This window comes from Tasmannia lanceolata, unplaced genomic scaffold, assembly GCF_043159265.1.
Source record: "Tasmannia lanceolata isolate RefF3 unplaced genomic scaffold, GAP_Taslan_0.1 ptg000024l, whole genome shotgun sequence".
NCBI classification, from domain to species: Eukaryota; Viridiplantae; Streptophyta; class Magnoliopsida; order Canellales; family Winteraceae; genus Tasmannia; species Tasmannia lanceolata.
Genome location: NW_027518701.1, coordinates 2,013,097 through 2,085,185, shown reverse-complemented (window position 1 = coordinate 2,085,185; position 72,089 = coordinate 2,013,097). Strand labels below are relative to the sequence as shown.

At 41.7% G+C, this 72,089-nt stretch overlaps 2 protein-coding genes and 1 pseudogene across 5 annotated transcripts; 2 read left to right on the top strand and 1 right to left on the bottom strand.

The window, feature by feature from the left end:
* The first annotated feature begins 12,338 nt into the window (after positions 1–12,338).
* On the top strand, positions 12,339–15,347 carry LOC143857193 (epoxide hydrolase 3-like). Its single transcript, XM_077367590.1, has 5 exons — positions 12,339–12,509; positions 12,604–12,818; positions 13,531–13,701; positions 14,471–14,706; positions 14,929–15,347. The coding sequence occupies exons 1-5, from the start codon at positions 12,440–12,442 to the stop codon at positions 15,173–15,175; spliced, it is 939 nt and encodes a 312-aa protein (XP_077223705.1). The 5' UTR covers positions 12,339–12,439; the 3' UTR covers positions 15,176–15,347.
* Positions 15,348–45,528: 30,181 nt separating this feature from the next.
* LOC143857425 (uncharacterized) lies at positions 45,529–46,545 on the bottom strand. Its single transcript, XM_077367850.1, has 2 exons — positions 46,259–46,545; positions 45,529–46,090 (listed from the first exon to the last, which is right to left on the bottom strand). The coding sequence occupies exons 1-2, from the start codon at positions 46,543–46,545 to the stop codon at positions 45,529–45,531; spliced, it is 849 nt and encodes a 282-aa protein (XP_077223965.1).
* A 9,170-nt stretch (positions 46,546–55,715) lies between these two features.
* LOC143857145 (protein STABILIZED1 pseudogene) lies at positions 55,716–62,468 on the top strand (annotated as a pseudogene). Of its 3 annotated transcripts, none has more exons than XR_013238478.1 (2): positions 55,716–58,946; positions 62,051–62,468. The product of XR_013238478.1 is annotated as a protein STABILIZED1 pseudogene, transcript variant X3 (transcript). The 3 variants fall into 3 exon arrangements; XR_013238477.1 differs by lacking the exon at positions 62,051–62,468 and adding an exon at positions 59,336–59,886; XR_013238476.1 differs by lacking the exon at positions 62,051–62,468 and adding an exon at positions 59,345–59,886 and having other exon boundaries at positions 55,717–58,946.
* The last annotated feature ends 9,621 nt before the right edge of the window (positions 62,469–72,089 follow it).

Here is a 72,089-nt window from a genome sequence, read left to right as displayed (position 1 = left end):
TGGGTCCTCCCTTTTGTGGGCCACGTGTCATCAATCAATTGGGGGTTATTTTTCATACCCCATCATTTGCCCCCTGGTTCCTCAAGTCGTGTTGATGGCTTGGGGAAGCATGAAAGAGTACTTGGGAGGTGGATCGTGCAGAACTGTAGATCATATTTGGTTTGGACGGAAGGACAGGGCCTCGAAGTGAAAGTCTCTGGTCCGCGGAAGTGGTCTGAACGGTTTTCGACGATCAACATTTCCAAGTGGAATTCCTGTCTGGCCGCACGTTCTGAACGGCGTTGGACGAGTAGACGCATCGAGTGAAATTTCTGTCCGGTCGCCCGTTCTGAACGGCTTTGGACGAGCAGAAGTATCAAATGGAATTTATGTCCGACCATACATTCTGGACGGCTATGGACTAGCAGAAGATCATAGTGGAATATCCTGTATGGCCATACATTCTGAACGGCTTTGGATGAGCAGAATATTGTTGTGGAATATCCTGTCCGGCCATACATTCTGAACGACTTTGGACGAGCAGATTATCGCTAGTGGAATATCCAGTCCGGCCTTACATTCTAAATGGCTTAGGACAGGCATAATATTGTAGTGGGATATCCTGTCCGGCCATACATTCTGAACGGCTTTGGACGAGCAGAATATCGTTGTGGAATATCCTGTCCCGCCGTACATCTTGAACGGCTTTGGACGAGTAGAAGATCATAGTGGAATATCCTGTCCAGCCATACATTCTGAACGGCTTTGGACAAGCAGAATATTGGAGTGGAATATCCTGTCTGGCCATACATTCTGAACAGCTTTGGATGAGCAGAATTTGGAGTGGAATATCCTGTCTGGCCATACATTCTGAACGGCTTTGGTCGAGCAGAATATTGGAGTGGAATATCCTGTCCGGCCATTGTAAGCCCAAGGGCTCATCCTCTTATCTTGTTTTGATGATCGACAAATCTAAATTGATTAGTTCTTTATGGGCTAATCGTTTGCCTTGAGTGTTATGCTATGGATAGAAAATTCACAGGATAATCCATTATAGCACCAACACATAAAGATGGCCTATGCTGGAAATAAACCTAACAAAGGACAAAGGAGCTAGAGCACACTTAGACAAACCATACCTTGGAGGATCAACCAAGGAGAAGCTCAACACAATCACCTCAAGGCATTGAACACACAAAGGAAGATCATGAAGGCCAAAGCTTGTGGATCACCAACCTGAAAAGAAGCTTGAACCAACACTTGAAGATATCAAGCATTGAAGCTCAACCATAGAAGATCCCAGCTCAAGAGAAGAGTTCAATGGAGTGGTAGAAAGGGTAGAATGTATTCCTATCTCTCTTGCATTTTCTCTTGTCAAGGCACATTATTTCAACCCCTAAAACTAGTGAAAAATAATATTTTGTAAAGAGACTACAACACACCCTTCATTGGACTTAATTGGAATAATGAATGACCATGTGCTGTTCTCACATATTTGGACCCTCATGACATTCCATTTAACATGATAAAATTGAGTTCCAAAAGCCCAAATAAAAACAGTACTAAAAACAAGAATAACATGCTGTTCATAGGCTTCTCAGAACTCCTAGATTTCTCTCGAAGCTCCGAGTTCGGAACTCCGAGAAATGGTCCAGGGAGTATTAAATGGAATCTGGTTGAATTCTTGGAAGTCCGAGAACTTTTCTCGGAACTCCGAGAATTCCTTGGAACTCTGAGAATTTTCTCGGAACTCCGAGACCAGTCTATTTACAAAAAAAATATAGCCGTTGGAGGCCCTGCGGCTAGTTGACTGTCTGACCAAAAAATAACCATTTTGCCCCTAAAACGGTCATATTGAGTTGGGACACTATATATACCCATCAAATGGGTCTAAACTACATGATGAACATTGTCCAACTCTAATAAACCCTAGAAATTCATTTGTGAATCATTTTCGGATTAATCTCTCACCAATCCTTTATTGTGTCTTGACTTTGGAAAAATCCACTTGAGTTTGGTTAGGCTTAAACATGTTTATCTTTGAGAGCATCCTTGGAGCTTCAACTTGCATTGTAGCCTCTATAGAGGCAAAGCTTTTATCTTCTTCTTTGAAAAACGCTTAGATCTCAGCGGTGTAGGAGAGATAAGAAAGGTGGAATGGCATCCTCATTTAATTCCCTTGGGTTGTAAAAGCCTCGGAGCCAGGCGTTGTAGAGGCCTCAATAGTAGAAATCCTCAAGTGCGACCTTGAGTAGAGTGGAGTAGGCCGTTGGCCGAACCACTATAAATCTTTGTCTCACTTGTGTGATTGGTATTTCTCTCTCCCTCTCCCTCTCTTATTTGTGCTTGCATTTTTACTTAGAATTTAGTGAGTTAGCATTGGCATTAAAACTTGAATATATTTACATTGCTAAATTGGCCACCTTAATCTCTTAATTAAGTTTGTTAATCAACAAAGGTTTTGAACTTATAATAACTTGTAATATTTGTTTTATGTTCAACTAATTAAACTTAATTAAGAAGAACATAAAACTAGGGTGATTTTGGTAAAAGTTTTTAAAAGGTAAAGGTTTTATAAACATCCTATTCACCCCCCTCTAGGTTGCCAAACCAAGTCACTCAGATTTCAATTGGTATCAAAGCTTAGGCTCTTGATTAAGACCCTAGCCGGTTAAGAGTTAAACGATCTAATTTTTTGCAACTTTAAAAGATGGGATCTAAACAACCTATTTTAGATGGTTCGGATTATGGATCATGGTTGATCCATATGAAGGCATATTTAAATGGTCTAGATAAAGATACGATGAAGGTAATAGAAAATGGTTTTGTATTAAATGTTAAATCTAAAAATTGAGTGATTATGACAACAACTTATCTTCATTAAACATTAAAGCCCTAATTACAATTTGTTGTGCCTTACCTCCCTCCATGTATGATAAAGTATCCTCTTGTACAATTGCAAAAGAGATTTTGAACAAAATTGAAAAGGTTAGTCAAAGTGAAATTCTATGCTTGATTGGAATACTTGATGAATCACATAAAAATACTTTAGAAAATGTTGATTTCACTTTTGAAAAACTACAAAGTGCATTTCAAGAATTGGACAAGAAACTTGAGGATCAACTAGCCAAAAATTCAAACTTGAAAACCTAACTTGCTAGTATGAACAAGGAGTTTAGTTCATTAGAAAAAGATCATACATATCAAAGTGAGAAAATTGAAAAGCTAGAACATGAAAACAAACTCCTTAAAGATGAAGAAGATAAAATCAAGATTTTCTCATCTCTTAAAACAAATAATTTAAAAATAGAAATTAATGACTTGAAAATCAAGAATGAGAATATTTTGTTGGAATGTTATTGCTTGTCATCATAATTTACAAGAGAATGCTATTGCTTGTCATCATACTCACTCTTGTAAGTCATCATGTTCATCTTGTCAATCTACCTATTCATATGCTTCTTGTGACTATTGTGGTAGATATGGACATTACAAATCTAGATGTACACTTAGATTTGTAAAAAGTAGTAAGTTTGTTTGGGTTAGAAAAAGCTTATCCTATAGGACAAACTTGAGTGTAACCAACTTGGTTTGGATTCCTAAACCCCCAATTTGATATAATCTTGCTTATCTTAGATTTAGGGGATGTGCTTAATTGAAAATTATTTGAAAACTTGTTTGCATAAATACCTTGTGTTTATTCTTATTTGATTCTATTGTATCTATGCATATTGGTTCTTAAATGATAAATCCTTTTGTAAATTCAAAGTCTATACACTTAAACTTGATCACCATAAGACTTTGCTATATTTAACTAAATTGAATACCATTTTAGAATTGTTAGTCTAAGTGCCCACATTCACAATTACTTCAAATCAATTGTGCACTTAGTATTCATCCACATGTAAAACCACAATAGAGCATTCAATATGAAACCATAATTGTGCTTATAGGAAAATCAACCATACCTTTCTGCCTAAGGGTGTCAATTTTGGCTCAGGCTCGGAAGCTCGCTCGAGCTCGGCTCGAATCCTTAACGAGCCGAGCCGAGCCGGCTGACCAGGCTCGTTAAGCTTAACGAGCCGAGCCTGAGTTAGGCCAGGCTCGGCTCGGCTCGGCTCGTTAAGGCTCGTTAAGAATTTAATATATTTAAATATATATATTATATATTAATATATACACTAAAAGGGTTGTCCAGGGAGTGAAAGGGGGAGGCAAAATATGTCACTTCTTTTTTGGAACCCCATTTGTTACTTGGACCACCCCCTAGTGTAAAAAGAGTAGTAAAAAAACACTAGATAGGGCTGTCCAGGGAAGATGAGGGGTGTGAAATTAATATAATTCGAGCTCGATAAGGCTCGTGAGCCGCTCGCGAGCCTGACCGAGCCGAGCCTGGTTCGAGCCCGAGCCGAGCTTTTGAGCTTAACGAGCCGAGTCGAGCCTGGCCAAGCTCGGCTCGGCTCGGCTCGTTTACACCTCTATTTTTGCCCATGTGTTATGGTAGTTGCAAATAGTTAAATTATATGATTTTATCACATCACTCTTGCAAAACCAAAAAGAGAAGAGATCCATAGGTTTAAAGACTTGAACTTAAATGAAATTTTTTGGCAATCAAATAGTACTTGAGCAAAAATTGAGAAAATGCCAAAGTATTATTCTTTGAACTCTATTTTGGACAAACATGGCACTTGCTAGACAATTGAGTACTTAAATTGTTTTAATATCTTGTCTAGCAAAATTGAGGAACTAAATGCTATGTCTAAGAAATCACTTCAAATTCTTTCTTAGACATCTTTGTGTGCCATAGGTAAACAAACATGTTTATTACTTTGCATCTGGTTGTCCTATCAAACCCATTATATTACATGCTTAATGATTGTCACTGTATGTGACAAGAATCATAGATGGGTTGAAAGTAATGTACTTTCAAAGAGCTTTAATTGGATAATCTCATGACTAAGATGAACCTTAATATGTACCGCTATTTTATATGTATTTTGTTCAAGTAGTCATGATAGTTCATATTGAAATATATGTGTCCAAGATAGTGTCACTAGATGATTATATCCTTAGTGTCATTGGATCCTTCCCTAGATTCTTAAAGAATATATTGTGTAGGAAAAATTAAAAATGGTATAGATTCAATGTATTTAAGTAAAATTGAAAACATCTTGTGAATCTAGTATCTTATTTGGGCATATTTCACCTTGGTGGTGATACCCTATACCTTGTGATGGGAACATGTGTCTCCCACACATTTTTGTTTTCCTATGGGCTTATGCACTTTGTGCCTAATGCCTTGTCATTTCACTTGTGGTTGTGGATATAGGTAAGTGTTTGGACCTTGCACATTATTTGTCATGATTATCTTGTCCAAACATTATAGACTATCCATGGAGGCTTTGATATGGATCATATCTTTTTCATGTGATATACTCTCACCCTCATGAATCATGGATGTCTCTCTAAGATATGGTATTTTATTGACCATTCTTACTATGTATTAGTCCTATAGAATTGAACTCAAATTGGTATATATATAGTCTATAGTTATCACCCCTTGTTTGATAATATCTACACGTATGAGATGTTAAACCTTTATCTTAAAAGTCACTCAATTGGTACCCTTAGCCTTCTTAGTTTCTAAGAGGGAGACGGTGCATTCACCCTAATTAAAATACTTAACCATATGACATTATGCCTACATCTCAAACATGAATAGATATACATTTATATGTGATCTCCCTAGCTAGTTATGTATGTTACATACTTAGGGAAGTAAAGCTTGAATTTAAAAATATGATATCACATTTAGAGGGAGCATGAGCCAAAAAATTGTAAATCTTTTGTGCTATGCTTGTTTATCATGATGAGCTAGACCATGGCTATCATTTTATCATGATAAACCGACACTTGGAGAATAAGTGTTATTGTAGCCCAAGGGTTGAGTCTAACATGTCATCTTTTGAAAAATATATCCAGAAATCCTTAGAGTCTATGTGAGGACAACCCTTTGGATTCATGCATTGCATGATTCTTTTTCAAAGGGACAGGTTTGAAGACAAATTTTATCCTTAGTGGCTTATCGTATGTCTCTTAATGTGTTTATCACTTCACATATGATAAGTACACTCATTTAGAGCATTATTGCTCCATGTGTGTTGTTTGGGCTCGTCTTATGTTCCTATATTGGCATCATCCAGTATGTGTTTTGTATAAGACAAGAAGCCCATAGCCTAGGTCTTAGTGGCATATTCTTCTAGGTTTTTTGACTTATCTTGGATGGTGTAATATGATATCATCTATTCCAAGAATAAGTTTTAGTGGCCAAGTATTCCATTGTCATATCTTTGGCCTATTGTGTCATGTCATGCCTTAAATCTTAGGTTTATCTAAGGCCAATGACAAATACTAAGGGGGAGAGCTAATTGTTGCTATCTATGTTTATATGGATCATTGTAAGATGCTTACATTATCCATTCAAACATTTTCCCACTAATTGTGCAAAAAATTTGAATATCTTAAAAAAAATTAGAGCTTACATGATTTATCATTTTAAACCAAAGCTAAAAATTGCATATCTTTCTAGATATACATTCATAGGAGTGAACTAAAATTGATAATCTTAGTTTCTATGGAGTTGATTGCTTATCATATGTACCATCACTTGGATTTCAATTGGATATTTGTATTTTCATTATAAGTTTCGCTGTCATGCCATAAAAGTAATTAAAAAGTTATCACTATGAATGACAAATTAAAGAAAAGGTTCTTAACTTGAAAACATCTATTCTTGCTTAGGGCCGGTCGACCGGGGTAAGCCGGGCGACCGTAGATATGTTTTCTGAAAATCCAAAAAACATCTAAGTTGGGCTTGGAGGTCAACCCCCATAGGTACGGTCGACCGCGATAGTGTTTTGAGCCGAAAATTTATTTCAAACAGGTAGCCCTCGCCTGGCGACCGCCCTAGGGCCGGTCGACCGCGCCGGTATGTGTGGACCCCTATCCCGAGGAAGGTGGCAAGGACACAAGATCCACGCCAATCCTCTGAGATCTTCACACGCGAAAGAGAGTTCTACTAAGGAACTCTCGAAATAGTGCCTCTCACAACATGAGTGTCGATGTAGGTGAGATACCTCTTGATTCGGGGACGAGACCAGAACCGAGACGTACCTAAAATAACTCAGAGTCGCCATCCAAGGAAGTAGGCCCCCTATCCCAAACTATAATATGTCACAACGGATAACCAGAGATACAAAAGTCCGTGCCTGATGATGAATGGGGAAGGTGTTTAGGCGCCCCCAATTCGCCCGAGTGTAAACACCCGGTCTCTTATGCCATTTATTTATTAACTTTGAAGAATTTTGGACGAAAATCATGTGAAATGAGAACGGATATCCCCGAGAAGACGTCTACCTAAACATGCATGACCCGGGGATGAAAATAATAAGCACACAGAAAAGATAAATGAAAGAAGTGTCACCTAAACATAGCTAGGTTATGAGTGTCATACCTAATTGGTGTCTAAGTTCTGATGGACAAACACATGCATGCTACAGCTAGAGGTATAAGGTCTGGACATGAAAGTAAGAAAACACAACAAAACACACAACACAACTCAACTCCACACACGACTCGACACGACAAATCCTAGACTCTAACGTGATACTTGACTCGGACCAGGATGGTCATCCCGGCTGATCTACGTATCCCGGCCTCGGAAAGAATCAGAGTCAAAGTAGTTCGGTGGCCTATTCTAAGCTAGGATACCTAAATGTGCCGAGACCACACTAGACTCGACATGACAAGACACGACTCATGTTTAAGTTGTTTAAGTATTTTAGGCACACCTATATGGTCCTAAACTAATGCAAGTAAACCTAGTTTAATGCAGGTGGGTCCTACATCCTATGTGTAACTAGGCTGTATGTCCTAAGAAAAATAATGGGCTAACTAAGTGCATCCTAATCTAGCCATCGGCTCGACTAAGTATCTAACCGACCACGACTCGAGGCCTCCTAATTCTAGAGACACTCACACGACAAGAGACACAAAGTATCAATATAACCAGGACATGCTCCTAACTCTAAGACACCCCAAATATCTAGGACAGACTCCTAACTCTAGGGGAGGATCTTTTCAAAAACCGGTGTAAAAGATTTGTTTAAAGAATTTTTGTGTTTTTGAATGATTTGAACATGCTTATTTTGAAGGTTTGACTGGACTTGGGATGAGAGTCCCAAGCTGCCTACATACCTCGTGGAAGAGGATTAAGCCAATGTATTTCGGAAACAGACTTTCCTAACTACTCTCCTATGACTGACATTTCAAATATTTTTGATGTCTGTTGTTTTTGAATTTTCATGTTTTTAAGTGTTTTTATTGTTTAAAGTGTTTCAATGTTTTTGTTCTTTAAAGTTTCCAATGTTTTTATAAATTTTAAAGTGTTTTCACCATTTTAGCCAAAGGGAACCCATATGTCTGCACCCCGTGATCCGCAACATGGAAGAGTGTCAGCGTTAAGGGCTAAATCCCTAGAGCTAAAAGGGAACTCCTATCTAATGACAGACTCACAAAAGGAATATACAGACTCCTAAACATCTATAAGAGCAGGACAGACTCAGAAGATTTGCAAAGGTTTGACAGAATCCTATACCTCACAAGGGTTGGACAGAATCCCATGACTTGATGAAAGGTTGGACAAAATCATAGCTCCCTATGATGATAGGACAGACTCCTGAAAGACCAACTCTTATGCTAAAAATTTACTCTCTGGCTAAGCACAGACTCATATACTAAAAGACTGACTCCTAGTGCATAACCCTAAGAGAGAAGTACTAATGAGACTGGGCTAGTCTCCTAGATGATAAGGGAACAACTAGAACAAATGAGACAAAAAAAGGGCACAAGGGCTCTCCCATTGGTCAATTTCCATTTATGATGGCACAGAAAGTTACAATCGTAACTGTGATAAATGGAAATTGACCGATGGGAGAGTCCTTGTACCCGATTTTGGCAAGGGCTCCTGTCAGTTTAGCATTCCTCAAGATTATTATTATTATTTTTACCTCGAAGGAACTTTTTTTTAAAATAAATTAAGGTACCTATGTTTGCCCCTCTTTATGGCTTGTTGCATAGTAAAGTAGCAAAGGAATAAACTCATGCATGAACTAGAGGTCTCAATCTCCTATAGAATAGGGTTAGAAGAAAAGACATCTATAAGATGCCCGGCTTGGGTGCTCCATGTTTAAACGTAGAGTAGCCAAGGAATTGGGCACAAAAATAAATAAATGTGAGGAGGGTGCCCAAGGGAAGTAAAATAAGGAACTATGAAAACAATATACATTGACCCCTCATAAATTGCAACATGCATGCGGTTTTGATAAGTATTGTAGGTCAGAACAACAAAAGTATTATCTCGATCTACTATAGTATTATGATGCTAATAAAAATAAATAATAAAGGAAAATGAGAATTTATATGATGCCCCAACCGTCAAAATATGAAGGGCCAGGTGGCAACCCACTTGGCCCTTGATTTCTGATCTAGTCAAAACACATTTTTTGAGTGTTTCAAGGGTTGTAATTTACCCGGTCGGCCATCATCAAAACCTATTTATTGTAAGGGTTTTGCTAACACTCTTGTAAGGTCATTTAATGAACCTTAGGATCATGAATTTACACATACATTGATGGAAAAAAAATCTCAAGATGAGTGTAAAAGTATAAGGGTTTTGTTAACGAGTGCCCCTGCATTGAAAACTTAAATTTGCCATAAATTTACACAAAATTTAAGAGTTTTACATAGTTTTTGAGTCTTTTTTCTCAAAGAATGTGTAGATTTAGGTTTTCAATGCATTCGTTAACAAAACCCAAAGTATAAGGGGCCGTTTGGATACGCGGATTTTAGAATCCGGAATTTCTTCGAAATTGTAGCTAAGAGACAAGTAAAGAAGCGGACCAGCCGTCGTTTTTGACTTCTCGCCCTTCTTTCCATTAGCAAGAGAGCAGCAAATCCTCCTATATTTCCAGGTTTTAGAAATCTCAGGATGTGGGAGAGATTTTAAAAAACCGAATTTCTCACTTAAAATCCAATAAACGTTATCAGGACAGCAGACATCGACTTGATCATGAACCCTCTTTTACACTGTATTCAAACTAAAAAACTTGGATTCTAAAATCCGTGTATCCAAACGACCCAAAGTATGTGTAAAATCATGTTCACGAGGGCCATTAAATGATGCTTAACAAGTGCCCTACACAAAATCATTATTATAATAGCACGAACGTAAAATAAAGAAATAATAAGTAGTGCAGAAATCAGCCCTCCATAAATAGGGTCGATTTCTTTATTTTTCACATACCATGTTTGGATTGAAAGAATAACATTTCGAATGAAAATTTTATCTTGGAATTTTTTACTTCCTATGCTGTAGAGGGGAATGAAATGACATGGTTAAGGTAGAAAAAATGCCTCATGGTCCCTAGGCTAGCAAATCCTTATAAACAAAGGTCTTCTCTAGTTCTCTACCTACGGTTTATCTGATGAAAGTTGGGCAAGATTGTTTGTCTCTAGCCCCAAATATAAAAGATAGAACGATGCAGACGCTTATTACATGTGACAATGTTCTTGCTTTTGGGGTCATTCCTGAGAATTAGTCGTACGGGTTTCTAAACGTACTCTTGATGTGATTTCTGTGTTGTACGCAGTGAATGTCGTTGGCCACGTTAATGAAGTGAACTCCTCCCTTTGGTTGAAGAAGCTTTCATCAATTGCTCCGGCATATTCATTTTTTAGTAAGGAGCAGCTAAGCAAACCAACATTTTGGGTGAGATAGAAAGGAACAGAAATGGCTTGGCTCACACCGAACTAAAGATTTTCGGAGGGATTTTCATCCTCTCTCTCTCTCTCTCTCTCTCTCTCTCTCTCTCTCTCTCTCTCTCTCTCGCTGATAATGTTAAAGACAATCGAGTTGCCCAAGGTTGAAGACAACACTGTTTTTCATTTTTTTTTCCTTTTTTGTTTGTTTTGTTGTTGTTGTGGTTTCTCAATTTTGACTTTCCGGTTCTGACCCAAACATTAGAATTAGGCATCCCATACCGTTTATGGAGAGAATTGGAATAGGATTGGAATGGGTTGGGGATTCCAATTCTCGATTTCGGCGATCCAAACGCACCCTCAAGGCAAACAGAGAACGGAGGATGTTGACTGACTTGCATGCTATGGTGAAAGAATTTAGGCTCTGTTTGGATGCCACATGCAAGGCATCCTCTAACAATTTTCCAAGTAAAACAAATCACTTTTCTTCAACTTTATGGTGCTTGGTTGCCAATGTAGCATCGAAATCCCTAAGAACTACTAGATAAGAAATATGTGTAATAATTGCTTGTCTGGTGATGCGTAGGGCTGCAACTCGAGTCGGGTTTTGAAGAACCCAACCCTATCCGAGAAATATCTCAGGTCGGGTCGGGTTTTTTTTCGGAAAACCCACGATTCCCAGACCCGGCCCTACCCATGATAAATCTCGGGTCAAGTTGGGTCGGGTCGGGTTGGGTAGGGCTTTTTTACGTTGACGCAATTTTTTAAGAAAAACTCTTGTTCGGCAAGGCAACTCAACTCATAGAAGTAGAAAAACTCAAGCATGGCAAACTCTTTAGTGCACTAACTAATACCTAGTCCAAAGAGAATAAATTGATGCATTACCAAATGAAAATGATTATACTCATATGAGATAAACAACAAACTATTTAATGCATTAACTATTTAGTTGAACCTTGAAACCCTAAATCTAAAGGGGGAAACGAACAGAAGATGGAAACAGTCCCTGTGATTGCCTGCGTGCGTGCGTTAGTTTTACTTTTAAGTGTTCACTTTTAAAGTAACAAAGTTTTAGAAAAAAAAATACATACTATAACTTAAATAACTTGGGTCGGGTCGGGCCCCTTCAAACCCAGTTCGACCCGAGATTCATGCGAGCTTTTGGATCGTAGACCTAGCTTGACCCGAAACCCGAGAAACATGAACCCAACCCAAGCTATTTTCGGGTCGGGTCGATACGGGTCGGGTTTTGCAGCCCTAGTGATGGGGCATCACGTATCTTTTCATATGAAAAAAATTCAAAAAAGAAGAAATTTCATAGGTAATCCTCCCTCTCCCGATTAACTTTGCATCCGAACAAGGATTTTACTTGGCTTTAAGCATCCAAACAGAGTCCAATGGGAATGCATATAGGGTTAGTTTAGTCTCTTTACCTGAGTGGTCAATCAATTTTAAAACGAACGTGACACGTGAAAGGTGCTCGTTTGGCATCATACAGCAAATACTAGTTGGTGAGCTGAGGTTTTATGTTTTTGAGGACAGCAAATGGTAGGTGAGCTGAGTTTTTATATGATGTTTGCTTTTTATATAAAGTTTTAGCCTCTCCAACTTCTTCCCTTCTTCCTTGTCAAACTCGATTGAAATGGATCAGATACAACACAAGTATCTCGACATAAGAGGCCTTAAGCTTCACGTTGCTGAGATCGGAAAGGGTGCTTATCATTTAATTATGCTTCTCCCCCTTTCTCCCAATCCAATCCCTTCTAAGCGCTTACTGAGTGTTTTTTTTTTTTTGAACAACAACAGGTCCATTAGTTGTAGTTTTCTTGCATGGATTTCCTGAGATATGGTATTCTTGGAGATACCAGATGATGGCAGTAGCCAATGCTGGATTCAGAGCAATCGCCCCTGATTTCAGAGGTTATGGCCTTTCCCAAACTCCTCCTGAACCTGAGAATGCATCTTTCATTGACCTTGTCCATGATCTCCTTGCCATTCTTGATTCCTTTGCCATTACAAAGGTAACCCGTTTACCTCTTTCCTTATTGTAAGACTAATTCTGATGAATTGCCTATTTAGAAATTTGAGAAAACAGTTCCTGGGCTCGAATGCAGATAAGCTTATATGCGCTCGAGTGCAGGAAACATGGTGGGCCTACATTTTTTGGGTGATCCTAAGCATTCATTTGAAAGGCCTCATCATAGATGGGGTGTGTACCAAAAATCAGCTCTATTGGATCATCCTAACCATTCCATTTGTGGGGTGAAAAATGGGCAGATTTGTGGACAAACAGTTTCTGTCCATCCCCCTACAAATGGACACCCTAAGATGATCCAATGGAGCTGATTCTTTGAACAAAGCCCATCCATGATGGGGCCTTTCAAATGAATGCTTAGGATCACCCAAAAATGTGGGCCCTCCCTTGTTTCCTGCACTCGAGAGCAGATAAGCTATCTGCGCTCGAGCGCAGGAACTGTTTTCTCTAGAAATTTATATAAATAAAGAAAAATATGGGTAAGTATTATTGCTAAGTAATCAAAATGAGGAGTTCATGCTTTGGAGACAAAATTTGGTGTAAGCATATTTAGTTATCTCTTTCTAGGCCCCGAAATTAAAACGGTGGAGTGTTGATTTGATCGAATGATCCTTTTGGTTTTACTCAAGTAATTTCAATTAATGTTTGAATTCTTCTTTTTCTTCTTCTTCTTCTTCTTCTTCTTATGGTCAATCAAGGTGTTTCTTATCGGGAAGGATTTTGGAGCACGACCCGCTTACCAGTTCGCACTTCTGCATCCAGAAAGGGTGTTGGGAGTCATAACATTAGGGGTGCCCTTCATGGTTTCAGGCCCCCATGCATTCCCTCGCAATCTTCTCCCTGAAGGCTTCTACATGTTGAGGTGGCAGGTACTCTAGTTTTTCGTTCTCTTACTCTGGGGCTTCGATCAGCTGCTCTGGGAATTTTCCATGTGTATTTTCCACTTGGCTAATCACTGTATTTATATACATATATAGCTCGTTATATTATCCCATTAAACCGTTTGAGTTGAAGATAAACTCCAGCGCAAACAACCCAGTAATTGCAACTATAACTCCCCTTCAATTTGGGTGAGGTCATGTGCTCCTCACTCCAACTGGAACACTTCGGAAATTTATAAGTTTGATTTGTTGGCAATACCAAACAGTAGTCTGCCAGGAACAAGTGGGTTATTGATCCCTTTTAGGACAATCTTACCCAGTGGTTCGATGGTATATTTTACCACAATGTTATGAAGTTAAAACCCATCCCATGAGTTCAATTGTATAAAATTGAATCCAGGGGTTTAGTTTTCACTTTTCACACAATCTCATCAAAAATTCAAAAACAATGGACAGGCATTGATTTACAAGACACATGGGTTCTAGTTTCTAGACACTACTTCCATCAAGCATTTAAAAATACATGAAAGAGATGAAGGCTTTCCAAGAGTGTTCATTGTCCTTCCACATTGTTACTATGGTGTTTAAGCTCCTGATACATTTAAGAGATTTGTACCACAAATAATAAAATAAGGCATTTTGGTGAAGCTCACCCAACTGCAGAGACAATAAATGAAGTATTTAACTTCTACCCTCGTTTGCTCATCTATAATTTTACTCCCATGTAAATCATATGCTTCTATGTGTATTTTTTCAGGAGCCCGGAAGAGCTGAAGCCGATTTTGGGCGCTTCAATATCAAGACAGTTGTGAGAAACATCTACATTCTCTTTTCTGGAAGTGAACTTCCGGTAGCTGGGAAGGATGAGGAGATCATGGACTTGGTAGACCCATCCACTCCTTTACCCTCCTGGTTCACTGATGAAGATCTAACAGCCTATGCAACTTTATATGAGAAATCGGGTTTCCGCTTACCATTGCAAGTGCCATATAGGTAAGTACGCCTACAGAGCTTTAAACAAGAATCTGAATAGCAACTGCCTATCTTACTTCTGTTTCATAGCCTCCTTCCTACTATGTCTGATAATTGGTTAGTGAAATGGTGTTTTGGATACTTGGCCTGTCAGAATATCTTGAGGAAGTGTACTTCTATATCTTTTGCTCGAGGAGAGCTCTATTAGTCAATGTAATAACATAGCTTGTGGGTTTGTCATAGGTCGTGGTTGGAAGAGTTAGGTATAACAGATCCAAAGGCCCAAGTTCCTGCATTGCTGGTCATGGGTGGGAAGGATTATGTCCTCAATTTCCCAGGCATGGAAGACTACCTAAAGAGTGGAAAGGTTAAAGACTATGTCCCAGATTTGGAGATCATATTCCTGCCTGAAGGAACTCATTTTGTTCAGGAACAGTTTCCCGACCAGGTGAACCAGCTCATCATCGCCTTTCTCAATAAACATGGATGATCTGGTATTCTACTTCAGTTAAGTGAGCCAAGCATCTCATCATTACATATATATGTTTGTATGTTTGTGGCATTCTCAATAAATATACATGATCATGTAACTTAAGATGTCAGATGTTTTGTTGATACTACGATGGCGTATAAAATCAATGGGCAAGATTGATTTCCATCTATTTTATTCTCTCTAGTGGTTTGAAGTTAATTTTACACTTCTGTTGGGTGATGGAATGGAATTGCAGGTAATGGATTAACATACTCAGACTTGTTTCTTTCCTACTGTCTAATTTGTCTGGACTCTGGATGCTTTATGTCAAAATGAAAAGAAAAATCAGGCCCAATTCTACAGGCATTTGAACGTCATACCATTTCAGATGTTCTATACCTACTATGATGGCAAACAGATCCCATATAGACTGAATTTGTGGTTTACACATTCCAAATGGACTGATAATTGCTCCTATATGTATAAAAAATGGATCAGTCATCGCTGAATTTTTTTATTTGTCTCAATATGTGCTTCATTTTTTACATTGGCACTGCCTATATTTTTACAATTCTTTAGTAAATGACATCAGGTCAATGGGAAGTCGAGTAGTTCCCTTCCCCGTTCATAATGCAATAACTGTGCAACTATTGGTAAGCAAATTTGATCATTGCCAGATGATCAACCTAAACCGGTTAGAATCTTGGAGACGTAAAAAACTTTAGATTTGTTCAATTTGTAGTTTCCAGTAAACTTTTTTTCACAGGAAGAAAGTGTGGACCCCGATCTGAGAGAATCGGTGCCGAGGGATGCGAGATCTCCCCTGCAATCCTCAAAGATCTCCACAACGTAAAGGAGAGCTCTACCAAGGAACTCTTGAAACGGTTGTCACCCTCATAGCATAGCACGAGTGACGATACAAAATGAGATACCTCTCGATTCGGGAACAAGTCCAGATTCGAGACGTACCTCAATAAACTCAGAGTCGCCATCCATGGATACGCCATGGAACCAAAAAAAACAAATGCTCTGTTTGCAACGGATAACCAGAGATAAAAAAGGTCTGTGCCTGGTTACGAATGAGAAGGTCCGAAGAGCACCCCCAATTCGCCCTAGTGCGAACACTTGGTCTCTTATGCCATTATTTATTAACTTCGAAGAGTTTTGGGCGAAAATCATATGAAATGGAAACATACATCTCTGGGAAGACGTCTATCTAATCATTCATGTCCCGGGGATTAAATAATAAGCACACACAAAAGAAATAAAAGAAATGTCACATAAGAATAGCTAGGTTATGAGTGTCATACCTAAATAATGTCTAAGTTCTGCTGGGCAAACACATGCATGCTATAGCTAAAGGTATAAGGCCTGCACAGGATAAAAAATCTAAAAATAGCAGTTAATCATGAAATGAATTAAGATAAAATAAACAAAGTAAAGAATAAATAGAAATGCAGGCAGATAAAAGAATAAGCATGTGAACGAAGTAAAGAATAAACAGAAATGCAGGCAGATAAAAGAATAAGCATGTGAACGAAGTAAAGAATAAACAGAAATGCAAGCAGATAAAAGAATAAGCATGTGAAAAAGCCAAGAAATGAACACACACTATCATGATCCTATGCAAAAATCATCATCAATATACAAACACAAAGCCCTAAAGTGCTAACAACAGACCCTAAGACTTTAATGCTTAAGCCCGAGTCTTTAGATGATCTGATGTTCATCCAAAGAAGCTTACGTATCCCCGCCTCCACGAGAATCAAGGCAACGTAGTTCTTCGCACCTATTCTAAGCTATGATGCCTAAGACATCTAGACCTCTATCCTAGACTCGATCTAAAAGACCGGACTAGTTATTAAAGCTTCTTGTGTGATTATTTAAATTCCAGTGGTTGTGGATTTTAGGACACCCTATATGCCCTTTAACTAAATGCAGGTTAGCCCTAAGCTAATGCAGGTGGTTCCTACAACCTACGTATAACTAGGTTGTGTGTCCTAAGGAAAACAATGTGATCACTAATGCATCCTATTCTAGTCACCAATCGGCGATGTGTATCGCTAACTGACCAGACGGAGGCGTAACAAACTCCTAACTCTAGCACAAACACAAAATACTCAAAACACACACATACGAAGTACACAACAAAACAAGGACAAACTCCTAACTCTAAAACTCTCTATCTAGAACAAACTCCTAACTCTAAAGGAAGAGCTTTTTGAAAACAAGATTTTAAAGTTGTTTATTCAAAAAAAAGATTTTGAAATGCTATTTACAAAAGTTTGGCTGGACTTGGGATAAAGATCCCAAGCTGCACTACGTACCTCGTGGAAGAGGATCAAGCCAACGTAGGTCGAAATACGAACTTTCCTAATACGCTCCTAAAACTCGACACTCTCAGATGCCTTGAAGTTTTCTGGTTTTCTAATATTTTTGAATTTTAAGATATTTCAATATTTTTTATGTTTGAAATTTTCAAGTGCTTTTACATTTTAGGCGTCTAAAACGAGTTAACACCCTTTCAGATAAAAGGAATCCGATGGAAGAGCCTGTATACCCGCCATATCACGGTAGGGTATTAAAGAAGGAAACAGGATCCCTAAAGCCTAAGGGGAAGGAAAACAAACAAGGGAACTAAAAAATCCGATACGAGAAAACAATCTCAAAGAGATGACCAAAAGCTGACGAAACTTAGCCAGTCCCCAAAGGAGAGGATATCTAACTTATGGAGTAAAACCCCTAAACAAATGACAGATGAAAAGCTTCTAACCCTAAGGGCAGACTTCTAACTAATGACACTAAAAATGGTACCGACAAGATGAATGGTGTCTAACAACTCTATAAGAGGGGACGAATAAGTCAGAGACCGCTAATAACTGTACCAAGAATGGGATAAAAATGAGTCAAAGACTCGCTAGAAGAAAGGGGTTGCTCTAATATGAGGCTAGGTAAGCCTCTTAAAGGGAAAACTCTCTAAATAAGACAAAGCTTGTCTCCAAATAGGAGCTCTAAATGAGGCTTGTCTCCAAATAGGAGCTCTAAATGAGGCTTGTCTACCAAAGAGAACTGCCTCACGAGACAAGGTATATCTCCTGATGGGGGCTCTAGATGGTTCTTTCATTGCCCCTGCAATGAAAAGGGTTCTAAAATATAAAGGTGGCTGAAAGACTAAGAAAGTCTTCTAAATGACATTTTTGTCTGATGAGCTGAAACATGAATGAACTTACCAATTATATGCAAATGAATGGAGTGCAAACCATATATAGCAAAAGCATTCACTAGCTTTATTTTTCAAGCTTATCATTGAATGTACAGATTACATGCGTCAGCTCAGGTGCCTGGAGCCCAAATAAGAGATGAAGTAAGCGCTATTAAGTTCTAACTCATACCCAAATATTTCATCTTTTAATGATCTAAAGGGAACAATTATCAAAGCAAGGTTTCATTGTAGAGGAAACAAGATGAGAATGCAACGTAATAAAATTTCTAACTAGGGATATGAGCAGGGTATATGACAGACACAATAATGAAAGGAGCTATTGATATTTATAACATCATTCAACTTGCCTTCTACATGCATCCTCCTCTCTTTCATTTCTCCTTATTACAACTCCCACACAAAACATTCAAGCATACTGACCAGATACACACCTACCTTGTAATCCCACATTTAAAATCACCCTAAGAAGATTACCTGCCCATACTCTTCAAGCAACTCAAGAAGATTATCATAAAGATGGTTATATACAACTCGGGTTGCTCTAATGGTACTAATGCAGTGCAAAAGTGCAGCGAGGGTGCTCTCAGCCTTGATCAACGCAAGACCAACCCCAAGAGATCTCAAGGACTGATCCAAGTGGCAAAGAGACTGCTTCAGTCACCCCCTTGGAACTCGGCCAGGATAGAACTGCCCTTCTTCTTTAGGACACCATATATAAACAGGAAGGACACATCCATCCTTAGCAGCCTCCGCTAAGGCAGGATTGTCCTCAATCCCAAGGCCCCTCCTAAACCAAATAACGGTCTTAGATGGACTGCCCATATTTAGAAATTTGCTCCTTAGATGGGCTTCCCATATTTAGAAATTTGCTCTCAAAACTAAGCTCAAATCCATCCCATGATCTACCCTAAGTTCTTGAATTATTTTTTTTCACATAGAACCCAAACCCAGCAAAAAATAGAAAATCAGGCAAGGGTATCTTATAGGCACTACCCTGTTGCGATGATCACATACCTTCTTGCTTTCTTTAGACCCCACCTGAAGAAGACTACCACAAGCTTTAGCTCGCAAATGAAGGGGGGGCTTGAAGCATAGAACACCAAGAATAAATGCGACAAAAGAAAAAAAAAAATGAGAACTCAATTGGGTGAAGATAACTGTGGTTGCACCACTTTTCCATCATGCCATTGATGAAGCTTTAGAATAATCAAGGGAAGGGTCTGCTGAGAATAGGTTAGGGATATTTGCTTATGTAAAAAAATGAAATGAGCTTGGTTGATGAGCTGAATTGTGCTTAAAAATGGGACTGAACATGGGCTGAATTGTGCTCAAAACAGGGGCTGAAATGTGCTTAAAATGGGGTTGAATTGCGCTTAAAACGTGCATGAAACAGGGGCAACTCATGGGCTGAATTGTGCTCAAAACAGGGGCTGAAATGTGCTTAAAATGGGGCTGAAATGCGCTTAAAACGTGCATGAAACAGGGGCAACTCATGGGCTGAATTGTGCTCAAAACAGGGGCTGAAATGTGCTTAAAATGGGGCTGAAATGCACTTAAAACGTGCATGAAACAGGGGCAACTCATGGGCTGAATTGTGCTCAAAACAGGGATTGATTCATGGGTTGAATCTGCAAAAACAGGGGCTGATTCATGGGTTGAATCTGCAAAAACAGGGGCTGATTCATGGGTTGAATCATGCACAAACTGGGGCTGAATTATGGGTTAATACAAACAGGGGCTAAAATGATGCCCAAATAATTTTTGCTCCCTATAAATCTGTCGTAAACAGTCAACACATACATCATAAAGAAATTATCCCCAAATCACATGTCCTATGTGCATAATGGAGAGAATCTCAGTTACCTTGCAAGTATCTAAGATAACTTGAGCTAACAGATGCTACAAGGAAATACTCACCATACCATATACCCAGGCATATATAAAAAGAACAGGAAATTTATGTTGTTTTGCAAACATCCCAAATTTCACAAAAAGATATTCACCCAAGCATCCAATTGTAATCCCACCTTATTCACCTTGTCTTTTATTACTCAATGAAGCATATGATTGAACTATAACCTGATATCATCACAATTCCCAAAATGATCTTGCAAGCTGTCAAAGAATTAGAATATAAATGAATACCTCTACAAGAAACTTTTCTACCTAGCACCCTTGAATAAAAAGAAAAAATTAGTTTTGTCTTCTCTCTTTTTTTTCTTTTTTTTAACAAAATGGAAAATAGATCAAATACAGACCACAGCAACATAAAAGAAATTGCAACAGAGACATGCTATATAAAACAGATTACACAAACGAATTGCGAGAAGACAATCATAAACTCAAACACAAAGATACTGACAATGAGATATACCTTGTTTTTTTTTTTTTTTTTACTAGCAGCAACTCTGTGCTCATGAAGAAAATAAAATGAAGCTTGTAATGGGCGGCTCACAAATCCCTCTTTTTCTTCACCTCTGCAAATCCGCCCCAATCGATCTCCTCTATCTTAATTTCCACTTAGGTCAGTACAATTGGTGATGGTCATAGCTCGGAAGAATGATTCCCTAAAATCACAAACGAACAGAGGCCAACTTGACTGCCTCCTATTGCTTCTTTGCAAAGCTCCCTTTTCTCTAATGCCTTTCTCCTCTACTGTCTTTCTCTCTCTGAATCTCAGCCATTCTCAACTCTCTCTGTTGAATTTTCTAAACGAAAAATGGAATAGGGTTTGGGTCTTGACGATAATGGCTGTAAAAGGGATGATGGGATTGGGGTTAAAATGGACTTTGAAGTGGGTTTGAGAGATGAGATGGGAGATCTGTTGAGGGAGATGATGAGGCTCTAATGAATTCGCCGGAATCAATGGCGAGCTCACCGGAGTTAGGGTTTATGGTAGAAGATGGTAGAGATAGATGGGTTGATGGCTACCGGTGGTGGAGATGGGAAAAATGGAATGGGGTTTCACAGATATATATGAAAATGATGGTGGCTATGGAGGATAGAAGAGATTGAAGTAGAGATGACCATGGTGATAGAAAATGGGTTTTCAGAGATGGGAGATGGAGATTAGGGTAGAAGAAGGTTGGGTTGTGAGGAATCCAAATGGGTCTGACAAAAATGAAGATGGAGATGATGGCTGTGAAGGAATGGTGGTGTTGGTGGTGGTTGGTGGCTTCTCACCGGATTCCGGCAATCCGGCCGGAGAAGATGGGAGACAAATTAAATGGGTTTGATGGTGGCTGTGATGGGGATTTGGGTATTGGAGAGGGTTCTATAAATCTGGGGTGTGGGAACAAGGTGGTGTTGGTGGTGGGTTTAAGAAGAGGGTTTGGATTAGAGGTGGGTTAGATGGGTTTTGAAGTGGGTTTGGCTTGAGTAGAAGGAGAAGGGACGATGATGGAGGTGGTGGCTGTTGGGGAGACTTAAAAAGAGGGTTTAATGTTGGCCAAATGGAGGAGGGTTTGATTGGGTTGTAATAGAGGAGATTTTTTTTATGTGGGTTTCAAGCTAAAAAAAAATGGGGATGGTGGTTATGGTGGAGCCCCGGCCGGAATTAATGGCGATGGCCTTACCGGAGGTGGTGATTGAAAGGAGGAGATGATGGTGATGAGAGGGTTTAAATGGCGGAGGGTCGCTAATACTCTTTAGGGGGAGTGAAATGGGTTTAGGTTATCTTGTATGGGGAGGATAGAGGTGCTGGTGGAGGACCAAAATCCAAATGAAAATGGTGAATGGGAGGTTATATTGGGCAAAGAAGAGTGACGGTGCCGAATTCCGGCAAACTTGCCGGAGAAGCCAAAGTTCCCTACTCTCTCTCTCTCTCTCTCTCTCTCTCTCTCTCTCTCTCTCTCTCTCTCTCTCTCTCTCTCTCGATCTGCAAACCCTTTTGATGAAAAGGGGCTGATGGGAGGAGATGATGGGGATGGAGGTTGGTGGCTTCTCGCCGGATTCCGGCAATCCGGCCGGAGAAGATGGAGATGGGGGATATGGGATGGTAGCTGATGGTGGCTAAAATGGGTTTCGGAGGAATTGCAGAGTGAGGGTGGTGGTGTGGGTAGTAGAGGAGTTGGGATCTGTGAAGATTTAATGGAGGTGGGTTGGATGGAGAGGAAGATGGGGTTTGTGATGAATTTGGTAGTATAGATGATAGTGATGATTTGCAGAGGGAAGGGTGGCCGGATTCCTCTCAGTTTTTTTTTTCCTTCTTTTTTTTTTCTTGCAAACCCTATTTCGCTGGTTTTTGACTTTTGTAATGGGAAAACGATAAATTCGCCCCCCCCCCTCCCCATTTCTTCCCTAGACAACCACTTATAGTGTATTTCTAATTACTCATTGGCTAACAGGGGGCCTAAGTAGAAAACATGCGGGGTAAATATTTTTCTTTTCTCCACAAATCCTAGCCCTTCATTTCGCCCCTTGCATTGAATGGCCAGGATCAAAACCCTAAAAATATCTAGGAAGCTGCCTAAGATGTCTCCTAACTAATCCTAGCCCCTAACCCCTTAGTAATCTAGATTATGGCCTAATGGCGACTTGAAGGGGAAGAAAAGCATCTTTACTATTTACAAAATTACCCTGGCCAGGTTAATGCACTCCTCAATTATGCTGTACACTAATCTGCGTACCCATATATCCTCCTGGACAGCCCACAATGGCAAATTTGAACTGGTTTTCCAGATTCCAGTACAACCCCTTTTCTGGCTAAATCGTCACCCTTCTGAACTTGCACAACGACACTTTCCGGGGTTCGCTCGCTGGCCAAATCAGCTCGGATTTCGACAAAATTTTGCAGGGATCTCGGTGGGACCCTAAGCTAACCTAAGGCACAATTTGGGACCTCAGAACACTAGTTTATTAGGGTAATTATTTAAAACAAAACGTAAAAGGGTTCAGTCAAAATGGGTGTCTACAGAAAGATGAACAATCTCATTGCAAACCTGATAAGTAAACTGAGGTTCCATAAGTATTTGGCGGTTGACTGAGAAAGAATGTCAGGTTTCCTAAAAGGGCTTTGATGCTTCAGGTCATGTAGATAGTCAGAAGGGGTTGAAGTCTTAATTCTTAGACTACATATAGTGGGTAAAAGATTGCAAAGGACGAGGAAGAAAGGCTTTGCAACAAAAGAAGAAGATGAAGTTTGACCAACTCAAAACTTGTATTGGTCTATATTGTTGATATATTTAAATGCTGTGTACACGTTACAATGAGTTGGAAAATCCCCTGATTCCAGGGATGCTAATAATATACAAGGAATGTAAAAGCAACTATAGAAGAAACAATTAATAGAATATTTAGTGTCCTTATTTACAAGGACTGTTACAAGGGAAGTTGCCATGTTTGGTGAGATTTCCATTCAAGAGAGGATTCTCGTTAATAGCCCCCTCAAGCTGATAGGGAGGGGACGGACTTGAAGCTTGTCACGTAGGACGGTGAAGTGCATAGAGGTGAGCCCCTTAGTGAAGATGTCAGCCACTTGGTCTTTGGTGGAGATATATCCGACATCAAGCTCTTTGCAAACAACTTTCTTTCTAATAAAATGATAGTCGACCTCGATATGTTTAGTACGTGCTTGGAAAACTGGATTAGAGGCAAGAGAGATGGCACTGATGTTGTCGCACCATACAACAGGGGTTCGGGTGTGAATACCAAGATCCCTAAGGAGAAACTGTATCCAAGTTAATTCAACTGCAGATTGGGCTAAAGAGCGATATTCAGATTCTGTACTGGAACGAGAAACTGTGGGCTGCGTCTTTGCACTCCACGAGCTAAGTTTTCACCAAGGTAGACGCATTGACCAGATTTTGATCGGCGATTATTTAGATTACCAGCCCAATCAGCATCACAGAAGGCAGACAAGGTAAAATCGGATGGGACTATTAGAAGTCCATGAGTGACTGTCCCTTTGAGATAGAGCGAAATGCGTTTGATTGGGGTTAAATGAACCATCGTGGAAGAGTGCATAAATTGGAATACTTGGTTAATGGCGAAGGCAATATCAGGACGGGTCCAAGTGAGATACTGAAGAGCGCCTACAATGCTACGGTATTCTGACTGAAGGATTTGGGAGAGGGTCGCCAGAGGAAGTTGACATTTGGCCGCCAGAATCCACCGGAGAAGAGTATGGCTTTGCTCCATCCATTTTGTACTTTGTTAACAGATGAACATCATACTTTGTTTGGGAAAGGAATAACCCATGACGCGATCGGTGCACTTCGAGGCCAAGAAAATAATGTAAAGGTCCAAGATCTTCTTTCTTGGCAAAAACATCTGCTAGCTGAGTTATTACATCATTAATGAAGCAGAGTGACTGCATGATGTCATCAACATAAATCAGTAGAATGATGAGATGTCCCTGTTGTCTATGCACAGAGAGAATGATCTGCAGAAGAGCCTCGAAAACCAAGCTTATGAAGATAGGTGGTGAACCGATCATACCAAGCTCGTGGAGCTTGTTTGAGGCCATATAAGGACTTGTGGAGGCGACAGACATGATGGGGATGTTGTGGATCAACAAACCCAAGGGGTTGGATCATGTAGACGTCCTCTTTGAGTTCACCATGTAAAAAAGCATTTTGAACATCAAGTCGTCGGATGGGCCAATTGAAGTGAACCGCCATGGCTAAGACAATCCTTATTGTGGTAGATTTGGCAACGGGACTGAACGTGTCAGTATAGTCAACACCTGCATGTTGGTGGAATCCTTTGGCAACGAGTCGTTCTTTGTACCTTTCAATAGTGCCATCAACCCGATGCTTTAATTTATAAACCCACCGGCAACCCACGATATTCATGTGAGGGCGAACAAGAACAAGAACAAGAGACCAAGTATCATTTATCTGTAGGGCATCAAACTCTTGGGCCATGGCATGCCGCCATTGAGAGCTTTTGTTGGCAGTGGTGAAACAGGAAGGTTCAGAGGCAGATTTCAAAGTGTGAGGGGCTGTAGGAAGTGGGTAACGAGAGGTTCGAAAAGAGTGTTTGGGTTTGCGAGTACCATCCTGGAATCACGTCACCATTGGTGAGTGGAAGGGCGCCAAAGAGGTTCCCGAGATTGTGTAGAAATTGAGGTAGATGAGGGATAATGGTTATTGGTAGAGGTGATAGGTGTAGAGGAAGGGACATCAGGGGAGGTTGCAGGTTGGGGAATGGAATGAGAGGTACTATCATTTGGAGAGGTCCTGGGTTGGGGTTGAGTAATGAGACTAGGTTCATGGGTGAGAGGACGAGTAATGGGTGTAGGTAAGATAGGTAAAGTGGATGACACTGGTGGAGTAGCGCTAAGGAGAAAGGCCGGGTTAGTGCTAACCGCAGCAGGAGTGAGTGGAGGCGTGGCTGAGATGTCCTTGAAGGGAATGTGTGCTCATCAAAGACCACATGGCAAGAAAGAAAGATACGACCTGTGGCAATGTCAAGACACCGATACCCTTGGTGATGTAAACTATATCCAAGAAAGACACATGTGGAGCACAAACACCCAAAAGTGCAAAGAAAAGTATAGTTAGGCGGCCTGCCAAAGAGACGTTCTCATGGAGTGTGATTTTTAAGAATCCGAGAAGGGAGCCGGTTGATGAGATAAACGGCTGTGTTGAAGGCCTCAACCTCAAAGAGGGTGGGCATGTGGGCATGGGAGAGTAGGGTGAGGCCCATGTCAACAATATGTTGGTGTTTTCTCTCAGCGGCTCCATTATGTTCCGAGGTGTGAGGACATGAAACACGATGAGATATGCCATTATTAGAAAGTAGTTTTTGAAATCGATGACTCAAGAACTCATCCCCGCCATCGGTTTGAAATTGTTTTATATTAACGGATAGCATATTTTCTACATATTTTTTGAATTGAACAAACACATCACAAGCATGGGAGCGAACTTTTAAGGATAAAGCCAAACATACTTTGTGCAATCATCAATAAAAGAAATATAATAACAAAACCCACTTATTGATAAAATAGGGGAAGGGCCCCAAATGTCACAATGGATCAAGTCTAAAGGACGAGAAGAGATAGAAGAAGACAAGGAAAATGGCAGCTTCGTGCTTTTACCCATTTGGCATGAAGGGCAAATGGAAGAAAGCTGAGAAGCATCAAGTACAGTAATTTTAAAATGGAAACAATGCGTTGCAAAACATGAGAAGATGGGTGGCCCAACCGAGAGTGCCATATGGGTGCGGAGACTTATTCACCAATGTAAGCAATGGAGCGGGGTTTATTAATGTGGATGCGTTGCAAATGAGGGGGGTAGAGGCCATTCTCACTCCGTCCGCGGAAAAGCTACCTCCTCCGTGGCTTTGTCCAGATGAGTCAAAACAAATAACACAGTTATTATCATTGGTGAGACGATAAACGGAGAGAAGATTGGTAGAAATATTAGGAACATGTAACATGTTGGTAAGATTAAATTTTGCATGGGGAGTATGAAGGATATTATGACCAATGTGAGAGATACGCAAACTTGCACCATTGCCAACAGAAACCTTGTCAGTGCCTTGATATTCAAAATGCAAGGAGAGGTTCCCAAGGTCCGAAGTGAGATGATTGGTTGCACCAGTGTCCGTATACCAAATTTGATCAAGAGCTGTGGGAGAAGTGGCCATAGCAGCAAGCCTTGGAGGTGGTTGGCGCCCTTGAAGCACAGAAGGAAGGCTATAACAATCCAAAGCCATGTGACCAGGTTGGCCGCATAACTGGCAAGTAGGACGATTGGTGGTAGCGGGTGGAGTTGGAAGTAAACCAGAACCACGTCCTCCATGAGATGTACGTCCACGACCGCGACCACGATGGAAATCGTTTACCACCCCGGTTGTGCGATGACGTTGTAGACACCCCATTTTGACCGAACCCTAAAGTGCCCAAAATTGATTAAAGTTCCCAAAACCCAAGTTTCGAAACGGAATTCAGAGTCAATTTCAAAATCGATCTCAAAATTTTTTTTAAAAAAAAAAAAAAAAAAAGGACACGAAGGGGGGGTTTATTTTGGACAAGGGATGTGTGCCAAACCAATCCCTTTGTCCTAAATGAGAAATGATATATTTGCCCCTCCCCTCCCCTTTGCCTAGCCACCCCCCCATATGATGAGAGAGTAGTGATAAATACACTGGTAGGGGCTGCCCATGGGGGAAAAGGAGGCTAAATATACCATTTCCCCTTGCATAAAACCCATGAACTAGGGTTTCCAAAGGGGATTTTCGGTTTTTCTTCTCCCAACAGGGGAGCCCCATTTGCGGCTCCCAACGGGGAAGCGGAGGAAGAGAGGGAGTTGCAGGGGGAGAGGAATTAGGTTTTTTTTTTTTAAGAAAAGGAGTAGCAGAGAAAGAGCTGGGAGGAGAGCCACCGATTCCATTTCCGCCGGAGCTCCGGCCATCTCCTCCGGCTCCACCACCTTCTCCCCTCCGGCACCATTTCAGCCGCACCATGTCCTACCTCAATCCCTCCATCACCTTCTTCTTCTTCTTATACACCTCTACCACCATCACCGAACCCATCCCCTGTTTTATCCAAAACCCAAAACCCATTTACATCGTCCTCTGCTTCTTCTTCTTTTTCCGTTTTTACCCTTCTCCACCTCCACCGATCCGACGACCACCATCTTATATCTCTGTAACCCAGCACCAAAACCACCTCTGCAACTCCCGTACCCACCTCCATCGCCACTATCTGTCCTTTTCTCCATCCCGTCCACCATTGATTCCGGCCACTTTGCCGGAATCCGACCACCCTAACACCATCAGCCGCCCTTACCCTCATCACAGCCACCGTCAAACCCATCTGATCTTTCTCTCATTTCTATCCCTTTTCCCTTTACCCTTTTCCAAACCCATTTCACCCAAACCCTCTCAACCATCATCTTAAAACCCATTTCCCTTTTATCCCCATCGAAACCCACATCAGCCACCACTACCCCCATCTTCTCAAACCCCACTTCCAACCTTTTTCTTCCCTTAAAACCCATCCGGCCGACCACCACCTCCCTCCTCCATTTTACCACCAGCCACCTCCTCCTTCTTCTTCTCTAACTACCATTTCCACAATTTCTAAACCCATTAGAGCCACCACCTCTCCCCCTATTCTCCGGCGAGATCCCTGTGATCCAACCACCATCCGATCACCATTTCTCAACATATCTTTATGCTAATTTCTCAAACCCACTTCAAACCCTCTCCTATTTTCCCCATTCGCATCACCTCTCCATCTTCCCCAAATCACGTTTCCACACCATTTGTAACTGTTGAAACCCAAACCCTTTTTTTTTTAGAACCGAACTCTCATCTTCCCCTTAGCCCCACTACCGAACCACCCCAAGGCCTATCCTTCATTTGAAAATCCCTTGGGCAAACCCATTTTTATCCCCTCAATCTACTTTGAAACCCATATTAAATCCCTCATTAAACCCCCATTTCTAGCTACCCCTTTTCCCTTTCCTTTGGATTCTCGAGGAAATTTCGCGGCATTGGTGAGGGCTCTAGGAAGGACAAAGGCGAAAAGTCGTGATTCTCAGTGGGTTTCACTCGGATCACTCTGGTAATTCATTTGAATTTTTTGTTATCTTCTCTTTGTGGTGCTGGATTTTCTCCTCTAAAAGCTTGGATTCATTGTTTTTCTCTTGGATTGGATTAGGAGCTTCAATATTCACTAGTTTTGTTTTAATAGCCTTATGAATTTCTAAATCAAATGGTTATTTTATTTTGGAAAATTTTAACAGCCAATACCTTGCGACTTTGGAAATCATAAGGATCCTCTATTATTTTCTGGCTTGGCGGTGTTTAAGTTCTTTTAGTTTCCATAGCCATTAAATCTTTTGGTTGAGTTTTACCTTTTGATAAAATCCTGCTTTCTAGACTTTTACTTAATTCAGACATTATATCTTTCTTGGTCTCTACTGCCGAATCATGTGTAACTATTTACTTCGTTTACTGGTAGTATATCATTCTTTCATGGGTTTAATGTCAATTTGCTTATTGGATTTGATTTGAATTTCAATTTCTGTGGTGAATGGGGGTGAAGTGATGTATGCCTAATTGATGTAGGAAATCAGATGATACTAGTATCATCTGATTTCACAGGAGACCCCATGTCGAGGGTTTGTTTGTGTGTATCACTTGATGTTTGTTTCTTTACCCTATGTTGTGGGTATTACTGGAAGGATTTGTTTTCACTTATTTCTGGAGCATCTGTAGATTCCTGGAGTTTGACATTTTCATATATTTCCTGAACCTTGCTTTGGTTGAGTTAACCCTCGGTTTCTATATTTTGATTTGAAAATAGCATGTATTAAGTAGATGATGTTTCCGGTATGACTGGCTTTGTTATCTGATCCCTTTTGGATTGGTTCTAATACCTGATCATTGTGAGGATGTCATTTCCTTGAGGCATTCACCTGTATTCCTAACTGAATGTGTTTTGGGCCTTCATTTCGGAGGGCTGTGATGAGGCTACTCGGATCCCCTCCTCTTTCTTTTTCTTTTTTTTTTCTTTTTTTTTATCTTTACCCCTGTGGGTTTTTGTATCGATATTCGGGTTTATTTGGGGTTTCTTGAGCAAATCCTTATCATCTTGATTTTCCATTAGAGCTTAATTTTTCACAAATGTTTTACATTTCCATCGATTTTTGAGAATTTTCCTCTTGAGTTTCGGGCGATGACGGAATATTGCTTGAGCCAACCCCTTGCCATTCTTATCATTTTTCCCATCTTAGGGTTTCGTAGGGCTTGAGGGGTTTCATTTCTTTTGGGTTTATTCTTTGCACGTTCCTCGGGATCCTTTTCGAGTTTCGGGATTCCATCGATTTTGGGAACACTTCTCTTGGGTCTGGCGACGATGGAACGTTTTCTTAAGCCAACCTCTTCCCTTCCTGCCTTAGAGTTCTCACAGGTTAAGGGATTTCCTTCTCTCAGAGTGTTTAACTAGTTAGGACCCTTCCTTAGTGGCTGATTGTTCAGTAGTTCTTCCTATAGGGTTCTTGTCTGCCCCTTTTGTTTAGAATTTTACCCTTTTGTTTAGGAAGCTTCTCATCTATCGTTTATTTAGGGTTTTCCCTCGCGGGTTAGATATCGTCTCCTTTGGAGATTGATTAGGGCTCGTTAGTTTTGTTTTCGTCTCTTTGAGATTGTTCTTTTCTTTGGGGATTTTAGTTCCCTCGTTTGTTTTCTTTCCCCCTAGGCTTCAGGGATCTCGTTTCCCTCTAAATTACTCTACCGCGATATGGTGGGTAAGGAGGCTCTTCTATCGGATCCCCTTTAGCTGAAGGGTGTTAACACACTTTTTAATCGTCAAAAATATAAAAGCACTTCAAAAAATATTTGAAAAACCTTAAAAAATAAAATCTAAAGTGTTTCTTTTAGAAGCGTAGTTTGAGAGTTCGTTTCGAACTACGTTGGCTTGATCCTCTTCCACGAGGTATGTAGTGCAGCTTGGGATCTTTATCCCAGGTCCAGCCAAACCTTTGTAAATAAATCATTCAAACTCTTTAAAAAAAGTACAAAAATATTTCATAAACCTGTTTTTGAAAAATCTTCCTCTAGAGTTAGGATTTTGTCCTAGAAGGAGAGTTTTAGAGTTAGGAGTTTGTCTTTTGTTGTGTGTTTGTTGTGTGTTTGTGTTAGAGTTAGGAGTTTGTCCTAGCTAGGAGCGCCTCCGTCCGGTCAGTTGGCGATTCACATCGCCGACTGATGACTAGGTCTTGGATACGCTAGTGATCCCATTGTTTTCCTTAGGACGCACAACCTAGTTACACATAGGTTGTAGGAACCACCTGCATTAGCTTAGGGCTAACTAGCATTTAGTTAGGGCATATAGGGTGTCCTAAAATTCACAATTCACTGGAATTTAAATAATCGTACAAGAAGCTTTTAATAACTAGTCTGGTCTTTTAGATCGATTCTAAGATAGGGGTCTAGGTGTCTTAGGCATCCTAGCTTAGAATAGGCGCGAAGAACTACGTTGCCTTGATTCTCGTGGAGGCGGGGATACGTAGGCTTCTTTGGATGAATACCAGACCATCCGAGGACTCGGGCTAATCATTTAGAGTCTCAGGATTTGTTGTGTAGTCATCGTTTGTTTTGCTATGTTTTCTTACTTTCTTGTGCAGACCTATACCTTTAGCTGTAGCATGCATGTGTTCATCCACCAGAACTTAGACACCTGTTAGGCATGTCACTCATAACCTAGTTGTCATTAGGTGACACATCTTTTATCTTACTTTATGTGTGTTTATTATTGCATCCCCGAGTCATGCATGATTAGGTAGACGTCCACTCGGGGATATTTGTTCCCATTTCACATGATTTTTACCCAAACTTCTTCGAAGTTAATGAAAAATGGCATAAGAGACCAAGTGTTCGCACTCGGGCGAATTGGGGGCGCTCTTCGGACCTTCTCCATTCGTCATCAGGCACGGACCTTTTGTATCTCTGGCTATCCATTGCAAACAGAGCATTTGTTTTGGTTCCATGGCGCATCCATGGATGGCGACTCTGAGTTATTTTTAGATATATCTTGGTTTCGAGCCTTGGCTCCGGATCAGGATGTATCTCTTTCTTTTTATATCGCCGCTCATGCTATGCTGTGAGGGTGGCATCCGTTTCGAGAGTTCCTTGGCAGAGCTCTCCTTCACGTTGTGGAGACCCAGAGAATGTAGGGACCCGTTCCCTCACCGTCCTCGGATCGGGGTCCACAGACGTATATGAATTACAGGGTGTAAAAAGTGCAGTTGTTGTTTGATCCGATGATAGGGGCTATGGATGATGACGCGCAAGTCGCATCTCCATGTTCAAGAGAAGACCATGAACAGAAGCAATAGAAACGGGCTCTTTTTTATTTGTGGCAGAAACATGCACAACAACGGAATCATATTCTTCGGGTAGACTGTCCAAAATACTATTCGGATTCATAACAAAGTGGCCCACGGCCGATAACTCATCAACAAGACTCTTATGTTTAAGGAGATAATCTGTGATTGATAGATTACCTTTGCGAAGGTTCTGTAGCTGTCTTTTTAATTCAATCATGTGTGCGCGAGAGAGCGAGGCAAAGCGCTCTTCAATGGCAGTCCACACAGCGCGAGAAGTGTGGAGGTCGACAACTTGAGAGAGAACATGTTCAGAGAGGGTTGCACGCAACCAACTTAAGAGATTTTGGTCTTGTCTATACCATTCAATGTAGGCAGGATTAATGCCGATGTAACGGTCCCATCTTTGTCACGGAGAAACTTTTCTGGACATGGTTTAGAGCCATCAACGAAACCCATGAGATCATGGCTGAGAAGAAGTAGTTAAAATTGGGAGCGCCACAGTAGGAAATTACCCGAAACAAGGTTGGATATATTGGAAATGATGAAGGATGGAGAAGAGGAAGAGGAGGAGGAGGGGGAGGGGGAGGAATTGTTGCTGTTGGTTGACAAGGCCATGAGAAGAGAATAGGGGAGCTCTGATACCCTAAAAGATTGCAAAGGAAGAGGAAGAAAGGCTTTGCAACAGAAGAAGAAGATGAAGTTTGACCAACTCAAAACTTGTATTGGTCTATATTGTTGATATATTTAAATGTTGTGTACACATTACAATGAGTTGGAAAATCCCCTGATTGCAGGGATGCTAATAATATACAAGGAATGTAAAAGCAACTATAGAAGAAACAATTAATAGAATATTTAGTGTCCTTATTTACAAGGACTGTTACAAGGGAAGTTGCCATGTTTGGTGAGATTTCCATTCAAGAAAGGATTCTCGTTAATAGTGGGGATAATTGATGGTTGAAGAACTCATTGTTTCAAATAGATTGTTCCTTCAAAAATTTTGCAGGTTGGCCAAGAAAGAATTTTAGGTTCTCCAAAAGCTGATTTGGTAATATTATTAGTAATAGCTACCAAGGAGGAATGGGCCCAAAAGACTGAGGTGGTCAAAGTATAAGCAAGGTAACAAAAACCAGAAAGAAATTGCATGAGTGAGAAAGCAAAGAGTGTTCGTCAAGGGGAAGGAAGTCAAAAAGGCTCCAAGTGGGGTATACAGAGTCCAGAGCGGGCCAGTCGATCGACGTCAACTTTAGAGGACCTGCGCACATGCTAAAAGCGCACCTTGTGACCGTTGATTGGAACAATTGGAGCACTTTAATTTTTCCAAATTAGATCTGGACTGTTGATTGGATCGGTCAGATCGGGCTCGGTCGGATTGGGTCGGTCAAGAAGCTCGGTCGGAATGGCTTGAGACCTTGGACACGTGGGATGACAGAACAGTCGGCCCAGTACACTCCAACGGCTAGTGCCCGAGCAGGTGCGATCCAAGTCATCGGATCATATGTAACAGCTAGTGGATGATGACCATTGGATTGTGTCCCATCTTCGCAACGCTCATGAGCCAAAGGGTGCGATTCGCACCGTGGGTGGTTGATCTAGCGGTTACGGGGCTATAGGGAGGTTTTACACAAACCAACAGTCACTCCAAGATCGATCTGGACCATAGAGTTGCGGATGGGCATGATCTAACGGCTAGAATCGAACCCGCTCTCTCTGTAAGGGTGCAAATCAAACAGAAAGGGTGCCAGAAGCTGTATAAAAACAGCAGAAACGTTCCATTGCAAATAGAATTTGAAATTCACAGTGGGAACCAAATTTCCAAAGCAAATTACTCTCTTGAAAGCCTTTCAAACTACTGTATACTTTGTTAAAAAGAAAAACATTCAAGTATATTGTTTTCTGCAGAAACATTAACTTGTATCTCAAATACTTTTTTTTATGGGTTGTATCTCAAATACTTGTTCCTTCCAAAGGTGATTCTTGGGTTTGTTTCCGCTTAGTGCAAAGCGTCAACAACCATTTTGGTGTAGATTGCATCGGGCTTCATTGTATCTTGGAGGCAAATTCGTGGTACCTCTTGCACACTAACTGGTGGGGGCGAATATTGTCTTAAAGAAAGCGACATCGCGCCTTGAAGCATCTCTTTTCTTGTTCTATTTCTCACCATCTCCACAGCAAATCCTCCAACACATTGGGCAATCCAAAATGAACCCCTGCCAGACTGTTTGGCTACTTAGCATTGAATGTCAACTTGACTCATTTCCAGATTGGTTAGATCCCATAAATCTCTTCTGCCAATCCAGCAACTGTAATCAACAATTTGTCATCAATTAATTTCTTAAACTACCCAATGCATTTAGTTCAAAATCCAGGACATCACACCAGATATCATTCTTATAAGCCACGCGAGCAACTCTTATAAAGAATATTGGATGTTAGTGGTAATTGGATGCATTTCCAAACTCCACAAAGTTGAAAGTGGATACCATGACTGGTGGAAAGTAGAAATCTAGTTACCAAGACTGGTGGAAAGTAGAAATCTAGTTAAGTCTTCTAGTTGGTTAAGGACTCTTGTTAGTTACAAGTTTGTTTTACATAGGATAAGTTTATGAGGTTTGTTTAGAAAAAACTTGATTAGTTGCTAAAGATAGAAGTTTTATTAGGAACTTTATTCCTAGTATGCATCTTTCATTAAGAAGTTGAATTGGTTGAGTTAGCCAAGAAACTCTTTTATATAGGCAGGCTTTGATGCAGGAGCATCCCCTTGGAGTGTTTACATCGGCCTTTCATGACTCTTTAGCTTAAGAGTTTTTTTATCTTGCTTCAATTGCATTAGTGTCCTATTGTGTAATTCTAGTTCCTTTGTCCTTGTTAGTCTTTTTGGTTTAATTAGGGGTAAGATTAGTCAATTGTCATATAAGGAAGCCTATAAAAGGCATTTTCATTTCATTTTGTAATCAGCTTACTTGAATTTAAATGGAATGAGAAATTAGATCAGAATTTGGAGAAAATTCTCCTTAGGGAGAATTCCCCCTTGTAAATTCGTCTAAGGATAGAGGGATTTGTACCTTGTAAATTCGTCCAAGGATAGGGGGGTTTGTGAGCTTGATCACCAAGTTTTCTTCTCTTTTGACCCTCACCTTGTAATTTAAAAATTCAAGGCTAGCATTAAGTTTTAGAACTTACTGTGCATGGACGAATTCAAGGTACTCGGCTCTGTATTGCACGATTCTACTCATACCACAAGGAATCCAAGCCTTTTAGTTGTAAGCATGGTTTTAAATTTTGGCCGAAATAAAAAATTTCAGAAGGAAATTTCAGATTTCGGTTGAGACTGAAACCATTATTTGGCAAAATCTGAAATTTCAGGTTTTACCAAATTCGGCCAAAATTTGGCAAAATCTGAAATTTCAGGTTTTACCAAAGTCGGCGAAATTTCAAGAAATTGAATTCATATAGAATTATTTTGAAATTTCTGCCAAAATTTGGTAAATAATTAAATAATAAAATTTTTAATTACCGGATTTTGGCCGAAATTTCAGTTCCGGTCAAGACCGAAATTATAACCGAAACCGAAATTTAAAACCATGGTTATAAGCTGATTCCATATCAAGCATTACTCAGTGTCGACACTCTTATAAGATCAACATGATCTGAATGTCCATTTGGACATACCCTGATTTTTTTTTGAAGTCACTCGAAACATCAGATCCAAATCGGGACAATAGCTTGTACATTGAAATGTGCCTTAAGCTGAAGTTTAGATCCTCCTCTTCGTCATACCAATTTATGTAGTTTAATCCACATTCTAAGAAATCCTAAAAGCATACAAAGTCTTAATATGATTTGAGAAGTGCATGTTGATGTTTCCATCTGAGCTTGATTATTAAGATGCAGAACCGAGAGAGCCCCATGCGTTTGAAGTATTGTGAGCTGACCCTATCAAAACTGACTCAGTGAAGACACAATATCAGAACTCAGCTATATGGGTTCTCATTCTCAGGTTCCTATCTTGTTGGTTCCATGTGAAAGCAAAGATCCCACATCGAAAATGTAATAGATGTGGATGGGCTTTATAAGGACTTGGGCACCTTCCCCTTAACGGCTAGCTTTTAAGGGTGAGTTCTACCTGGGTCCCAACAACTAATTGAAGTTGGAAACCTTGGTAGAGGATGTCAGCCCATTTCTACTCATGTAGAACAAATTCCCTACACCTTTGAATCTTACAGAAGTCATTTTCCTTGCTTCTAATAGATAGGAAAACATGACAGGAGACATTAGATGCTGAATTGTTGTGTTGGGACTTGGGACTTTATATTATTTTTTATTAAAATCTACGGTTACGTTCTTGCTCTTGAAATAGTGAAGCAGCCTCACCCGGAGTTGGGAGAATTCAGGGCAATTTCTAGATAAAAATCAAACCAGCTGACAGTCCATCCTACTCTAGTTTAGAAATCTGAACTTAGTGACTAATTTTCCATTTTCCTTGCCTCTACAAATCACATAATTGCTTAGGTCATTACTTCCACGATTGGTCACCAATTCCCCTGTAAGTTATTTTACATCACTCTTGGACGTTGCTATATGGGATGAAGAAGAATTTGAATCACTTTAATAAAATCCTTTTATTAGTTTACCTCTTCTCCTCTCTTCTCTGTTTATTCTTTTGTGTTTGTGTTTGAGTTTCTATTTCTTTATGTCGGTAAGCTCCCACACTAGAGATTTTATTACATAATTTGCTTGATTATGAAAATAACCACTTTCTGATTACTCTTCCATGCGCACTCGAACTCGAATGTGCATACAATCTGCTCTTTCGAGATTTTGTGGGCTTGTAATTTTATATGGTGTTGTGCCCATTGAAGGTTCTTAATTCAAAGAATACAAACAAAATCAAAATATCATAAGCCACAAAAGTCTATTTGGCAGAAATCTTCCTACCTGATAGGTCACTCCATACAATCCGATAAAGGAAGAGTTTCCATTGGAATTAGGTTCGAAGATCCCCATCTTGGTTTGTTCTATATATATATGCTTGGATCTATCTCATGCCTGCCAAGCTTCATTCTGCTAAAAAAATAGGAAAACTGATTTTCTAGATATAAGTTTTCTAAATGCAATTCTGTTACTAGAAGTACTAAAAAATCATTTGGATTCTTCGTTCTAAATTGAGAATCTAGAGAACGATTGTCAAACGTGGCCTATATAACTAATACTTTAATTATGTGTAGAGAAAAAGCTTGTGGGGTATGAAAAAGCTTGTAGGGGTGGGAGGCTTATGTCGGGATGATAGTGGCAAGGTGCTTTGGGCCTTTTGCGGTCTGATTGGAGAGTGTGATGCTACGGAGGCGGAAGTCAAAGCGGCTTTTCAAGGACTAAGAAAGATTAGGAGGGATAGTTTGAAGAACTTAATTGTTGAAGGGGATTCTCTAAATGTGATCCGATGGTTGAAGGGTGGGGTAGTTCCTCCTTGGAGATTCTTAGCTCTTTTTGATGAAATGGAGGAAATAATCGCGGAATCAAATATTGAATTGAACCATATTTGGAGGTCCGTAAATGAGAAGGCGCATTTGTTGGCTTGGAGGGGCGTGGGGAGCGATTTTTTTAGATGGTTTGATCATCTTCCTCCTTGAGGTGTCCTTTGCGTTGTGCTTTTTTCTGGCTCTTTTTTATTCCTGTATTCTTGGGTTTTCCCTTCTCGGGGCCCCCTCTTGTATTCAATATTATTTGCCATTTAAAAAAAAAGAAAAAACTTGTAGGATGAATAGATATGTCGTCTTTTTTTTTTTAGAGAGAGAGAGAGAGAGAGTTTGAAAGTGGAAGCTATAAAGTGAGGAATTATTGGCTTCTAAAGAGATAATGTAAAGAGATAATGTAAGAGATTTTGGTTTTTACTTAAGGGGAATAGTGGTTAAAAAGGAAAATGATATGTTTAGTATAATTAGATAATATTTTCATAACTATACAAGATATATAATTTTTTTTAACTCAAAGGAACTTTAGAAAAAATAAAAAAATTGAGGTACCTATGTTTGCCCCTCTTTATCGCTTGATGCATCGTAGTAAAGTAGCAAAGGAATAAACACATGCATGAAATAGAGGTCTCAGTTTTGTATAGAATAGGGTTAGAAGAAAAAAAATCTTTAAGATGCCCCGCTTGGGTTCTCCATGTTTGGATGTAGAGTAGCCAAGGAGTTGGGCACAAAAATAAATAAATAAAATAGTGAGGAGGTGCATGTTGGTAGCCAAGGGAAGTAAAATAAGGAGAAAAAGAAATATGAAAACAATATACATTGACCCCTGATGAATTTCGACATTCATGCTGATTTGATTAGTATTATGATGCTAATAAAGTGTTGAACGAAACTTTTTGATTTGATTAGTATTTCGACATTTCCACCCTACGCATGTATTTGGGTGGAGATTATGGGTGTAAAATAGTGATTAAATAAATAATTATCGAAAAGTTTGGAAATTGTGCATGCGGAATAAGAAGTTAAATTGAAGAAATAATGCAAATATATAGTAAATGAAAGTGCATGGGAAAGTAAGAGAAAATGGTGGATAAGTGCATAAAAAGACAAAATATTGTAATGGGGTTGGCCCAATTTATATGATGTAAAATTACGACTTATGTATGTGCAAAAACATAAAAAGTAAATAAGTATAGGGCAGTGATAAATCGACCCCATATAGGGCAGTGCAAAGAGAAAGAGAGAGATGGGTCGATTTAAGATATTAGGGGGTCGATTTATCACTGCCCTAAATATATTGTGGTCTTCTCTAAATGTGCTGTAAATAAATTAAAAATGTGTGATGTAAAGATAAATTGAGATGAATTTCATATATTGGTATGTTCTTGAGAAAAGAAGAATTAAACAAATTTTCAAATAAAATGCCATAGGAGTTTGAAGTGACGAGATAGTTAAGGTCCTAGCAGACCTCATCCAAAGCAACATAGTAGTAGGTCATTATAGTGATTTGGACGTTGCTATATGGGATAAATAAAATCCAAATCCTTTTATTAGTTTACCTCTTCTCCTCTCTTCTCTGTTTATTCTTTTGTGTTTGTGTTTGAGTTTCTATTTCTTTATGTTGGTAAGCTCCCCACACTAGAGATTTTAGTACATAATTTGCTTGATTATAAAAATAACCACTTACATATTACTCTTCCATGCGCACTCGAACTCTAATGTGCATACAATCTAATCTTTCGAGATTTTGTGGGCTTGTAATTTTATACGGTGTTGTGCCCATTGAAGGTTCTTAATTCAAAGAATAAAAACAAAATCAAAATATCATAAGCCACAAAAGTCTATTTGGCAGAAATCTTCCCACCCGATAGGTCACTCCATACAATCCGATAAAGGAAGAGTTGCCATTGGAATTAGGTTCCAGGATCCCCATATTGGTTTGTTCTATAAATATGCTTGGATCTATCTCATGCCTGCCAAGCTTCATTCTGCTAAAAAAATAGGAAAATTGATTTTCTAGATATGAGTTTTCTAAATGCAATTCTGTTGCTAGAAGTACCAAAAAAATCATTCGGATTCTTCGTTCCAAATTGAGAATCTAGAGAATGATTCTCCAACGTGGCCTATATAAATAATACTTTTAATTATGTGTAGAGAAAAAGCTTGTAGGGGTGGGAGGCTTATGTCGGGATGATAGTGGCAAGGTGCTTTGGGCCTTGCGGTCTGATTGGAGAGTGTGATGCTACGGAAGCGGAAGTCAAAGTGGCTTTTCAAGGACTAAGAAAGATTAGGAGGGATAGTTTGAAGAACTTAATTGTTGAAGGGGATTCTCTAAATGTGATCCGATGGTTGAAGGGTGGGGTAGTTCCTCCTTGGAGATTCTTAGCTCTTTTTGATGAAATGGAGGAAATAATCGCGGAATCAAATATTGAATTGAACCATATTTGGAGGTCCGTAAATGAGAAGGCGCATTTGTTGGCTAGGAGGGGCGTGGGGAGCGATTTTTTTAGATGGTTTGATCATCTTCCTCCTTGAGGTGTCCTTTGCGTTGTGCTTTTTTCTGGCTCTTTTTTATTCCTGTATTCTTGGGTTTTCCCTTCTCGGGGCCCCCTCTTTTATTCAACATTATTTGTCATTTAAAAAAAAAAGAAAAAACTTGTAGGATGAATAGATATGTGCTCTTTTTTTTTCTTTTTTCTTTTTTTTTTCTTTTTTGAGAGAGAGAGAGAGAGAGAGATTTTGAAAGTGGAAGCTATAAAGTGAGGAATTATTGGCTTCTAAAGAGATAATGTAAGAGATTTTGGTTTTTACTTAAGGAGAATAGTGGTTAAAAAGGAAAATGACATATTTAGTATAATTAGATAATATTTTCATAACTATGCAAGATATATAATTTTTTTTAACTGAAAGGAAAAAAAAATTAAAAATTGAGGTACCTATGTTTGTCCCTCTTTATCGCTTGATGCATAGTAAAGTAGCAAAGGAATAAACACACGCATGAAATAGAGGTCTCAGTTTTGTATAGAATAGGGTTAGAAGAAGAAAAAATCTTTAAGATGCCCTGCTTGGGTTCTCCATGTTTGGATGTAGAGTAGCCAAGGAGTTGGGCACAAAAATAAATAAATAAAATAGTGAGGAGGTGCTTGTTAGTAGCCAAGGGAAGTAAAATAAGGAGAAAAAGAAATATGAAAACAATATACATTGACATTCATGCTGATTTGATTAGTATTATGATGCTAATAAAGTAAAATATATATAGAACGAAAAAATAGTGATTAAATAAATAATTATCGAAAAGTTTGGCAATTGTGCATGCGGAATAAGAAGTTAAATTGAAGAAATAATGCAAATATATAGTAAATGAAAGTGCATGGGATAGTAAGAGAAAATGGTGGATAAGTGCATAAAAAGACAAAATATTGTAATGGGGTTGGCCCAATTTATATGATGTAAAATTACGACTTGTGTATGTGCAAAAACATAAAAAGTAAATAAGAATAGGGCAGTGATAAATCGACCCCTTATAGAGAGAGGGAGAGAGAGATGGGGTTGATTTAAGATATTAGGGGGTCGATTTATCACCGCCCTAAATGTATTGTGGTCTTCTCTAAATGTGCTGTAAATAAATTAAAAATGTGTGATGTAAAGATAAATTGAGATGAATTTCATATATTGGTATGTTCTTGAGAAAAGAAGAATTAAACAAAATTTCAAATAAAATGCCATATGAGTTTGAAGTGACGAGATAGTTAAGGTCCTAGCAAACCGCATCCAAAGCAACATAGTAGTAGGTCAGATAGATAAATTAGAGTATGCATCCTATGGTGCAGTACAAGAGTGTTAGTCTTGGACTGAGATTTTAAGGACCTGTAAAATTATACTATTATTGCAAGATGGTCGTGTTAGGCCTAAAATCGGTAACAGATACGGCAGCGACGTAAGAGCTAAGCTGGAGGACCTGAGGAGCTGAAGTGAAGGAACTGAGTCCTGCACAAGAGCGCACGAGGTCAGAAGACCAACCCGGAGTCGTTGCTCTGGACAGGCCCTTCGACACTCAAGTCAGTATGAGCAGGAGTGTAGAGCCAAAAATTTAAGAGTGGTAGCTTAGAAGTTATTACCCCTTGCTTTGAGCCTTGAGAGGCCTTTTATAGAGAGAGACCTGGGGTGGTTGAATTACCTACCCTAGGACAGGTGTCGGCCCTTTTGTGGGTTTTGGTTTACCTACTCTTAGGTAATTATCGGATTCCCCTGGGCCGATGCTGGATTTGTGGTGGGCCAATCTGGGGCCACGTGCATAGCTAATTAGTTGTTATTTTTCACACCCATTCAGTTGCCCCCCAGTTCTCCAAGTCATTGTAGTGATTTGGGGAAGTTCGATGAGTTATATTCCTGAACGGTAGAACGAGCCGGTGTTCGAGACGGCTCGATGAAATGAAGTAAGAGATCCGGCTGGGACTGTCCAAGAATTGAGGTGTAAAATCTGTCCGGCCTGGGACGGCAAGAAGTTGAAGTGTAAAATCTGTTTGGCCAAGCAGTCTGTCCGGCCTGGGACGGGCAGAAATGAGGAGTGTAAAATCTGTCCGGCCAAGTCGTCTGTCAGGCCTGAGATGGGCAGAAGTTTGAAGTGGAACATCTGTCCGGCTTGAGACGGCCAGAAGTTGAAGTGTAAAATCTGTCCGGCCTGGGACGGGCAGAAATGAGGAGTGTAAAATCTGTCCAGCCAAGCCGTCTGTCCGGCCTGAGATGCACAGAAATTTGAAGTGGAACATCTATCCGGCCAAGCCGTCTGTTCGGCCTGAGACGACCAGAAGTTGAAGTGTAAAATCTGTCCGGCCAAGCCGTCTGTCTGGCCCGGGATGACCAGAAGTTGAAGTGTAAAATCTGTCCGGCCAAGCCGTCTGTCCGGCCTGGGACGACCAGAAATAAGAAACGAATTCCTCTGCACGGCCTGGGATGACCAGAAATATGAGGTGAAATATTCTGGTCGGCCAAGCCCTCTGAGCGGATGACGCTATATCCTGGTCGGCTTGAGATGACCAGAATTTTGTCTTTTATCGAATCAAACTATATCATGGTTGGCTTGAGATGACCAGATTTTTGTCTTGTAGCGAATCACGCCGAGTCCTGGTCGGCTTCAGATGACCAGAGTTTTGTCCTGTAGCGCATTGCGCTATATCCTGGTCGGCTTGAGATGACCAGAATTTTGTCCTGTAGCGAATCACGCCGAGTCCTGGTCGGCTTCAGATGAGTAGGGTTTTGTCCTGTAGCGCGTTGCACTATATCCTAATCGGCTTGAGATGACCAGAATTTTGTCCTGTGGCGAATCACGCCCAGTCCTGGTCGGCTTGAGATGACCAGAATTTTGTCCTGTAGTGCATCGCGCTATATCCTGGTCAGCTTGAGGAACGGATGAACTGAAAACTGATTCAGGTCAGCCATTTCAAGTCGTCCATCTCAGGTCGGCTGAAAAACAGATGAGCTACAACTTACCCTTCTTCAGGTTAAGTTTTACCCACGCGCTATATCCAGTCTGGCTGGAGATGTTCTGAACGGCTTGAAGAACTGGATTTCGAAGCGAAATATCCAGTTCGGTCGTATATGCTCTGAACGGCTTAGGACGATCAGGATTTTGAAGTGAAATATCATGTTTGGCCATGTATGCTCTGAACGGCTTCGAATGACCAAGTTTTATTGAACTTGGGTTTTTGCAAGGGTTTGGTTTTCTGCCCGGGCCCGTTCCTGACAAGAAGTGCGCTTCTGGTCTTTGTGGAGACGAGTCGGGGTGAACCAAGCAGCGAGTACCCAAGTTTTGGCGAACTGGATTTCTGAAACTGTTTGGTTTTTCTGCGCGGGCCCGTTCCTGACCAGGAGTGCGCTCCCGGTCTTTGTGGAGGCGAGCCGGGGCGAACCAAGCAACGAGTACCCAAGTTTTAGTGAACTGGGTTTATGAGACGATTTGGTTTTTTTGCGCGGGCCCGTTCCCGACCAGGAGTGCGCTTCCAGTCTTTGTGGAGACGAGCCAGGGCGAACCAAGCAGCGAGTACCCAAGTTTTAGTGAACTGGGTTTCTGAGACGATTTGGTTTTTCTGCGCGGGCCCGTTCCCGACCAGGAGTGTGCTTCCAGTCTTTGTGGAGACGAGCCGGGGCGAACCAAGCAGCGAGTACCCAAGTTTTAGTGAACTGGGTTTCTGAGACGGATTGGTTTTTCTGCGCGGGCCCTTTCCCGACCAGGAGTGCGCTCCCGGTCTTTGTGGAGACGAGCCGGGGTGAACCAAGCAGCGAGTACCCAAGTTTTAGTGAACTGGGTTTCTGAGACAATTTGGTTTTTCTACGCGGGCCTGTTCCCAACCAGGAGTGCGCTCCCGGTCTTTGTGGAGACGAGGCGGGGCGAACCGAGCAGCAAGTACCCAAGTTTTAGTGAACTGGGTTTCTAAGATGGTTTGGTTTTTCTGCGTGGGCCCATTCCCGACCAAGAGTGCGCTCCCGGTCTTTGTGGGGATGAGCCGGGGTGAACCGAGCAGCGAGTACCCAAGTTTTACTAAACTGGTTTTCTGAGATGGTTTGGTTTTTTTGCGCGAGCCCGTTCCTGACCAGGAGTGCGCTCTCGGTCTTTGTGGAGACGAGCTGGGGCGAACCAAGCAGCGAGTACCCAAGTTTTAGTGAACTGGGTTTCTAAGATGGTTTGGTTTTTCTGCGCGAGCCCGTTCCTGACTAGGAGTGCGCTCACAGTCTTTGTGGAGACGAGCCGGGGTGAACCAAGCAGTGAGTACCCAAGTTTTAGTGAACTGGGTTTCTGAGATGGTTTGGTTTTTCTGCGCGGGCCCGTTCCCGACCAGGAGTGCGCTCCCGGTCTTTGTGGAGACGAGCCGGGGCGAACCAAGCAGCGAGTACCCAAGTTTTAGTGAACTGGGTTTCTGAGCAGGTTTGGTTTTCTGCCCGGGCCCGTTCTTGACCAGAAGTGCGCTTTCAGTCTTTGTGGAGACGAGACGGGGTGAACCAAGCAACGGTATGATCTGATAAACTCGTAACTTTGCAAAGAAGCAGTAGCCTTTTTTCATTATCCACACAAGCGTAATTACAATGGCATCCGCTTTTGTGTCAAGCGGCAGGCTATTGATAGTATTTTCTGAGGTCTTCGGCGGGTTCAGTCACCTGGGCTTCGTCTCTCAGATCAAGTAGCTCAACCGGCAACGATTCTGATGCCTTTTTGCCTTTGAGTGCCATGGCATAGCACTCCCTGGACTGTGGTTGATCTCCTCTGACTTCTCCCACGCCATTTGGCGTTATAAACTTCATTTTCTAGTGATACACTGAGGCGACTGCACGGATGAGGTTCTGGCCCGAACGTCCCAAGATAGCGTTATAGACCGAAGTGGCCCTCACTACCACGAAGTTGACCATTATGAAAGCTTGACAGGACGGTTCCCCAACGAGGACTGGGAGTTCAATCTGCCCTTTCACTTTAACAATTTCTCCTGAGAAACCAAACAAATCAGAGTTCGCCGGCTTCAAGCGGTCATTTCCTATCATCATCTGCTCGAATGCATGGTAGTAGAGAATGTCGGCCGAACTCCCTTTGTCGACGAGGATCTTCTTCACTTCCCAGTTTGCGACTAGCATGGTTATGACCAGGGCGTCGTCATGGGGGAGTATCAAGTTGTCGAGGTCCTCGTCTGAGAAAGAGATCTCGTTCTCTGTCCTCATCTTCTTGCTGTACGTGTGCACAATGTTGACTCGGCGTGCGTAGGCTTTTCGAGCAGCAGATGATGTACCCCCGGCGGCCGGTCCGCCCATAATTGTGCTGATGACCCCCTTCGACCGGGATCGGCGTGCCTCCGGCTGTGGACTGGACGGCGGGGGAGATTGGTTCCGCACAGGAGATGGTGGGGGTCATCGAGGGCTTTGGCCATGAGGGCTTCTCCCCCTGCGCTCTCTTCCGTCGCCATTACTTTTAACATACCTTTTTAGGTACCCCCGATTAATCAGCAGCTCGATTTCTTCCTTGAGTTGCCAGCATTCATCTGTGTCATGCCCGTTGTCTCTATGGAACCTACAATACTTCGACTTGTCTCTCTTGTTTCCTTTTGAGATCATCCTGGTTGGCCATCTCACGAATTCTTCTCCGTTGATTGCAGCCAATATGTGTCTCCTGGAGGTGTTGAGGGGGGTGTAATTTTCTTCCCTCCTCTGGGGGGATCTCTCTCTCCTAGAGGCCTTATCATCCCTACGCTGCTTGGTAGGGTTCTTTTCTTCAGAGGTCCTCCTCCGGTTTGAATTTAAGGCAGCCAGAGTTTCCTCCACGGCTATGAACTCCTCGGCTCCAGCCATCAAATCCGCCAGTGAGTGCGAGTTTTGGCGAGCTACTGATCGGCGGAAATCCTTGGATTTGGAGCCCGCGAGGAGTGCGTTCATGGTGGCTGAAGGATCCAGCTTTGGCACTTGGAGGGCCTCCCTTTTGAAACAATTGACAAATGTTTTCAGAGGTTCATTATCCTCCTGCCGCAAGGCCATTAAGGATGCTGTTGTTTTCCTTAGCCTCCCGCTGCTCATGAAATGGCGGACCAGATTGTCTACAAAATCCTCAGAGTTGCTGATGGAGTTCGACTTGATCCTTGAGTACCAATTTCGGGCTGCACCGGTCAGTGTGGTCGGGAACGCTCTGCAGAGGAAGCTATCGGAAGCGCCTTGGAGGAGCATCATAGTCCTGAACGTCTTCAGGTGGTCTACATGGTCGGTGGTTCCGTCATATTGCGGAACTGTCGGCATTTTGAACCCTCTAGGTGCTGGCGTGTTCATAACATTGTCGGTGAATGGCGGTCTACTTGAGAATGTCTTTGCAGCGAGCCGGCCTTGATCCTTTGCCAGCTCTTCTATACGGTGGTCTATCTCTTCTATCCTATGTAGCATTAGATCAGCCCTCTGGTCTGCTCGGCCCACTGATCTATCTTTCTCTACTGAGAGGCTCGGAGCAGAGCCGGAATGGCTTTCCGGACTCCTTCGGCAATGCCGGGATCTTTCCGGCGGCGCACAGTCTCCCTTGGCTTGGTGCTTTTGCGCGGAGCGAGATCGTGACCTCCGGCGGTGGTGAGGCTCTGTATGGACATGTCTGGTTCTGGAATGATGGACTCGCCTTGTGGAGTGGTGGGTCCGGTCTCCACTAGGAATTGCTGGCTCTCCCCTGTGGGCACTCGACCTTTCCTATACATGTCGTGGGGTCTCTGGGGGATGCTGGGGAGGCGCTTGGATCAGATGTTGGTATTGACCGACATGGGCAGTCATCTGTTGAAAGAAAGCTTGAACTTGATCCGGAGTGGGAGTGGGATTGAGGTGTTCCGAATGAGGCGAGCTCTGCTCTGCTGTTGCAGAGGGAGCCACTACCTGCGAGGCGCCCGCGAGGTACTACAGCTCGGGTAGCTCGGGCAGTTGGTACCCGAGCACTCTTCCGCCCTGCCATTTTGTAGAGGGGATTTGAACAGCTTTTAGTACAGGGTCCCACGGATGGCGCTAATCTGTTAGGCCTAAAATTGGTAACAGATACGGCAGGGACGTAAGAGCTGAGCTAGAGGACCTGAGGAGCTGAAGTGAAGGAACTGAGTCCTGCACAAGAGCGCACGAGGTCAGAAGACCAACCCGGAGTCGTTGCTCCGGACGCGCACTTCGACACTCAAGTCAGTATGAGCAGGAGTGCAGAGCCAAAAATTTAAGAGTGGTAGCTTAGAAGTTATTACCCCTTGCTTTGAGCCTTGAGAGGCCTTTTATAGAGGGAGACCTGGGGTGGTTGGATTACCTACCCCAGGACAGGTGTCGGCCCTTTTGTGGGTTTAGGTTTACCTACTCTTAGGTAATTATCGGATTGCCCCTGGGCCGATGCTGGATTTGTGGTGGGCCCTTCTGGGGCCACGTGTCGACAACTAATTAGTTGTTGTTTTTCATACCCCATCAGGTCATTTTTAAGCACCTATCAAAAATCAGTCGCAAGGGGACCCCCATCTGATACATATCATCAAAACCTATTTATTATAAGGGTTTTCCTAACACTCTTGTAAGGTCATTTAATGGCCCTTAGGATCATGAATGTACACATACATTGATGGGACCCAGAATTGATCATTTAATCAGGAAGTGACACGTTTCCTCTGACGATATACCTTAATTACCCCCGCTACAAGGGAATAATTAAAAGTCAAATCCTAAAAGATAAAGGAAACATTCATACTCCACCCAATCACAGGGCGACACCTATCCAAAGGGTAAAGAGGTAAATTAGCCATAACCGCCTACTATAAAAAGCCACGAAAGGCTCAAAGGTAAGGGTCCAGAACCCGAGAAATCACGATTCATTACTATTCTTGTCTTGAGATGTGGTCATATACTAACTTGAGTGTCGAAGGGCCAATCCGGAGCAACGACTCCGGGTTGGTCTTCTGACCGGGTGCTGCCTTGTGTAGGACTCATCTGAGCGGAAGATACTCTCTATAAGACGATCAGATCAGCGTTCATCCCTCTCTCTGATTAGAACCCGATCAGGTTTGCTTCTCTTGAACTGCCACATCACATCGACTGTTTTTTACCACAACAGTTTGGCGCCATCTGTGGGACCTAAACAAAAAGTTGTCCCCAATCTCCCACATGGCAGGCAGGTAAAGCAACCGCACAGGTTCAGGTCAAGGTGCAGGATCGGGGCGAGGTGCCCACTCCCCGCGGCCACCTAGAGACCCTCCGCTTTCCAACGTTCCTCCAAAGAGCAGGCACCTAGCTTTGCAGATCATAGCTGAAGTTCATCCAGAGGATCAAGAACTAGGAGATCAGCGATCGGCGCCCGTTATGCAGCTCCCAGTGGAGCAGTTCAATCACATGATGCAACAAGTGGCCACAAGTGGCCAATCTGACTAACATGCAAAAAGAGGGAGTGTCTCACAGGCGCGAAGAGCCACGCAACTGTCTCTAGTCTCGCTCGCGCTCGTCCAGTCGATACTCCTGCCACAATCATGACCGGTCTCCTTCGATGAGTCGAAACAGACGTCGAGAACGATCTCCATCACCAAGCCACAATTGCCATCGGGATCGATCGAGATCAGTAAACTGACAACAAGGCCCAAAGAATATCGTAGGCCAGGGAAAGCACCAAGAGCAGAAGAAAAGATCCGAGAGTCGATCAGACTCTGCTTCAAATCCTCTACAAGAACATAAAAGGCACAGGGAAAGAAAAGAAGACAAAAAGGGCGAGCACATGAAGCGCAAACCTGAAGAAATTGATCATCAGATTGAATAACTAGCCAAAGGTCGTAAGAATCCTGATCTCGAAGTCTTCAACAACAAGGCTCCATTTACAGAAGCCGATATAATACGTCAGCAAAGTGCTGCGCGAAGCTGAGACAAGGTATAATTGAATGGAGAAGTTGGCATATGCTCTAGTAATGGCAGCAAGGAAGCTAAGACCATACTTCCAAGCACACAGTACTGACTGACCAACCGCTAAGGCAGATTCTACACAAACCCAACACATCCGGACGACTCGTCAGGAGATCGGTAGAATTTAGTGAGTTTGACATTAGATACTTACCCCGGTCGGCAATAAAGGCTCAGATCCTTGCTAACTTCGTGGTTGAGTATACTCAGCCCAAGCAATCGGAAGAGAAGCAGGAAAATTCACAGCAGCCCCCAGGTGGGGATAATACAACTACACCTGGGGAACAAGAGTGTGTGAACGATGCAGAGAGCTCACAACAACCTCCGAGTGGGGATAATACAACTACTCTTGGGGGGCAAGAGCATGAGAAACAGGCACGGAACCTCGAAGGACCCAGTGATCCAAGTGAAGCCGATCAGCCACTATCGACTTCAAGAAAATAAATCTGAATATTCCAATTCGGATGAGTGAAAACCGATCACTTGCTAATACTCCCGAAAGCTGGAGGACAAACTCGGGTTGGGATAAAAAGGCATGACGATGGGTTAAGCTTCCAAAAAGATAAAATCTGGAAAGAGCATTCCACGTAGCCAAAAAACTAATCACTTACCAACCTCCCGAAAACTAGAGGACAACCTCAGGATGGGAGAGATAAAGGCATGATGATAGGTTAGGTAAATAGAAAACCCGAGTTTCTAAACTCAGGTTGAACCAAAACACCTAACCTGGTCGTCCATCCGAATTCTAGGAACTACCTAGGAGGGATGTCAAAGACCGAGTTAGGTGGAATAGAAAAAGTTATGAACCCCGAAAAAGGTAGGGGAAATCTAACAGCTACTGGCTCTCAAAAAGTCAACACAGGAGTCTTAATCCAATCAACCTTGGCTTATCAAAGCACAGTTGGTCCAATTAGGACCACCCCCTGCAATCAGACAAAATTGCTTCACTAACCATAAAAGCAAGAAAAACTACATGTACGACAACAGAGCAATGAAATTTCCAAGCATGAGAAAGTTCTGTATTTACCAAGTACGAAGTAGTAAAACATCCACCACACAAAGAGTAGCAAGACTGCTTAAAAGGTAAAGCAGTCAAAATCCCATCCAAAGAGTATCTATACAACCCATAAATGGCCTACAAGGCCTAAGAACAAAATGAAATGTTGCACCACCAGAAAAGAAAATAAGCAAACAAAGCCTAAGGAGCCGGAGCCTCCTGATCATCAACAACCAGAGTGGGGCTCTGATCATGACCTTGATTGACCTCCTCCACAGTAGGAGCATCCGCCTGATCAATAGAAGAGATGGCGTATAGGCTCTCTCATGTAATATCACTCAGATCCAGACCGGCGTCAGAAAAGTTCTTTAAAATGAAACCTTTGCATGCATCAAAGGCCTCAGATTAAGCAGTGGAAATGAGGTCATCACATTTGGCCTGCTTTTCATCGACAGTCTTCTTCTTATCAGCCAGATGCTCTAAAGCTTGATCATCCAGAGCCCTCCGGATCTTCTCATCAGGCGTTTGTTCTCCTCGGTCAGATCTTTTCTCACTTCTCTTGATGACTTCAACTTGTCCAACAGCAGACCATTGTCTTTATTGGCCTTGCCTAGCTCTTTCTGGAGATCTGATATGGTTTTGGCAAACATATTCGATTTCCTCTCCATATCAGTCCAGTAGCAACTCAACTGCAAATATAAGCAACAAATAAGAAGACAATCACGGCTACGAAGACCGTACACAACCAATTGGAGAGGGAATGAGAATAGTTACCTGATAAATAGATGCAAAGCTGGACCCACAGACTGTCACGAGAACTTTTTTCTCAATGTGCATAGCAACCTTCTCCAGCACAACTTCCTAAGGAGTTCCGGATTAGCAAGCGCAGTATCCGCTCGAAGGACGGACCAGTCGAGACGAAACACCTTGTCCTTATTAATCGGCAGAAGTTGGGCGCTTTGCCCTGGTCCCAACTCCAGCACCCGATCCTTTAACTTCTTCGGGATGAGTCTCTTTATAAAGCTTCACTAAAGAAGAAAGAGACTTATCAGCTGTGGTAGACCTGACCCTTTTTTCCTTCTCCTGAGTCGGACGTTCAGAGGGTCCTTCTGGCTCCTTACTTTTCTGAGCATGGCCTGCTTTGCCCGCCATCACTCGCTTCACCATTTCAACCTTCTTCGCAGCTTCCATCAGTGAGAATTAGGCAAAGAACAAAGAAATAACAAAGCAATCAGAGAATGAGATATGACCAATTAAGGCAAAAGAATAACAGAGGCATGAATTCTAATCACAAGCAGGCCTAAGACACCTACTGGCTGGGGTCTCAGAACTAACTCCAAGTGCTAACAAAGCCTCCTCACTATCACAGTCCTTACTGTAGAATATCGGCCCATCCTTCCGAAGATGTGCCTCAAGAGCCTCAAAGTTTGCCAGGTCACCACCCAACAACTCAGGCTTCTTACTCATTAACTTTGTATCTATTGGTATCCATACCAAGGGAACCTCCCACCTCTCACATGGGTTAGGGTCGTCAAGGTTCACATAGAAGAACCTATTCTTCCAACCATGGGTCGAAGATGGCAAACCGACTATGAACTTCATATCCAGACGCTGGCTAAAGTAAACCCAGCTATCAGAGCAATTCCTACTGAGATGACAACACCTGCGGAACACATCCAATGTAGGATCTCTTTCCAGCTTCTTCTATGTACATGAAGCCAACTATGGTCCTCCATGAGTTCAGGACCACTTGAGATGGAGCTAGCCCATAGAAGCGCAACACCTCCTCCACGAAAGGATGAATGGAAAACCTAAACCCGGCCCTAAGAGAATCCTTGTAAATGCACACATCTGCATTGTCGTTGGGAACGCGATCGCCTGCTTTCGCCGGTCGCAAGCCGAACCGCCCAAGGATACAGAACCTGTCTCTAATAAAGTCTAACTTGGGCCCCGCCAGCATACTGGATTCTTTAAGAGCCGCCTTGTGTTGTTTTACTTCAGCATCCATTTGTGCCTCCGCAATAACATCTACAATTCTATCTAGCACAGACAAACTGGAAGTCCCCTGTACACGACTTCTCAATTCTACATCGGAATCGTGATCCACTCCCTCATCAGAAGGAAACGCTAACGGATCAGGAACCGCACCTAAGTTTAAGATGGGATCGTCATCAACAATGGCTACCTCCTCATCGCTATCAACTACGTAAGGACTGGGAATCCTCCTTCGAGGACTCTGACCAGCCATGGCCTGGCCGCTAAGACCCCTAGAGGTAGATCTAGTCCTCTCGGAAGAGCTACTTCCGGAATCACTACTGGAAGAAGAAGAAGACTCTCCCGAGGACGAACCAGATCTGGACTCGACTCGGGTACTAGAACTACTACTACTACCAGACATGAACGGAAAAATCAGAAATGAAGGGAGCTGAAGAGATTACCGATCATAAAGTTGAAAGCCCCGAACTCAAGGGGAACATACACAGCCGATACGAACAGAGAGAAAAGGGAGCAGGAGAGGGGACAAGAGGAAGCCAGAAATGAAAATGGAAGAAAAAGCCATCTCCTTTTGTAGATGACCCAAAAGCTGGCGACCATTCGCATTCCCTAATGCCACCTTGACACGTGTCTCACAAAGATAGAGGCCATTAATGGCTGGCTCGGTTTAGGAGGAATCACGTCGTTTCGCCTCCCCCATGCAGAAAAAGACAAAAAACTACTAAGCAAAGTAGTTTGTCTGGAACCCTTCAAAGAATCTCATCGTCGTTGGCTGATCCCAATATGGGGCAAAGCAACAAAACGACAACAATCTGATCGTCGTTGGCCGATCCCAATATGGGGCAAAGCCATAAAACGATAACAATCTTATCGTCGTTGGCCGATCCCAATATGAGGCAAAGCCACAAAACGATAAAATTTTGTTCATCCGTGGCCGATCCGGATATCGCGCAAACAAAATTCGGATCATCCGTGGTCGATCCGGACATCACGCAGACAAAGTCGGATCATTCGTGGCCGATCCGGATATCGTGCAAACAAAATGGGATCGTCCAAGGCCAATCACGATATGGCGCAAAGCCACAAAAGGGCAAGTTGTGATCTTCCAAGGCCGATCACGATATGGCGCAGAGTCGCAAAAAGACAAAATTCGGATCATTCGTGGCCGATCCGGGCATCACGCAGACAAATCCGGATTTTCTGAGGCCGATCCGGATACGGAGCAAAGCCAGAAAAGACAAAATCTGGACTGTATGAGGCCGATCCAAATTTGGCGAGGAACCAAAAACGATCGTCGAATCCCAACCACACGATCAAACAATGGGTGCTGCTTTTAATCTATGCCTCATGGGTGGAACCAATCATATACAACGAGGATAAACTCACAAACCTCGCAGCTACAACACTCCTACACAAGGTGTACGTAATCAGAACCGTTCACTGAACCTGAGGTGAATGCCCCCTTATTGGTATTAACTACCCTTTACAGGTTCAAAAAGGAACCAAAGGGCCGACTTACACTTCCCCCTAGTGGCCGATCCAAACACGGTACGCCAAAAATTCAGAATTTAGATCGTCTCAAGACGATCCAAATATAGCGCAAAAAGATCTCTACATGGCTTCAATGCCTTAAATAATGGGATTTTCAAGTGCCGATCCAATTTGGCACCACACCACAAAACTTCAAAATTTTGGGATAGTATATGGCAGATCTCCACATGGCCTAAATGCCTTAAAGAATGAAATTTGAATCGGGCAAAGCCAACCCCTATGGCATTATCCCATAAAAATTCGGGCATTAGGATAATCCAAATCCGATCCATAGACAACACAACGCCATAGAGCTCAAAATTTTGGGATAGTCTGTGTCACAAACGGCAAAATTTTAGATTTGGATCGTATAGAGCCTATCCATATATAATGTAATACCACAAAAGACAAAAAATTAGAATTGCCGATGCTAATATGGCTTACATGCCTCAAAAATCGAGATTTGGGTGATGTTAATATGACTTACACGCCTCAAAAATCGAGATTTGGGTCTTATAACACCGATCTCAATATAGCCTGAATGCCTTGTAGAAAACAAGACTAGGATCATGGGAACCCGATCCAAACAATGCATACGCTAAAGTCGAAAAAGTGGCGATCGGCCCTAGCCGACCACAATGTCTGACAAGCAATAATATGGGATTTGGATCAGCCCTAGCCGATCCTAATATGGCAACCAAAATGCGCTAAAGACAATCTTAAAGGCCGGTACTCAGACTTCCCCAGGCCATAAATACGGCCTAAGTAACTGTGGGGCATCTGATGGGACCCAGAATTGATCATTCAATCAGGAAGTGACATGTGTCATCTGACGATATACCTTAATTACCCCCGCTACAAGGGAATAATTAAAAGTCAAATCCAAAAAGATAAAGGAAACATTCATACTCCACCCAATCACAGGGCGACACCTATCCAAAGGGTAAAGAGGTAAATCAGCCATAACCACCTACTATAAAAAGCCACGAAAGGTTCAAAGGTAAGGGTCCAGAACCCGAGAAATCACGATTCATTACTATTATTGTCTTGAGACGACCAGATCAGCGTTCATCCCTCTCTCTAATTAGAACCCGATCAGGTTTGCTCATCTTGAACTGCCACATCACATTGACTGTTTTTTACCACAACATACATTGATGAAAAAAAAAAATCTCAAGACGAGTGTAAAAGTATAAGGGTTTTGTTAACGAGTGCCCCCTGCATTGAAAACTTAGATCGGCAATAAATTTACACAAAATTTAAGAGTTTTACATAGTTTTTGAGTCTTTTTTTCTCAAAGAATGTGTAGATTTAGGTTTTCAATGCATTCGTTAACAAAACCCAAAGTATAAGGGGCCGTTTGGATACACGGATTTTAGAATCCGGAATCCGTCTTTTTGACTTCTCGCCCTTCTTTCCGTTAGCAAGAGAGCAGCAGATCCTCCTATATTTTCAGGTTTTAGAAATCTCAGGATGTGGGAGATTTTTAAAAACTGAATTTCTCACTTAAAGTCTAAGAAACGTTGTCAGGACAGCAGACATCGGCTTGATCATGAACAATCTTTTACACTGTTTTCAAACTAAAAAACCTGGATTCTAAAATCCGCGTATCCAAATGGCCCCTAAAAGTATGTGTAAAATCATGTTCACGAGGGCCATTAAATGATGCTTAACAAGTGCCCTAAGCAAAACCCTTATTATAATAGCACGAAAGTAAAATAAAGAAATAATAAGTAGTGCAGAAATCAGCCCTCCATAAATAAATAGGGTCGATTTCTTTATTTTTCACATACCAAGTTTGGATTGCAAGAATAACATTTCGGATGAAAAATTTATCTTGGAATTTTTTACTTCCGATGTTGTAGAGGGAAATGAAATGACATGGTTAAGTTAAAAAAAATGCCTCGTAGAAACAAAGGTCTTCTCTACTTCTCCACTTCTACCTAGAGTTGTTGTGTGAAAAGAGTTGGACATATGAGAAATATTTTTCCTTTCCAAACTTTTCCAGACTTTTGTCTCCATTAACCAGGTGGCTGATCTTGAAAACCATCTGCAATGAACCCTAGCAAATCCCTAGAAAATTTTTTCCTTTCCAAACGTTTCCAGAAAATGCCTACAACCCAATATAGAATACCCGAACATCCCACAATCCTGCAAATTTTCTTCCTTGGGCTCTCGACAGCATCAGAGATAGAAAGGTATTCCCAAAACTCTTTCGTCTCTCTATTTTTCATTCTTTCTAAACTATAAACGCACACCATCATCAACAATCATCATGGTTTTCATAAAATTGTTAGACAACAGAACCCTAGCTCTCTACCTAAACCCTAACTCTACCACCCTCCAAACCCTAAAACTCACCATCCAAGAAAAATCAGGCATTCCCATTCCGATCCAGAACCTCTTCTTCTCATCCAGGCACTTGATTTCCAATTCTACTACTCCCATCTCCGATTTCGGAATCAGCCCCAATTCAACCCTAACTCTCCAAATCCCCTTATTAGGAGGTATGCAAGCCCCTATTCCCCCAAAGCCGCGCCTCGAATTCCTCAGCACAAAACCCCCTCCTAACTATGTAGCGGGTCTCGGCCGAGGTGCGACCGGGTTCACCACCCGATCTGATATCGGTCCCGCAAGGGCTGCCCCTGATCTCCCTGACCGCGGTGCCACCACCATTGGGGGTGGCACCGGCGGTGGCCCCGCCAGTATCGGCCGGGGCAGGGGGAAAGGTGGCCCTGAGGAGGAAGAGGAAGAAGCTGATGAGAAGGGATATGATGAGAACCAGAAGTTTGATGAGTTTGAAGGAAATGATGTGGGTCTCTTTGCTTCTGCGGAGTATGATGAGGATGATAGGGAAGCGGATGCGGTGTGGGAGAATATCGATAAGAGGATGGATTCGAGGAGGAAGGATCGAAGAGAGGCGAGGTTGAAGCAAGAGATTGAGAAGTATAGGGCATCGAATCCGAAAATCACGGAGCAGTTTGCGGATTTGAAGAGGAAGTTGTATTCTATGTCGGCGCAGGAATGGGATGGTATTCCGGAAATTGGGGATTATTCGATGAGGAATAAGAAGAAGAGATTTGAGAGCTTTGTGCCTGTGCCTGATACGCTATTGGAGAAGGCTAGACAGGAGCAGGAGCATGTGACTGCATTGGATCCGAAGAGTCGGGCTGCTGGTGGGACCGAGACACCGTGGGCCCAGACGTCCGTCACGGATTTGACTGCGGTCGGGGAAGGGAGAGGAACTGTTCTATCTTTGAAGTTGGATAGGTTATCAGACTCTGTGTCGGGGTTAACCGTGGTCGATCCTAAGGGGTACCTTACTGACCTCAAGAGTATGAAGATTACGAGCGACGCAGAGATTTCTGATATCAAGAAGGCGAGATTGTTGCTTAAATCGGTCACCCAGACAAACCCAAAACACCCGCCGGGTTGGATTGCGGCTGCGAGGTTGGAGGAAGTTGCGGGGAAGATCCAAGCATCGAGGCAATTGATACAGAAAGGGTGTGAGGAGTGCCCTAAGAATGACGATGTTTGGTTGGAGGCGTGTCGGTTGGCGAGTCCTGATGAAGCTAAGGCAGTGATAGCGAAGGGGGTGAAGGCGATCCCTAATTCGGTGAAGCTTTGGATGCAAGCTGCGAGGCTTGAGCATGATGACTTGAACAAGAGCCGTGTCTTGAGGAAGGGGCTCGAACACATCCCCGATTCTGTAAGGCTTTGGAAGGCGGTTGTGGAACTCGCCAATGAGGAGGATGCGAGGCTCTTGCTTCAACGGGCCGTGGAATGCTGTCCCTTGCATGTTGAGCTTTGGCTTGCGCTTGCGAGGCTCGAAACATATGATCAAGGGAAGAAGGTTCTTAACAAGGCGAGAGAGAAGCTCCAGAAAGAGCCAGCAATTTGGATTACAGCAGCTAAGCTTGAAGAGGCTAATGGTAATACTGCCACTGTTGGGAAGATTATTGATAGGGCTATTCGATCTCTGCAGAGAGAAGGCTTAGAGATTGATAGGGAAGCTTGGATGAAGGAGGCAGAGGCGGCCGAACGAGCTGGATCAGTTGTTACGTGTCAGGCTATAATCCATCATACGATTGGTATTGCGGTGGAAGAAGAAGATCGAAAGAGGACGTGGGTTGCGGATGCAGAGGAATGCAAGAAGAGAGGGTCTATTGAGACTGCTCGAGCCATCTATGCTCACGCACTTACTGTATTCCTAACCAAGAAGAGTATATGGCTCAAGGCAGCTCAGCTCGAGAAGAGCCATGGCACACGGGGGTCTCTCGATGCTCTGCTCCGGAAAGCCGTTACTTACCGGCCAGAGGCCGAAGTGCTATGGTTGATGGGTGCCAAAGAAAAGTGGCTTGCTGGAGATGTCCCTGCTGCCCGAGCAATTCTACAAGAAGCATATGCCGCAATTCCTAATTCTGAGGAAATTTGGCTTGCTGCATTCAAACTCGAATTCGAGAATCATGAGCCCAAGAGAGCAAGGATGCTTCTTGCAAAAGCCCGAGAAAGAGGAGGCACGGAGAGGGTGTGGATGAAATCAGCCATCGTCGAGAGAGAGCTGGGAGATGTTTCGGAGGAGAGGAGATTGCTTGAGGAGGGGCTGAAACTATTCCCCTCATTTTTCAAACTGTGGCTGATGCTTGGCCAGCTATTGCACCGGCTCGGCCGCTTAGAGCAAGCTAAAGAAGCTTACGAATCAGGTCTGAAGCATTGCCCTGCTTCAATTCCCCTTTGGCTATCACTTGCGAATTTAGAGGAGAAGACGAGTGGGCTGAGCAAAGCTCGAGCAGTTCTCACCATGGCCAGGAAGAGGAATCCTCAGAACCCAGAACTCTGGCTTGCCGCGGTTCGGGCCGAATCCAGGAATGGGAACAAGAAGGAAGCGGATATCTTGATCTCAAAGGCATTGCAGGAATGCCCGACAAGTGGGATTCTGTGGGCATCATCGATTGAGATGGTTCCACGCCCGTACTGTAAATCCAAAAGCATGGATGCACACAAGCGATGCGATCAGGACCCTCATGTATTTGCGGCTGTGGCAAAGCTTTTCTGGCAGGACCGGAAGGTGGATAAGGCAAGGAATTGGTTTAACAGAGCGGTGACTCTCGCTCCCGACACCGGAGATTTCTGGACTTTGTATTACAAGTTTGAACTCCAGCATGGGAGTGAGGAGCAACAAAAGGATGTCCTGAAGAGATGTGTTGCTGCTGAACCAAAGCATGGTGAGAGATGGACAACAATTTCTAAGGCAGTAGAGAATTCTCACCAACCAGTAGAAACCATTCTAAAGAAAGCTGTGGTTGCTTTGGGTAAGGAGGAAAGTGCCGCTATTGGTGCCGAGAGTAACAAATCTTAGAACTTCAACTTTCCCAATGTATGGTCAGCTCTCTTGGACTCTAATCTACACTTGAAATGAATATTTTTCTTCTCGATGTATGGTCAGCTCTCTTGGACTCTAATCTACAGTTGAAATGAACATTTTTCTATAACTATGGTCATCTCTCTTGGACTCTAATCTACACTTGAAATGAACATTTTTCTGTACTACTTCACCCCCTCCAAGGAAAGATAGACTATACTTTTTTTGAATGTTATTATTAATTAGTAATTAAAGTAACTCATAATATATGCCTCTGACATTTTTATTGAATTTTTTAGTGGCGATGTTTATGGACTGTTTTTCAATTTCTTGTCCATTTACATTTTTACCAGTACCAGTTACATTTGAGTGTGGATATGGAATGTGATTAAAATGATATATAGTTGATGCAGTCACCAGTATTTCAAAATGCGGATGCTGGCCAGAACGCGGCCGACGTAATCCTTGTCGAATCTGCATCGGCACGGTGTGATTGAGTACTTGGTTGATGCAGCCGAGTACGCATTTGATGGGTTCACAACCCGGGAGAACTAAAGGACTTTTGATTGACTTAGTAGGGCATACACAGACTTGGACAAGAACTCGATCAAGGGAAAAGGGAGTCAACTATGACACGGGGTTTTTTTAAAATTACGGTCCTAACAATTGATAGATGGCTTGTTCAAGTCACCTCCACCCCAGACAATTTCTATTTGCATGGAGAAGGAAGTTCGGATGTTGCAATACTCTCAGGAAAGCAGAATCATATGGATCTGTCTTACTTTTGAATTGATCATTCACTTTGTTTATGTAGGCTTCTGCTTTTATTGTAGTTACTTTCTCATCTGGTAAAAGTTAACTTGAAGCCTGTTTTTGCAATGTGACCTTACATTTAAGAGGAGAAGATCATACAATTTGAGATTCAAATGAGCTTTCACTAGTTATTTTGAGGTAATTATTGACTATTTAGGTTGTGGAAATTTTCATTTTGGGCTTGTAGGCTACCCTTCTTATTATTAAAAGCCAAATATCATATCACAAAAAATTGAAGATTGCAATTCCTTTATTCTTAACAAAGAACTGAGTTCCATCTTCATTTTTGGACAAGCCTAACGGGTCTGTTCTCCATGGGGATAGCAAAGCCAGTTTCTATCTTATCCTTCGATAGACTCGCTGCCCTCTGTTCCCACCTTCGGTAAAATATCACTGGAACAAATTGGTCTGCATCAGACGCAATAATTTCAAGACATACTTATCCAAATACGTTTTGAAAAAGAAACTTATCGAAGATTGGTCAATATTGGGCAAGATAATTTCAAGATAAAATTATTCAAATACGTTTAAAAAAAGATAAACTCATCCATTCAAGATAGTCAATCCTAGGAACAGGTTATTCAAGGATTTCTATCCCTTTGGTGAAACATGCCCATGAAAATATGCATGAAACAATCAAGTAATTTCCTTTCTCAAAAAAAAACAATCAAGTAATTGCTGAAAATAACATATAGATTATTAGAATTTATAGACGCAAACATAAAAACACATACAAACAGACACACACAGGCACTCACATACACAACACGCATGCATACACACGCACTCACGACTGACAAAGATACAAAAACCAATATAGACAATCACATATAGACACACACCCACACACAAACACTCGCACACATACAGACACGCCCACATCCACGTTCAAACACTCGCACACATACATAAACACAGACACACCTGCACGCACACAGAAATGCACACACAAACACGTACACACATACATATACACACGCTCAGACATGTACTCACACACACCCGCGTTCGCGCGCGCGTCCACACACACACACACACACACACACACAAACACAGACACACACAAATACAGACACAGACACACAGACACAAACAAAAAGACACACTCATAATGACATGTGCGTGCGCAAACACACACACAGACAAAAACATGCAGAGAGAGAGAGAGAGAGAGAGAGAGAGAGAGAGAGAGAGCATGGTTTAAAATTTCGACCGAAATTTCGGATTTCGGTGGGGACCGAAACCGGTTTTTGTCGAAATTAAGTATTTCGCCATTTACCAAATTTCGGCCGAAATTTCGAGAAAATGCATTTTTTATTTTTAAAAAAAAAAGTTACAAAATTTCGGAATTTTGGTCCGGAATTTCGAATGAGAGTACCAAATTTCGACCGAAATTTCGGTTTTCCGGGAGTCCGAAACGGTTACCGAAACCGAAATTTTAAACCGAGAGAGAGAGAGAGAGAGAGAGAGATGCACTCACACATACAAACACGCATACACATACAGACAATCCAACATGCACACATAGTAGCTAGAGAGAGAGATGCACTCACACATACAAACATGCATACACATACAGACAATCCAACACGCACACATAGTAGCTAGGGAATTCTTCAAAGCAGGTAGGAAACTCTCTCAAAATTGAAAATTAATGTGCCATTTGAGCCTAAATGCCCTTTCAGGTTTCAAATTGAAGAACTTGAAACTTCAGAGGTAAGAACTGAACTGATAGAGAAGTCTCCACTTCGAAAGAACTTGGTAGTCAATTCATAAACCAGCAAAGCAGATAAAATCCAACTACAATTTACTGGAAAGAATGCATCAGAAAATGAGTGAATTTCAATTGTAGAAGACACTCAAGTTGCAAAAAGTTCAATGAAACCACATGTAGATTGAAGACTTCCATTCAAAAGAAAACTAGGATGGCAGCAGCACTCTGTAGGTTCAAAAAGACTTGACGATTTGACCTCTTGTGGCAGCAGATTTCTATTGGTGAGCTGCTAGTTCAAATGTATTTTATCTCAGCTAATTTGAATGAATTTCCTTCCTTGTAGTTTTTTACTCAACTTCCTCAACAGAGAGGACATGAGTTTTTTCCTACTTTGTCCAAAATTTTAATTCCTTTAATACCTTAGTAATGATAATCGTGAATACCAATTCAACGGTACAATGTATAAGGCTTGATCCTTTTCCTTAGATCATGTTTCTTAAGGGCCTGTTCAGTTGCGCCGATCTAGCAGAAAGGAAACGGATTTGGGCGCCGTTTCCGCGGAATGTGCGTTAAAATGGCTATTTTGTTGCAGGGATTTGGAAAGCGTTGGTACCACGTGGAATCCGACTAGTGTGATGTGTCAAGCAACTTTCCCCGCATCAAAGTCCGACTAAAAACATCGGATTTAAAAAAGAATCCGAGGGAATCGGGCACGCGAGCGCAAAAAAAAAAACCCTTCTTTCTTCTGTTCTAGGGCAACAAACAAACCCTTCTTTCTTCCGCTCGTCTTCCTCATCGACGACCTGGTTCGTCTCCGGCGAGGCTTCTTCTCCGGCGAAAAATTTCCACCCCACGAGGTAAGTTTCTTTGGAGGCGAGCCTTCTTCTCTCGCCTCTTTCTCTCTCTTTTTTTTTCTTGGATCTTAGGAGAATGCTTGGATCTATGTTCATTGTCTTTGAGCTATGTTTTTCCTTCTTAAATCTATGAGTATGCTTCGTCCTTCTCGTTTCTTTCTCTCTCCGTGGGCTTTTTTTTTACTATTCTTGGGTCTCATGTGTATTCTTTTTTTTAAATCTATGTGTATGCTTTTTTTTTACTTTCTCTCTTCGAACCATGTTTCTATGGCTTTGATTGGGGGTTTCGGTCGGGGGTTTGCGGTTGGATCTCTGTATGCCGAGTATATTTTAGATTGGGGTTTGCAGTTGTGTATGCCGGTTGGCTCTCTGTGTATGCGGTTGGGTTTCGAGTGTTTTTTTTTCTCAGATTTTTACGGATTGCCGATTGGGGTCTGTTTGCGTTGGGGCAAAAGATACCGTTCGTGGGGTAAAAGATGGGTTGGGAACTATGATGAAAGGGGTTTGGGGTCTGTTTTGTTGGGGTAAAAGATGAAATGGGGTTTTTACAGATTTCTACAGATTTTTACTTGTTTCTTTTCCGTTTCCTGGGAACTGACAACTGAATGCACACACCTGCAGCTTTCTTAGCCTTTTCTTTTCCTTTTTTTTTCCGACACTGCCACGTCATTTCCGTTTCTTTTCCGTTTCCGCTGCGCAACTGAACAGACCCTAAGAGTAAGAGAATTTCAGCAGATACAACTTTATGACTTGAATTTTCAACTTAAGGATTCCAATTCTGGGAGAATTACAAATGAGGCTTTAGCTCAGAATCGTTAAAGCTCACTGTCACTGCCATTTTCATCTGAAGCTCGAAGAGACTCAGGTCTGAGTATTTCTTAAACAGAGCTAAGCTATTGCTTTCAATTGTTTAACACCTGAATTCAAGAGAACTAAATCCATTCAATAACCATAGCTAAAGACGATAATTCCAGCAACAATTACTCAAGGACCCACCAGTAAGGAACAAATCTGAACACTAGAAACCGATCCTTACATGTAATCTCTATGAAGGATCAATCAATATGAATTTTCAAGAAGAACAGAAACCTCATTTAATGGAGAGCAGTAGGAAGAATTTGAAAACGAATTTCCACAGAACAATCTTCAACAGCTAGCACAATAGTCAAGTGCAGTAACAGATCTGCTTACATGTTTTCATTTTCCTTCCTACTTTTCCATAGATTGTTGAAGAATTAATGCATGCAATCAGAAAGACCGGATCTACTTATAGAGATGGAATTTTTACATAAAATTCAAACGTAAACCACCACAGATTGTTGATCATGGGTGCAGGTGAAAGTGTCAAGAAGAATAAAATTGAAGATGAAATCTGCAAAGGCTTATGAAAATGTCAATATTCCAGCATCAAAATCTTGCAACCTTGAAGATTGTGAGTGGAAATTTGATGAAAGTTGCAAGGAAATAATCAACAACAGTGAGCTGAGATGCATGAACGGGAACAGAAATTGGCTTGCATTTCGTTCATGTAATTTTCGATTCAACGATTGTGTGGTCTTGGCAAGGAGATGCCAAAATGAGGAACATGCTTTGAACCTTGATTCACAAGGCAAATTTACAGCTGAATAGCAACATAAAGCTGAGATTTTAGCTTTAAAACCTCCATGTTCTGAGTGTCTAACCAACCAAAACAAAAGTTTGCTCCATTGGTTCGAGTTTGCAAATTAGGGGTAAAGCTGCGTACATCTAGCCCTCCCCAAACCCTGCCACTAGGCCGCCCTTTTTTGGTTGGGTGGGTAAGCTGAGTTTACAAAGCAGGGGTAAGGCTGCGTACATCTAGCCTTCCCCAAACTCTGCAATGGCAGGAGCTTCGTGGGTAAGGCTGCGTACATCTAGCCTTTCCCAAACTCTGCAATGGCAGGAGCTTCGTGGGTAAGGCTGCGTACATCTAGCCTTCCCCAAACTCTGCAATGGCAGGAGCTTCGTGCACTGGGCTGCTCTTTTTTGGTTGCGTGGGTAAGCTGGGATCGAACACCTGACCTCAGGGTGAAAGAACAAAGTCTCCCATTATTTATTGTTCATAATTATTTAGGGGTGATGATAAATTCGCACCCCCTTTATGCATCGCTTGGAGGATTGCCAGAGCCATTTCCCATTGCCTTAACACCTTGTAGAGATCACATCCTGCACAGCTGGATGGAGGATACCCGCCAAGGATTTCGTTGGAGAAACTTATCTGTTGGCGAGGTCGATCGGGTTTGTGGTTAGATGCCTAGCAGATACGACGACTCCGCTATGATGTGTCACTGCTTGTGTAGCAGCTCTTTACTCGATGGAGTTGAGTTCTTCCCACCCGAGGAGAATTCCGTTGGATCTTGATTGTTATTCGATACATTGATTATTCCTTCGCTTTATTTGAGACATTTGCTTATTTATTATTAGTATTTTGATCCTAGATGTGGGTGATTGTGCACATCATCTAGGGCCCACTCATGCACACACCACTTTTCTCTTTTATTTCTTTAGTTGGCCTATTATTCCCATCTTACCCTTCTATTGTCTTTGATTGTTTTTTAGTTGAGGGGGGTAGTAGTCCTTTGGCATCCATATATGTCACTCAAGTGACTTAAGTGAAAGAAAGAAGACTATTGGTTGAGAAGAAGCACACCACAATGAATTATTATATAAAGAGAGTATGGAGAAGACAACCCTATTTTTTGAAGATTTGATAAAGAGGGCCGCCATCCCCTTCTCGACACCTAGAGCGTCTCCTCTCCTCCCCCTCCCCCCCTTATCACATAAGTCTCTCTCTCTCTCTCTCTCTCTCTCTCTCTCTCTCTCTCTCTGATGGGTAAGTTGGGGTTAGGTAGGACCCCGGCCAGAATGTATTAATTAAAAGAAGAGGTCTACAGAAGATATAAAAAAAAAGAGAGAAGACAAACCCAACAAGGGGAGGCACCAAGGCCTAAACAAAAAGGACATCACAAGGGGCCCAAGCCCAAAATACAAAAGACCATACCCTAAAGACCCAAGAGGAAACATAGAGTGCTCCCTAAGATTGCTTGGGCATGAAAGGGAGCCTGCAAGAAGGCCTTCCCCTCTCCTTCTTCTTCTTCTCTCTTTCTTTCTTTCTTCTTTCTTTATCCCCTAACGTCCACCATCTCTCTCTTTATCTCCCTCATTCAATCTCTCTCACATTCTCTCTCATTTCTCACATTTCTTTGTTTCTTCTCCCCACTCCTTATTTCTCTTCATCTTTCTCGTGGCATCCCTTCATCCTTTTCTTGATTTCTCATCTCTTTTCTCTTTTTTTCTACTTCTTTCTCTTCTTCTACTTCGTTCTTCTGATCTTTTCTTCTTTTCGTTGCTCTCTTTACCTGTCTTCTTCTTCTTGTTTCCCCCCCTTCTTTCTTCCCCATTTCACACATTCTTTTGGGGGTTGCTTCTGCCCCGTGTATGGATCGAGCCGGTGAACTTCTCCATGACTATTCTTGAGGCCTATCTCACACGATTCTAAGGTGAAAGGGCTGCTACAACCTCGGTGAGATTTTTCCGTGTTATTTCAACCCCAATCCCTTGTTTTAGTTAGCCTTTCATTCACCCTAAGATTATTCCCATCTCTATATTACTTGTCTAGAGTTATTTCCCTACACCCGTTAGTTTAGTATTTGGGCCCTAGATACTCTCCTTTATTGCAGACTGATTTATGCAGCATTTTGTCACTTATTTAGGACCTATTAATTGCTTTCTTTTAATATTAGTGATGGATGCATGCTATTTTGTTTGGCGTAGAATCTCTCATTGGTGGTTTGTTTTTTTGTTTTTTAACACTAGGGGCCCGTTTGGATACCTCATGCATTTGTATTTTGATTTGGATTTGAGTTTTGGATACAAAACACATCAATCATCTTCATGATCATGTTTTGAGAGAGATAGAGAGAGAGGGATGTCTCGCTGCTGCTGGAGCAACGTCGAGGAGCAGCGATGGTGATGGAAGTTGCCACAAATATTGATTTCCAAATAATGTCTCGCAAAAAAGATTTGAAAATCAAAAATTTTTGCAGTGTTGTAGCTGATTTGGAAATCTAAGGATCTGATCCAGTTCAAAATATCAACTAAATCCAAATCTAAATCTTGCTGGTATCCAAACGGCCCCATAGATACGTGGATTTTAGAATCCAGGTTTTTAGTTTGAAAACAGTGTAAAAGAGGGTTCACAATCAAGCTGTTGCATGCTGTGCTGGCAGCGTTTCTTGGATTTTAAGTAAGAAATTCAGATTTTAAAAATCTTTCCTGCATCCTGTCTAAAACCTGAAAATATTGGAGGATCTGCTACTCTCTTGCTGACGGAAAGAAGGACGAGAAGTAAAAAACGACGGCTGGTCCGCTTCTTCTCGTCTCTTAGCTACAAGTTTGAAGATATCCTGGATTCTACAATCCGCTTATCCAAACGGCCCTTACTCTCATTAATTTTCTATCACTACCATTTAATTTGTTTTCTATTTGGGAATATTGTTTGGCTACATAACTGTGAAGATTCATGTCCCATGAACTCCTAGAGTTCTCGTAGTTAACTACGAGCCTCTGCACCAGACGAGAACAAATTGAGGGCTTCGAGAAAGAAGAATTGATTAAGGGGAGGGGGGGGGGGGAATGGAAGAAAAAATCTTCTGAAGTTATCACATATTGCCTTTGTTCTACAGAGAGAGGGGAGGGACCCCTATAAGAGAGGAGAACGATCTACGAGTCTTCAAGGGTTCAGATGCAAAAACAAGGCCCCTATTTTGGCGCCATTTATCATAAAGGGGGTGCGAATTTATCATCACCCCTAAATAATTATGAACAATAAATAATGGGAGATGATTTTCACCGAGCCAAATGTCACTCTAGAGTCACAAATCCGAGCCAAATGTCACTCTAGAGTCAGAAATGTGAGAAATGGGCCGAACTGGTTGGATTTTCCTAACATGTGAAATAACCAATTGCTCCAAAAACTTAATCTATTAAAGATAGTGTTATTTAATCATTTATACTTCAACACCCACCCCCCCACCCCGCACCCCCCCCCCCCCCCCCCCCCCCCCCCAAAATGTATGGCACCTCTTTTATAGGTTGGTGGTAAACATGGCACATGTGGCCCCTCTTTTTAGGTTGGCCTTACACTTGATTTTCACTCCCCTACAATAGGCATGCGCCCCTATAATGTGATTTGACGTGAACAGTAGGTGACTTTAATGCTTTTTGATGTAAAATCATATTAAAAGGGGGGCACATGTGTACTGCAGAGGGAGTGAAAATGAGGAAAATTATTGTGCGCTCGAGCGCATTTAAGCTTATATGCGCTCGAGGGCCCAAACACATGGGTCCCACATTTTTTGTGGTGATCCAAACCATTCATTTGCAAGGCCCTTACATAGATAGGGTGCGTACAAAAAAACAGCTCCATAGAATCATCCTAACCGATCCAAAACTGGAGGGCAAAATGGGCAGATTTGTCGACAAACAGTGTCTGCTCATTTTGCTCTCCACTTTTGGATGGGTTAGGATGATTCTATGGAGCTGATTTTTTGTACGCACCCTATTTATGTAAGGGCCTTTCAAATGAGAGAGAGATGAATGGGCGTACAAAGACCTAAAGGTGGTACAATGGAAGGACCACCCTTGATATTTGAACGAGAAAAACACGGGATGAAGATAAAGATTGCAAACTATTATAATTTTCGAGTAGCTTTGGACTTTACATCAAAACACGCATGAATCTTCAAAATGGGGAGGAAGAAAGACCCTATTGCCCTTTTTGACACCATCAGAGCCCAGATAACCTCCTCGGATTTGTTGCACAAGACTACACCTCAATATTGGCTCGCCTCTATAACGTTGCAAGTAGGGGTGCAACTCGGGTCGGGTTTTGAAGAACCCTACCCTACCCGAGAAATATCTCGGGTCGAGTTGGGTTTTTTTTTTCGGAAAACCCACGATTCGCAAACCCGGCCCTACCCATGATAATTCTCGGGTTGGGTCAGGTTTTTTCACGTTGACGCATTGTAGAAAAAAAAAAAATCTTCACACCAAAGTCTCTAAATTTATTTAATCAAGTGTATATATTTAAGAAGGAAACTATATTTCCACATCACAAACATGATCACCTCAATGAAAACAATTATATCAATATATTGGAAAACAATTTGCTATGTTATTCAAGAGATAATTAAAAATGTCATAGTACACCTACATAAGTCGGGTCGGGTTTCGGGTTTTTTTTCTTTAAACTTGACCCTACCCAAGATTGAGTTGGATTTTTAAACTAAAACCTGACCCTACGCAAGACCCATGATTTCTAAACCCGACCCATGCTATTTTCGGGTCGGGTCGGGTCGATGCGGCTCGGGTAAAACCCGACCCAAGTTGCACCCCTAGTTGCAAGAGAGAGACGTTGCCGTTCATATAGTGGGGAAAACGCTGGTTCTACTACCTTAATAAACGATGGTTCGATTAGTAGATATGAAGATTCAAGCGGGAAAAACATTGGCGGTATATTGAATAACCTTGCCGTTTTTTATTGGGGCGATCGACCAACTCAATCAATAATGGTTTGATGAGTGGATATAACGGTTCAAGTGGGAAAAACACTGGCGGTATATTTAATGGTTCGATCCATCCAATTTAATGGTTCGATCCATCCATCGGAATGTGTGTTATATTATACATGAATTGATGGTCACTTTTTAGAAGTACGCAGAGAGAAAATTGATTCAGAAGCTTAAGAGACAAAGCACTGGCCTACTCAATTTCATTTGTACCATTATTAATGTACAATGATGGCGAATTCATGTTGGCTTCATGAATTACTTGGGATAGATTGGTAGGCATTTTTGCAATTTGATTCTTCTAAAGATTTAACATATCGATTTGAATGCCTGATAATCATGAATTACAGAGCCTTAGCTGTGTGGAAACAAAGCCCCTAAGTGGAATCAATACATTCTGCCATAAAATTCTGTTAATTGCAATTATACTGAGTAGAGAAACATACAATTCTTTTTTTTTTTAATGGAACTCCCGATTTTGTTTCTCAAGGAACAACCACAGTGTAAACCTGATAAATTTGGAGGAGATTCTATTTTATCTTTTTCCTCTCATTAGTGCTTTTTTCTTTTTGGCTCTTATCACTGATCTTACTAGGAAATTATACATCAAACCTGAAATATCAATAGGTGATACTGCAAATTACATTCCAAAAAGGTTAAAGGAAAAGATTAGTTTTTGAACAATCATGGGAAAGCAGTAATGGTGTGGAAGGACCCCAAGGCTCTACTTGTTTTGGATTTTGAGAGTCAGTCCAAAACTGTATATTGGACTCAAAATTAAGTTTAATTTAGTCCAACAATCAGTTTTGGACTCACAATCCGAAACAAACAGGTCCTAAATAAACCACACCCATATCACTTCCCCTGAAATCATTGAAAGCAAAATAAATTAAAGAAGTGAAAAATAGTGAGACAGTAAATTTTTTCTAGAAAATATACCCAAAAACAATCATGCCAAACAGACAAGCCCAAACATCCAATGAGATGACCTCTCATCAAAGAAGGGCTTAGGGTTGACCTATTTTCTCACACAACTTTTAGGCTGGCACCATCAACAATGTGCTAGGACAGTGAATTTTCATTGATCACTTCAACATTGGATACACCACATAAAAGATTAAAGTAACTTCATGCATGGACTAATTTCTGAGGTTCATCCAACCAAACAAGGAAGGCACCACTGCAATGTTTAACCACAAGTATATGCATGTTAAGGTTTACTATGAATTTATTTACCCTAGTCTCCTCAGACTGAATCTCTGAGAACTTCCAGCTCCTGCCACTCGATCCCTACGATGGCACCACCGACCCAGTGGAGCACCTCCGATCTTTCAAGGCCTTCATGCTGTTCGACAGCATGGTAGACACAATGTTATGCTGAGCTTTTCCTGCCACTCTCAGAGGAGCCACACGTGTGACTCATTTCGACGAACTCCATCAACACTTTCCGACAGCTTGGGCATGAATCTGTGACTCATTTGCCAATTCCCGCCCAGAGAAAATGCAGTCCGTAAAAGTATTGAGAGCTTAAACAACCGACACGAAAATCATCAATCAAAACTATAGTACTGCAAGCCAACTAAACCTCCATTTGCAACTGAAAGAAGCAACACGATTGATGGATGGAGCAACCAATGGGTGGGAAACTACACCTGCCTCCCGTTCTGTGGGTGTTGTCAGTGGAAATTTGGGATCTGTGGGTCCTGTCAGTGGGAATTTGGACGGGATTTTTTTTTTTTTTGGGGGGGGGGGGGGGGTGTTCACATCCTCTGGAACATACAAAAGATATGATCATCAGTGCATCCAATATATTGCTTGTTTCGAAACTAATAATGGAAAAACAGCTTAAGCCTTAGCAAATAATAGTAATAAAGCTGCTAGGAAAAACTACAACGGGGTTGGGCCTGTAGCTCAATGGTTGAGGCTTAGTATCTCAACGTTGAGGTCGCAGGTTTGATCCCAGTTTACCTACCAAAAAAAGAAAGAACAACAAAGTTTATGAACGTCCCTAACCCACATACTCTTGGGCAATGTGTCCAACAAAACATAAATAACTCTTTTTATAAAAAGGTACGCTGCTGTCTCAACAAAACGATAAAAATACCCATAGTTTGGTATACAAAGCAAGATTGGTGCGTGGGTTTGGGAGAATCCTAAACCAAACGGTTGTTGCATCTTTATTCTAACAACAAAAATAAATAATAATAGCATTATTAACACAGCCAAATGAAATCAAAATTGGACATCAAGACACATGATGTTCTTAGTTCCGTTTTTAGGTAGGAAAGCAATAGTGAGTCAAACCATTTGATGTTTATAGGGATTATGAAACTGGTAACATAATTCAGAATCACAGAAAGGCGAAGATAACATTTCCTGTCAAGAATGAAGAAGAAACAAGAGTCCCACAAGATACATTTCAAAGGAAATATAAAATTAGGTTGCTAATTCCTTGAAATAATTGCCTCATGCGGGAGAAGATAATAAAACTATTCATCCTGAACAAGCTAGTTCCTTGAATACAAGAAGTAATATTCAATACCATATGCTCTCACATGATACTATCTCTTACAATCAAACGCACCACAAAGACCATTATTACAATCAGAAGCACCTAAATAAGATTTTCGTAAATATATGGAAAAAAACCCCTCATTCTATAAGCAGAATAGTCCAAACCCAGAAGAGAAACCCCCCTGATGCCTGCATACAAAAAATAACAGCTGCACTGACACGAAAACTAATACCACACGAGATCTGTACATACAGCTTATCCATAACCTAAGGAGTGATATAGAAATACGTACACAATACACGCAGATACACAAATATAAGCACATCGATCTACTAGACACAAATGGTGTAGGGCCACTATTACCTGGAACGCAGTTCGTTCTGGTTCGCCGTAATAGAACGGGGACATGGTACGATGGTAGCATGGTACGCAGTACGATGAGGGTATGCTAAGTTGGTTCGCTATTGGCATAGCCGAAAGTGCGAAGAATGAGTCGAGGTTGAACAACGTCGACACCGATCGAAATAACCTTCGAATCCATGAAGGATTGTTCTACGTATCCATGAAGAACAAATAATACTACCACTTTCTCTAAAGAAAGAAGAAAATTTCTTTATTTCAAAACAAGTGTAAACAGTGCAAACAACCCTTGCATTTGAGCATATGTAATACCAC

What these genes read in the sequence shown, in the direction of transcription:
- LOC143857425 (XM_077367850.1), bottom strand. Translation starts at nt 46,545, where the DNA reads ATGCTACATAGGATAGAAGAGATAGACCACCGTATAGAAGAGCTGGCA. An exon ending in ACCGGTGCAGCCCGAAATTG is followed by an intron (nt 46,091 to 46,258) that starts GTACTCAAGGAT and finishes TTGTTTCAAAAG; the next exon opens with GGAGGCCCTCCAAGTGCCAA.
- LOC143857193 (XM_077367590.1), top strand. Translation starts at nt 12,440, where the DNA reads ATGGATCAGATACAACACAAGTATCTCGACATAAGAGGCCTTAAGCTT. An exon ending in ATTCCTTTGCCATTACAAAG is followed by an intron (nt 12,819 to 13,530) that starts GTAACCCGTTTA and finishes TGGTCAATCAAG; the next exon opens with GTGTTTCTTATCGGGAAGGA. An exon ending in TCTACATGTTGAGGTGGCAG is followed by an intron (nt 13,702 to 14,470) that starts GTACTCTAGTTT and finishes GTATTTTTTCAG; the next exon opens with GAGCCCGGAAGAGCTGAAGC.